A 71,015-nucleotide genomic window follows, 5' to 3' on the forward strand; every position below is an offset into this window, starting at 1 on the left:
GCATAAGAAATTTTATTACGGTTTTCAGTATGTTTTTGTTTATTATGTGAAAAAAATAATTTATATAAAAATAATTTTATTTAAATTTTCTTGAATTACACCAATAAAAAATTTTCTTAAATTGCTAAATAAAAATCATCTAGTTGAATTAACAATACATATACACTATACAAAAGCAATCATGCCAATGTGGGGGTAAATTTTTTAGTAGGTCACTAAGTTTTTGCTCATTTTCACTTTGATTATCGAACTTCAATTTGTATCAATTTGATCACTCAACTTTAATTTGATTTGAGTGAGTAATAAATCATGGGATTTCAGCCCTCAAATGAATGATGTGGCTTTTTTTCAATAACAAAGACACCTCCAATAGAGTTAACAATATGTCATGGGGAGGATTAATTTGGATTTTCAAACAACCATGTAATCAATTGGGGGTTGAAATCCTTGATTTATTGCTCGGTGAAATCAAATTAAAATTTAGTGATTAAATTGATATAAATTGAAGTTCGGTAATTAAAGTAAAAATGAGCCAAAGTTTAGCGATCTAGTAAAAAATTTACGTGCCAATGTGGTGTGAGAGCTTGCATGGGATCAGAACAAAATGTTCAATAGTGATCCTTCTAAAAACCCATGTTCTTCCTTTTTTTTTTTTCCACGTCTTTGTTTGCTTGTTGGTTTTTTATTTATTTATTGTTCTGTGCATGCATGACCCCCTCTCTGTAATATTTTTTAATAAGTAAAAAATTCTCCAGCAAAAAAGAAATAAATAAACAAGTAGAAATTGTTCTTTTGGTGGTATTAGCATGATGAAAGAAGAAATTCCAAAAAATTATAATGTGATGAATTAAGTTTTCTATTGTGAAAACTATGGTCATTGTCGCGTCTTTATTTCTGTGTTTTGATAGAATCCATGAAAAGTGAAAACCACCACCACCACCACCACCCTGTGCCTGTGGTACCTTCTTGTGCAATTGGATAGTGATTTCATTTCTATAAACAACATCTCTCATCAAAACAAAAATTAAAACTAAAACTAAAACTAAATTAAAAGCTCTCCATCTCCATGTGGATCATCGGAACACTCTCGAGATCCTCTTTTCGGATCTCCTTCGCCAGGTCCTTCTTCTCCCTCTAATTCTCCTTCTCCTCTTCTAACCCTAACCCTAGCACTCCATCCACCTCTCCTCCTTCCCCTTGGTCTCCTGGTCATCCCAATGCTGCTCGACACTTCTCCGGTGGCCAGTCTTTGCTCAGCCATCGCGCCCACATCCAGTCCTCTGCCGCACATGGTCGCTGCTTCGAACGCCGTTTTCAGTCCATTGGTACGTTCTTGGGGGTCTGGGTTGTTGTTTTTATTTTTTTATTTATTTTTTTTGAATTGGTGATTTGGTTTCAGCGACGAAGAATTCGTTTGAGGGGGATTTTGAGAAGCCCGGCGGTGGGAAGTTTGGGAGGTATTATAGCTTGCTGGCCCTCAATGATCTGAGGATCGGTGATCAGGCATTTCTTCGATTTAGTGTTTGGGATTTCTGCAGGTTTTTGATTGAGATTTGATGTGTGGGTGGTGGTGGGATTGCAGATAGACTTCCGTACTCGATCAGGATCTTGTTGGAGTCCTCAATCAGGAATTGTGATGAGAGTTTCATGTGACAGGGAAGGACGTCGAGAAGATTATTTTTTATTGTTTAGTTTTTTCTTAACAATTGCAACACAGTAAGGATGTCTAAAACACATTTCACAATTAACATTTGAACTTTGCTTTCCATTCTCTTTATTTGTTTGAAACTGATTTTGGTTTCTCATTCCCTTATCACTCAGGATTTCACTGGTGTTCCTGCTGTTGTGGATCTAGCATGCATGAGGGATGCTATGAACAAACTTGGGGGTGATTCAAATAAAATCAATCCACTAGTAAGTTTTGGTTTCGGTGGTTTACATGCTAACTAGATGAGCTATGGCTTTGCCATGTCAAATCATTTGTATTACTCATTTTGTGTGCTTGCGTGTGATTTTTTTTTTTCTTTTAATTTGATACTCTTTTAGTTTGTACTTTCTCAATATGGGTATTGTTGTTTTATGTGTTATGACTTGTATTGAATTGTAAAAGTGATGACTTACAAACTTCCAGTTAAATAGTAAGTCGAATTGGTGTATGCCATAACCACTGCACTATGAGTTCTACACCTTTGCTCAATTTACTATTTTAATTATTAAACAAATTTGAAACTACTAATGGCAAACATGGTAAACTGATTGTATGAGAAATAGGTTGAACTATTGATGTAGGAGAATCATGTTTGTTTAATCAGTCAATTGGTTATTTTAATTCAGTTTATTTTTTACTTCGTAAGAATGCAATTGTTATGTGACTGCAATAAATTGGATGGTTAAAATTAGATAGAATTATTTATAAGGTAGGATTGGAATTAGAGGACTGATGTAGCCCCAGCGTAAAAAGTCAATAAGGGTTGGTGAAAGATGGTTATTATATATCTTTTATGGAGCCTGTTAGATATCTAACTATTAAAATCATTTGACTTTGTTCTTACTTCAACTTTAGTTCGTCTTCGGGTCGTGGCCGTAATTATATGTGTTCCTCTTCTATTTGCCACATCAAATTAGTATTAGAGCAAAAAGATCCTATGATCATATTTGGTTTCATCTCCAAGCTTGGCCGGATGTGGTAAAGGTTGTGGAAGAGGAAACCAGGCCTTGCAAACAGAATTGGTTGAGATGCGGCATATGATTAAAGATCTGTTCTAAGCCTTATGGGCTCTACAGCAACAGACACTGGTGGGAACCCATATGGAGATTTTGGAAAAAACCACGATCCTTCAGGCATACCGGAAGGTGGTTTGGAGCAGTTGACTGATAATGAATATGATGAAAATCCTTTCCATAATGTTGGAGCTGTAAACAAAGCAGTTTGAGGTGGATTGGAAGAGATGATAGTTTGTGTCCTTGATTTGAATTGTGGATAGGTTTTCAAAGATAGCTCACTTCATCCCATGTTCTAAAACTCCTGATGCTACACATGTTGCTAAAGAAATTTTTTTTTTCGAAAAAGTCGTTAGATTGCATGGTGTTCAGTGTTCAAAATAATATTGTCTCTGATGGAGATGTCAAGTTTATGGGACACTTTTAGAGGGCTTTGTGGGGGAGGTTGAGGACCCGGCTAAAATATTCTAGCACATGTTCATCTACAAACAAATGGGTACACAAAAGTGGTTTGTTGCAGTTTAGGTAAGATGTTAAGGTGTCATATGGGAAAACATGCAATGTCATGGGACTTTTTTATTTCTCAAGTTGAATTTGCTTTATTCAATGAACACAATAAGGATTAGTCCCTTTGAAGCGGCATGTGGACTAAAGCCACAACATGCACTAGAACTGATCCCTTTACCACAAGCTACTCAGGTGACTACTGATGGTGAAACTTATAGTGATCATATTCAAAAAGTCCATGAAAAGTGGTTAGGGCAGCTTTAAAAACTAGCAACAAATGATGTGCAACTGCATTCAACAGACGCCAATGAGTGAAGGACTTTGAAGATGGTGATTTTGGAACTTGTACACTTGACGCAAGCAAGGTTTCCTAAAAGTACATCATAACCTAAAAGCAACGAGTATTGGTCCATACAAGGTGCTAAAAAAAAATTGGCTCCGCTGCATATTTAATAGATTTGTCATATGAGTTACTAATTACCCCAACCTTCAATGTTTCTGATTTGTACCTGTTCAGGGATTCGATGGAGAAGTGTATACAGTTGCAGATCAAGTCCATCAGTTACCATAAGTGCTGCCAGATATTACTGAAGATATGTTACATGTTAAAGAAGTGAAATCAAAGTGTGAAAACTAAAAGATTTTTTGTGAAAATGTTGGGTAAACCAATTAGTGAAAGCATATGGATGACAGAAGATGAACTAAAAGATATTGATCCAACACATGTTGAAGTGACTAAAGCTTTTTTGATGAAATTGAGCTCTCCGACTGGGAAGATTGATGCAGGAACAGTATTTGTTTTATAGTCAATTACTTATTTTAATTTAGTTTAATTTTATTTAGTAGACATGTGATTGTAATAAATTGGACGGTTAATATCGGACAGAGTTGTTTATAACATAGGCTGAGTTTAGAGGGTTTGATGTAGCCCTAGCATACAAAGTCTTAAGTGTTGGTGAAACAGGGAGATGTTATATTTCTTTTCTACAATTTGTTAGATTTTTAAATGTTCTAATCCTTTGACTTTGTTCCTGCTTCAACTTTGGTTTGTACTAATTATTGTCTTCCACTTTTATCTACTACATCAACTATGTTAAGCTTGATATGGTTGGGGAGCCTTATGGATATGGATGCCACATTAAATTTATTGACAATAGACTTTTATAGTAGATCTTTCAAAAATTATAAAAAAAATGTTTTGGCATATACAAAATAGGAGCCGGCTTAGACCTTCAATTGCTTGCTTTGGTTTGTTTCATGAACCTGGCCTGTGTCTCATGCAAGTTATGAAAGGTGATGATGATGATGATGATTGTCATTGCAAGCAGATGATTGATCAATTTGATTGTGTAGCATTTTGACTTCAACGGATTGCGATCTTTCTTTGTTCAACTAAATTACTTGGAAACTTGTTATTTGTACTTTGGAAGGTTTGTTAGACCTAAGAAAGGGGCATTTAGGCATTAAAGCTATATTACCGCATGAGTAAAGGAGAAGCTGGATTTGCTTGCCAAAGTTCATTTACCACCTTCTAATTTTGTTGTAAAAGTTTGACTTTTTGCAGTATTATGGTTACATTCGCTAGCATGTCATACTGTCCTTGTTGTCTTTGGTCACTTTTGCTGAAGGTTTTCTAATTCTCTCCCAGAATAAGATTGGACCTGCATTTTCTGGGGAACCAAAGTCTAGAGAAAAGAGATTGCTGAGCTTTTGTGATTTTTGTTTTTTTGTCCTCTCTAAGTTAAAATTCTGAAGATGTGGTTTAAGTAATGAAAGAATCGGGTTTCACTAAAATAATACTCTGTTTAGGTTTCTTCCATATCTTCTTTCCATTGCCAGATTTTGCATGCCATATCAAGCTTAATATTATCCATACAGGTTCCTGTTGATCTTGTTATTGACCATTCAGTTCAAGTTGATGTGGCAAGATCAGAAAATGCGGTTCAGGCAAATATGAACTTGAGTTCCAGCGCAACAAGGAAAGATTTGCGTTTTTGAAGTGGGGTTCAAATGCTTTCAACAACATGCTTGTTGTACCACCTGGATCTGGTATTGTCCACCAGGTAATATTCTTCTGAAAATGGGGGTTGCTTCTTTTAGCTAATATACATTTCATGGCTGGTTGTGTCAAAATGTTGATATTAGTTAAGCAAAAGAAATATACTTGATCATGCTTTGTAATTTGTTTATTATTATTATTATTATTATGGCAGGTGAACTTAGAGTACCTTGGTCGTGTTGTCTTTAATAATGGTGGAATGCTTTATCCTGATAGTGTTGTTGGTACTGACTCACACACAACTATGATAGATGGTTTAGGTGTTGCTGGTTGGGGAGTTGGTGGAATTGAAGCTGAAGCTGCCATGCTTGGTCAGGTACATGGTTTCATTCTAGTTTTATCTATTTGGAGATGTAATTGTGTCTGCCACTTGCTCATGATTGGTTGTGCTGATTTGTACCAGAGAAAGATATTATTTTAAAACCATGTAACTTGTGGAATTTTCATTTTACTTATTTTTTGTTGCAATACCTTCTTATTGACCTTTGATCTTTGTGCAGCCAATGAGCATGGTACTTTTTGGTGTTGTTGGGTTCAAGTTATCAGGAAAGATGAAGAATGGCGTAACTGCTACAGATTTAGTTTTGACAGTTACCCACATGCTCCGAAAGCATGGTGTGGTTGGAAAGTTTGTGGAGTTCTACGGTATGCAATTGATCATTTACTAGCACTAATTGAAAACATTTGGAGTTCTTAACTCTGATCTCGGTATACAGGTGAAGGCATGAGTGGACTATCACTTGCAGATCGTGCCACAATTGCCAACATGTCACCTGAGTATGGAGCCACAATGGGTTTCTTCCCTGTGGATCATGTTACTCGGCAATACTTGAAACTCACTGGCAGAAGGGATGATACTGTAAGTTAGTGATTAAGTTCTATACATAATAATTATGAATGGAGAATAATAGATTTGTCTCCAATGCAGGTGGCCATGATAGAGTCTTATTTACGGGCAAATAAGATGTTTGTTGACTACAACCTGGTAACATGACTTTTTCTAAAGTCATTGCTATGCTGTCTTTCTAGTATATTGCAATTGTGATTGTTTGTAATGATCTACTTTCTAAATGCAGCCACAGATAGAGAGGGTTTACTCATCATACTTGGAATTGAATCTTGAAGATGTGGAACCTTGTGTATCAGGACCTAAAAGGTTATTTCTTCACTTAATGTTTACAACTAAAATTAGTTTCCATTCTTGATGTTTATTGTTTTCTACTAAATCACAACTATGGCAGGCCACATGATCGAGTTCCGTTAAAAGAAATGAAAGTGGACTGGCATTCTTGTTTAGACAATGAAGCAGGATTTAAGGTGAGCGAATCCTCCCCCTTCTATTTTAGGATGAACCTTCATAGCAGCTATTGTTATAGATAAATGTTTTGCTGCTATTACTTGCATTAAAACTCCTTTTTTGACATCTTTCCATGATCGTTGTATGTTCAGTTGATATGGTTATTCCTCATGTCTTTTTATTCTTGCCAGTCCTGCTGTTATGATGAGGCTCAATTCAAGCTGGGCTTTTCTTTTGTAATTCTTTATTTTTTAAAAAATTTTAAATTTTTAATTTTTAATTTTTTTGGGTTCAAGGTGTTTGTTTTCTTCTAATATAATGGCACTATATATTGAAGCTATTAATAGAATATAGATATTTTTCTTTCTAATTTCCATAAGAGGGAAAAAAAATTTCTTTGTTGAGAGCGGATGATGTTGTTTCTTGCTTTTTACATAATGGGTTGCTTGAGGAATTGGCATACCTCCTTAATATTGATCTACCACATGTTGCATCTGTCACTGCATAAAAGTATTAGCATATTGCTTGGTACTCTTGTTTACTTCTGAAAGAGAACTGGAAGACTGGAACAATACTTATCTGCAATGCCATGGTTATAATATATTTATTTATTTATTTTTAATTGTTGTGAGGAGTTTGTGCTGTTTTCATAATGAGAGACCTATTTGATGCTTCAGGGTTTTGCTGTACCAAAAGATTCTCAGAACAAAGTGGCAGAGTTCTCTTTTCATGGAACACCAGCGCAGATAAAACATGGTGATGTTGTCATTGCAGCAATCACCAGTTGCACCAACACCTCAAATCCTAGTGTGATGCTTGGAGCTGCTTTGGTTGCCAAGAAGGCTTGTGAACTAGGCCTTGAGGTTGGATAAAAAAGAACTCATATCTGATCATCCGTAACTTGAATTTTTTTTTTTCCAGTTCTATAGTTTCCTTTTCTAACTATTTATTCTAGATTTAATAAATATCTGAAGTTTCATAAAAGTTCATAGGTGATGCATAGTTGAAATGATTTATAACCCAAGGCCATGTTTCGTTTCGGAAAACTTGGAATGACTGAACCTAAGTTATTCCAGGTTATTTGGGAATGGACAAACAAATGAACTAAATCGGGATATGCTTGAAAGTAAAATAACTCTTCCTTCATAAAATGATTGATTAGAGCAATTCAACCACTAGTTCGTATTAACCTAGTCATTAATCATTACTTAATATTAACCATTAATAAGATTATGTGGCTTGAATTAAAATTTATTTATTTTCATTAATATTAATAATGACAAACTTCAAGATAACTTGGCATAAAAATTTGTGCCTCCTACCAATTCTAAACTCTTATTCTAGCTACAACCAAACACAACCTAGCAGTATGTGGAATCTGCTCGACTACTTAGAGCAGTGGTTCTATAATAATCTAAATTACTGTCCACTATTTAATCTAAGTAAACTGCATCATCTTAGTTCATCGTGAGACACATTCACAAAACTTCAAGTAATAATTGAAGGATGCTGAGATATTTTCTGTACAGCTGATGGTTTCTTTCTGTTTTTTCTAATGTGCCAGGTGAAACCATGGATTAAGACAAGCTTGGCCCCTGGTTCGGGAGTGGTAAAAAAGTACTTGGAAAAGAGGTATAACCAGAGGGATGAAGAACAGTGGATATAATCACAATTTTCTCATTAGTTACCAAATGATGAGTTTTATCTGTTTCAGTGGCCTGCAGAAATATTTGAATCAATTGGGCTTTCATATCGTTGGTTATGGATGTACAACATGCATTGGGAATTCTGGTGACCTTGATGAATCAGTCTCATCAGCAATTTCTGAAAATGGTAAAAGTGTCTTATCAGTTGATCAAGAGCACATTAATTCTTCGGTTTCTGAATGATTTCAATTTAAGTTTGGAAGTCGTTTGCGTATATTTTCAGATATTGTTGCTGCTGCAGTTTTGTCTGGAAATAGGAACTTTGAGGGTCGTGTGCATCCCTTAACTAGAGCAAACTATCTTGCATCTCCACCTCTGGTGGTTGCTTATGCTCTTGCTGGCACGGTATGTAGACAATGGGCAATAGAATTCTTAATTATCACACCCTATATTAATGCTTCACAACTGCAAATTTGAAGATGAGCATGTGGTTATTGAAGCAAATTGTAGTTCTCAACTTACCATAGTAGGATAAACTATATGAATGTTATAATTTGCTCTATCATATGTCATTCTCTTGTTGATTTTTGGAGAAGAATGTTGCCTATATGATACAGTGGGTTTCACCCAACGAAAATTCCTTAAAATCTTTGTAATGGTCTCTTCTCTGTCCTTTTGTAACTAGTGTTGACTGAAATAAATGTTTTGCAGGTCGACATTGATTTTAATACAGAACCTATAGGGACCTCAAAAGATGGGAAGAAGGTCTACTTCAGGGATATCTGGCCATCAAATGAAGAGATTGCAGAGGTAAGTTTCAATATTGGTACAAAACATACAAATTAATGGATGATAAAGTTTGGCATTTAAGCTTAAACTTATTCAGGTTGTGCAATCGAGCGTGCTACCTGATATGTTCAGGGGTACCTATGAATCGATCACCAAAGGAAACCCTATGTGGAATGAACTGCCGGTGCCATCTGGCAGCCTTTACTCCTGGGATCCAACATCAACCTACATTCATGAGCCTCCTTACTTCAAGAATATGACTTTGTCTCCCCCGGGCCCACATCCTGTGAAGAATGCATATTGCTTGCTAAACTTCGGTGACAGTATCACAACTGATCACATCTCACCTGCTGGAAGCATTCACAAAGACAGCCCTGCTGCGAGATACTTGATGGAACGTGGTGTCGAGAGAAAAGACTTCAATTCCTATGGTAGTCGTCGTGGCAATGATGAAGTGATGGCAAGGGGAACATTTGCTAACATTCGCCTTGTCAACAAGCTTTTGAAGGGAGAAGTTGGTCCCAAAACAATACACATACCCTCAGGAGAGAAATTGTCAGTGTTTGACGCCGCCATGGTAATTACTATCAAACCACTCAATCACTTAATTCAACTCCAAGTAAACTAATTTTCTGTTGAACTTGTAAAGTTGGTTCGATGATATTAATAGTTTTAAGTGCTGAACAGAGATACAAAACTGAGGGGTGCGATACTGTCATCTTAGCGGGAGCAGAGTATGGAAGTGGGAGCTCTCGCTATTGGGCTGCTAAAGGACCAATGCTACTGGTACTATATATGTAAAGAAAATTCATCTTCAACTTCATGCTCACAATTCAACTTTAATTGATGCGCCTTTGTTGTTAAATGTTGCAGGGTGTGAAAGCAGTCATTACCAAGAGTTTCGAGAGAATCCACCGAAGTAATCTTGTGGGAATGGGCATTATTCCATTGTGTTTTAAAGCCGGGGAAGATGCTGATTCCCTTGGCTTAACCGGCCATGAACGTTACACGGTCAATCTTCCGAGCAGTGTGAGTGATATCAAACCTGGTCAAGATGTCACCGTCACAACTGATAGCGGGAAATCATTTACATGCACTCTTCGCTTCGACACCGAGGTAATCCAGAAAAAAATACGGAAATTACTATTCTTTCGATGTTCCTCTTATTCATCGCCCTCATATTGTTTGCAGGTGGAGCTAGCGTATTACAATCATGGTGGAATTTTACCGTATGTCATTAGGAATTTGACCGGTAGCAAGCAATAGTAATGTGAAGTTAATCTCATGTTATGATGATGGGGAACCACAATTTTTCGCCGGAAGTTTAAAAATTATTCGGGCATGAGTTTTTCATCAATTTTGCCCAGGAAATAAAATGTGCTGTAAAGTGAAGAGGATGCCTTTGCTTTGATGATGTTTTCATTTTAAAACGTGTGTTTGATGCTCTGTGATATTTCTTGAGGAAAGTAGGAAACAGGTCCAGTTTCTGAGCCTAGAAAGCTCTAAGACTCAGACGTTGGTTTTCTCTTGTTGCTCTTGTTTGTCAAAATGGAAACCATCTTCCAAAGGTATCAAAAACCATCTTATGAACGTTGTTTCACAGTAAGTGAGCATACACGTTGTTGAAAACCATGGATGGCAATGGGGCTAGGGATGGGGCTGGGGCGGGGTTCTACCGCCTCCACCACCACCACCTCGTCTGACCACTCTGCGTTCTATCCTTGCCGAACTTAAGTAGTGATATTTTAAATACCGCAATTGCTATTGCGGTTTTTTTTTTTTTCAAGTTTCATCATGTTTTGTACCACCATAATTTATTTTTTATTTTTTATTTTTTGTATAATTATGAATGTAAAGTAGAAACAACCGATTAAAAATTGGGGAGAATGTAAAATACAAATAACCAATTAAAATTGCAGAGAAATTGAGGAATTTTTTTATCAAACTCTTAATATATAATATATAATATTTATTAATAAGTTAAAATTATAACAAATAATTTTCTTTTAAAATTATATTTTATAGTTAAACCATTAAAACATAAAAATATAATGAAAACACAATAATTATAATTGAGAAACAGATCGGGTCAAAACACTAAAAATCAATTTTTACCGCTCCATAAAAAATTTTATGCTTTTGCTCCTGTCCGTAAATAAGCATAATTTTTTCTGTTCCTAATTTTTGAAGCAATTGGATTTTTTCTCGGCCAATTTTGTCCTAGTTCTTAAAGTTTAAAACTTTTTAAATCTATGTTTAAAATAAAAGAGTCAAAATCAATTTAAGGTATTTTAGAATTTATGCTGTTATACCATTATAACTATAGAAAAAAAATAAAATCATAAAATGACAAATATATAATATAAGTTCACAGAAGAAATAATTCACAAAATAATAATAATAAATAAATAAATAAAATTGCATTGAGGCTTTGCTAAGAATAAAAATGCTACTGTAAAGAGATGTTAGATTTGTAAGACATTAATTTATTTATTACATGATACTGACTGTTTCTACTTCCTATGTTATTATAATACTTTGTTGCTTATAACAAATGAATTGTATCCTGTCACTACTCCAGTTCAGCAAACTTAATGTCTGGATAAATTACATGCATCTAGAAAACATAAATTTAGTCAATTTCATTGGTTTTTTTTTTTCCTCCTCAACTCATTCCTAACAATCACCTTTCCATTTTTACTCTGTCAGTAACTCTCAAATTATTATTTAAAAAAAAATAAAACAAAGGAAACCCTCTAACCATGGGATAATAGTAGTGAAAATATGAATAATATGAAAAAAAATAACAGCATCATTAGTTTTTTTCCCTTCTTTTTTGTTTTAATAGTTCAGTGTTCAACAAAATAAAATAGATGAGTTCAATTTAGTAACAAAAGTATCAAACAGCAGATGAATGGCATGAGACCATGAGAATTATTAACTTGGATGAATGTAATTATCGGCGAGCCATTACTGCAAAACATGGGAAATATACATAATGAGAAAGTTAACAACAGCATGACACATTATCAAAAAATTTAATTGACACAGTACCAATAATAAGAATCAAATAGCCTCAATAAATCCAAAACTCAGGGCCAACACATATTTATTTCTGCAAAATTTTAAAATCTAGTGACCAAAGAAACACAAATCTAGTTCAATGTTTGTTCAGTAATAGCTATCTGTAACTCTGTAACATCAAAATTTTAATCATCGAACAAAATAATTGAGCTTGTATAAAAGACGACAAATCAATAAACAACTAGAAATTTAAGTGCAGAAGCAGTAACACACAACTGAGTGCAAATTGGTTGCTTATGTAATTCACAAGATCAAGGTATTTATCATCACAAAACTAGAATTGAGGTTGTGTAGAGAATGATATGCAAAGAATTTCTAGTAACTTAAGTATGGTAGAGACAGAACCGAATACAAATCTGTTTCAACATTTGTCCACTAATAGCCATATGAAACTTCACAAAATCAAAAAATATATATCACAAAAGAATCGAGGTTGAATAAGAATTGGAAATAAATAAATAAAACAAGTACCTTCGATGAATTATAAATATTTGTTTACTCGCAGCCACTTTGTTGATGACCATTTGTTCCCTTTTAACACAGGGCATCCACCTACATTATACATAAGTTTCGCATGAGCCTCCTTTTTCTTCAAATAATAATAATAATAATAATAATAATAATAATAATAAATAAATAAATAAATAAGTAAGTAATAAAAAAAGAAAAGGATTGAAAATGAGCCTCGCCATGCAAGCTTGTAGTGTCTAGAGAGCCATCAGGCTTCAAGCTCCAGAAGAGAAGTGCATCTCCCTTCTTAGGTTTCACAGAAAGGCCCATTTTTCCACACTCAGACAGATTGCTGGACCTTGAGATTGAATTCATGGTATTATTGGCGAGAGGGAACACTGTCTCACCTCCTTCTTCAACATCTGAACTGCGTCAATGGCAAGACTTAATGATAACACAAAAACAAATGTCTTTGCTTTTTTGTAAGGCAGGCAATTATATGCTTGAACCTACTGAAGGAAGAGCATCAAATAAAATTTTTTAGGACAACTTACAGATACATTAGAACAGTAGCTATTCTATCAGCGTTGTGGAAATGGTCATAATGTGGGTCATATTTCTGTCCAACTTCATAATGGAGAATCTGAAGGCCCTCCCCATGCTCTGGAGAACATGAAGTCAGCTCCAGAAAGTGAGTAAATGAGAATGAATGACAGTAATATGCTTTAAGGAAATCATACCAAGGAAATTGTGTCAATGTTGATCGAGGTAATGCAAGTCAGTTATATAAAACAAACAACTTGTAAAGTCTTCAACTCTTCATCTAATATCAATTTTTCATAGCATTCTTTATTTTATTTTATTTTCTCTTAGAAAAGTAAGAGTGAGTTTTCCTGAATTATAGTCGATGAGGGGAAAACGTTTTGACAATTTGATGAAAGAAAACAGAAGTCACATCACGAAGCTTTGTGAAATGCATAATCCAAAACTAAGAGTGACATTTAAAAGTTCAGTTTCTATATAAGCCATACAGGGAAAAAAATTCATTAGGGGTACACTCAAGATATTGACAATTGTAGACAGACTGGAAAGATATTTTACTACTTTTCATGCCACTGAGATTTTTAAAAAAGAGACAAAGATACAAACAATGAATTCTTCATGGTTATATATATATATATATATATATATATGAAGTTAATAATAAGGCAGATTCTTATGCAAAAAAATAAACAGGCATAGAGAAACTGTGGAAACACATAAAAAAGTAATATCCTGAATGACTAGTCCGTGCAAGTCATACAATGTGTATCTCTAAATCATCTAAATATAATTTCAAGCTGAAGCAGCAAATGTATACTTTAATGCTATTAATATTGAGCAATGAGCATCAAATATAAGCACTAATTAAGAAAAGGAATATGCCAATAGCTTTTGGCACTACCTAACAAATGCTCCATTGGTGATGACAATAGCTCTAAGGATAGATGATAAACATCAGGAAGCCTTGTGTCAAGGAACTTTGCACCCACCAATACATACTGAAATTTATAGCCATGGCCTTTGCTATGTAGTCACATAAATGACATTAACACCTTCAAGATATGGATCCTAATGAAAGGAGATTCAAAAGAAACCATTTCTAGACAAATGGTAAGTAATATTGACAGAAATAAAATTCACAAAATATTACACTTAAAAAGAGTAATGGTTGATCCTTCATATAGATATTCTTTCTATTGTACTCCAATTTATTATTTATCTTCAAAGTGAAAATTGTATAACCATGTTAAATTAAAACTCAAAAAGGTGAATAGTTGCTACCCAAATCAGAGGTCTATAAGTCTCTACCTATTGGTATAAATGTGAAGTCTGCAATTCTTTTCTCAATTGCTTGAATGATGCTATCATGTCCACGTTTGAGAAACATTCCTGAGCTTGTGCGTTGCCTGCATGGAATAATATTGAAATATTTCAAAAATATTAAAAAAAGAACTTCTGAAATTTATTACTAAACATGACTAGCGATCTAAGATTGCACACCGGCTGCTTTTGTTCCCACCAGTATTTTTGTCAATAACTGTGGACTGTTGCATATGTGGCAAAGCAAGTTTAATCAAGTATTCACATTCTTCATTGGACTGTCCAATAAATAGACAAAAAAAAAGTTACTTTGCTACAAATCAATCATAAAATCAGATAGCAATTTAAAAGATACCAATTTGAACTAGTAAAAACAAGCATCTATGCAAATAGAGAATTTTTGTATTTGAATATTCTGCACAAGTCAAATAGGCAATTAAAGGAGTACATCCAAGATGGAGACTTACCCCACTCATTTTCTAAAGAGAAAGTTGTCGTAAAGCTAAAAATTTGTCCTTCTATAAGTTGTTTGAGTTGACAATTAGCATTAAGTGTATATAAGCAAATATGATTTTTTTTTTTTTTGATAAATTGGCAATCACTCACTTCTATAGTGGTATAAAAGCAATTTTCCCAAAGATAACCATAACAAATGTGGACAACTAATGAGTTAAAAAACACAACTAAACCCTTTTTAGCAAGATATAATCTTTTAAACAAAAGCAAAAAAAAGCATGAATAAGATTGAAAAAGGATATCTCAACTTGAATCATGCTGAAAAAATGGAATCAATAATACAAATAAACCAAACTATGCAAGGAAATAATCAAGGAAAAAAAAACGAAGTAACTAATGGTAGAGATTCAAGTGAGCTCAAACCAGTAAATTGTGGTAGATGAAGATTCTAGGCTCCCACGAGATCACCTCCATCCATTGCCCCCCTCTCTCCCCAATCCCATCAACCCTAAAACCCCCAACCCAAAAAACACAATCATCTACACTGAAATCAAATCACAAGAAACACAACAAATGCTTGAACGAATCAAAGAAACACACTTTTCATTGTGAATCAATTCGGAAACATCATCCTGATCGAAATTGAAAGCGAAAAGCAAGAAGAAAGTCATCAAGAGAGTGAGAAGAACAGCGGAGACGAGTATGCACCAGAGCCATCGATCCGAGGACCGCCAGGAAGCCTTCGCCATGGATGATGGAGATGAGAAGAGGATCAAAGCGAGATTGGCATCGTGGAGAGAACGAAGAGGAGAAGAAGAGAAGAAGAAGAAGAAGCGTTTCCATTGCTTCCATTGATGAATTGGGGGAGTTTCGAGATTGTTTAGAGAAGCGGGTTGTTTTGAAGTGCCATTTTTTTTTTTCAAATATACCCCTTAAAAATATGATAATGGTATAAGTTGGGAGTTTTTTTTAATACAAATAAAAAATACATAATTTATTTTATCTCATAGGATGATACTTCATCCAAAGTAATATGCATATATATAATTAATTATTTTTAATAATTAAAAAACTCATGTTTATATAATACTTGAAATAGTCTTTTTACTTATGCAACTTTGTCCTTTTGAGGTCCGTTTAATTTGCACATGTTTTTTTTTTGACACAACGATAAACATCACAGTCCCTCCACTGGGGGAAGTCAAGGACAAACGCCAGAGCATCACTCCACAGCGCCTTATATATTGAATTTGCACATGTTTATATAGAAATTTTAATTTCTAATCCCATTAAGAACTTGATATTATATTTTGAATTAAAATCAAATAGAAAAAAAGGAAAAAGGGAGCATTATATATTCTCTCTTCTTTTTTCATATACTATTATTTTTCATTTATTTTATTTATTTATGCTCCTACTCCTATTTGGAATAGGATAATGCCCATTTTCTCTTTTTTTTCGTACTCCTATTCAAAGTAAGAGAAAATGGTTCATCATCACTATCCTTTTTACTTATCCCTTTTTTTTGTTTGATTTTAATTCAAAATATAATAGTAAGTTCCTAATGGGATTAGAAATTAAAATTTCTATATAAACAAGTGCCCCCTTTGTAGCTTCTACAACACAATAGTTGAGGGAGAAAGATACAAGTGCTTTCAAACTCTCACTCCATGTGTAGCTTCCCTTGTCTTTTTTTTCCTTTTATAGAATTTTCTCCTTTTTTTCATGTAACTAAAACTCTCAAGTAGCTCCATGCATAGGGTCCCCTTTTTTTCTTTTTATTTTTCTTCTTTTCTTTCCTTTTTTTTCTTTTTTTCTTAAAATCATGACCATATGCTAGCTCATCTCATGAGTAGCATGCCACCTTTTTTTTGTTTTATATTTTTCATGGGTAGCTTGCTTTGATCATATAAGTTTTCCCTAAGGGTCATCACAACCTTTTTTTTTCCAAAATTTTTTCCCTTTTTTTATAATAATAATATTTTTTATAATAATTTTTGGAACAAATTTCTTTTCATCTTATCATTATTCTTTCCTTTTTCGCTGTTTTACATGGCTCCCACCACGCAAACAGTCAGAGCCCCTTTCACGCATCATGACGACCACTGACAAAGTTCCCGACGATCACCACTCGCGACATTACCCTATCAACTCTAAGATTTAGGAAAGCATTCGTACATGAAGCGACTTTCAACGAATGGACTCAGCATCGGATGCGTTCCATGATCTTGGTAAACTCACCAAATATCAACGAATGGACTTGCGAAACTATTTGGTGTGAGTTTACCAAGATCATGAAACGCTTTCGATATGCTAGTCCATTCGTTGAAGTCGTTTCCATTGTACCGAATTGGCTATCCTAAGTTCTTAAAGTTGATAGGGTAATATCGCTGGATTGGTAATCTGTCGGGAGCTTTGTCATGGTCGTCATATGGCCCGTAAAGGGGCTCTACTAATTTGTCTTTGGTGGTAGGAGCCATGTAAAAAAAAACTGAAAAAAAGGAAAGAGAAAATAATTAATGATAAGTATTGACAAAGAAATTTGTTCCAAAATTATTATAAAAATTATTATTATTATTATAAAAAGGGAAAAAATGCAATGGGTCCCACCATTTGATGATTCTCTCATGCATTTTAAAAAAACCCCACGCACGTACAATGATGAAAGCAGCATGAATTTCTCTCTTCTCTCTCTTTTTCTCTCTATTTTATCATCATCTTCTTCGTCAAAACCCCGAATATGATCGGCGATGGGCGCCGTCGACCTCCGCATTGTTCTCGTCCACGGTGGTGGACTGGAGATCAACGCTTGGCATCTCCGTACCGACCATGAGCCTAAGTTCCACAACGGCCTCCGCGTCACCAATGCTCACACTATGGAGGTTGTGGATATGGTTTTTGCTGGGAAGATCAACAAGAGCCTCGTCACTGAGATCAACATGCTTGGTGGCACCGGTGTTGGGCTTGCCGGCAAGGATGCTCGCCTCCTTACTGATGTAAATACTCACAAAAAAACAGAGAAGAAAATCAGCAAAAACTCGAAAGGAAAACAGAGAAGAAAACCCACAAAAGCATTCATCAGAACAACAACCCCAAATTACAGCAAGCTTATCTTTTAGTTGTTTTGACTTTAGTGGAAAACACCTGTCACAAGCTTAATGAATCATGTCACCATCCTCAGCTTAACATAGTTGTGCCTCGAACTAAAGACACCATCCCTTGATGATGAAACCAGAGCCGTCCATTTTAAATTCAATTCATCTCAACTCTTCCCCTCCAGCTAGAGATGGCAACGGGTAGGGTATGGGTAGGATATGCCAAAACCCTTACCCTTACCCTTACCCATAACCCCTACCCCATACCTATACCCTTACCCGCACCCTTCAGGGTAAAAGAAATCATACCCTTACCCTTTACCTGTATAGTACGGGTATACCCGCAGGGTACCCACTTACTCGTTGTTCAAATTATCGAATTAAATTTAAATATAAATTTAAATAATAATAATAATAAAAATTAATTATACATTACATTACAATCTTTAAACATATGTTCATAAATTCAAAATTACAAGCTGATATATATTTGTTTATCTTAAATTATATAATCACATAAAAATGACGTCTATTTAGGACTCAATGGTAACTCTAGTTTTTGTTTTGTTTATGCTTAACTATCTTGGTTTTTGTTTTAAATTTTTTCATATATTTACTACTTATATTTTATATAGCTTTAAATTTCATAAATATCTGGTAAGATTTTGAATATAAAAAACATTATAAGTAATTCTTATAAGTTATATTCATTTGATTTTTTATTAGTATCTTAATTTTCAAGATGTTCTTATAATTTATAGAATAAATTATTATAACATTATTTTTTTATATTTGTTTTATAATGTTTATTTTTTAATTTAATTATGATTCTTAATATATATCTAAAATTCAATTTTGATAATATTATCAAATATAAATATAAAAATAAAAAAAATTTTAAAATAATATATTAAGAGAAAATTTAAAGTATTATTTTCAAATTAATCACCATGAAAATAGATATTGGGTAAATTGTGGGTAAATGTTTACTTTAATAAAAAAATTATATATATATATATATATATATGAGAGGGTAAGGGTACGGAAAATCCGTACTCTCTTCAACGGGTAAGGGTAAGGGTAGGATAGGGGCATACCCTTACCCGACCCCTACCCGCTCGAAAACTAACGGGTAATACCCTTACCCGTACCCTTACCCGTACCTGTACCCGGTCAAAGAGGGTAATACCCTCTTTGACCGGGTACGGGTACGGGTATACCCGTCGGGTAGGGTACAAATTGCCATCTCTACCTCCAGCTCACTTAACTACTACAAATACAATACACTAAACAAAAACACATAACTGAAAACTCAAGACATACAAATTTACACACATCTTCAACTACAAACATCAACAACTTCCACTTCAGATGCTGATCTCTTCCCTGCAGCACCACACTCCTTCATTGCTTCAATCATCTGTTAACACTTACAGCAAGGCCCTCTTCGGATCGAGTCCGCTGTCCTTGGGTTTGTTGGTGACGTAGCGCTGCTGCGTGAGGTCATTGGTGCAGGGTGTGAGGACAGCGAGTATCATTGATGGGCGGGTGCCGCACTCGTTGCTTTGAGAGACGAAGATCATTGCATGAGAAAAAAAGTTTTAATACAAATGAACTTAGAAGACATCAAGATATGTTTGGTTGGGGTCTTGTTACCATTGCTTTCATGTTCTGAATCTCTGATGCTTGTTCTTCGGCATTTGGAAAATAGAATAGTTCATACTTGCTGTGAGCTCTTGTCATGTGGAGTAGAACATGCAACATTGTGTCGTTATTTGCTCAAGTTGTGAGGCTATGTCTATGGTATTGACGCGAATGAACCTCGAATGTAGACCTGTCAAAACAGGCCGGCGGGGCGGGCCAGCCCGCGGGCTACCAAAATCCATCATTTGGCAGGGCGGGGCAGACCGTCCCAATAAAAATATAAAATATTTAAAAATTATATATTTTATATATTGATTATTTTTTCTAATAAACCAAACCAAGCCAAAAGATATTTATTAAAGCACAAAACATAATACAAAAGACGTATTTCAAAAAATATTTTACATATGAGGTTATAATAAATCATACAACTAAAATAATAAAACAAGTAAATAACAACATATTCAACCAAATTAACCAATTAACCCAACATTCAAAAGTTCCCACATGAATTGAACAACTATAGATAAGAGGAATATCAATACTATGATATTACATAAAGCACCTAAAACATTTATCTTCATTTAAGCTTTTTTTTAAAAAATTTTTTTTTAGTAAATTAAAGGGGTTGGCTAGCCCGCCCCGCCCCGCCCCGCCCCGCCCATAACCCTAACCCAAACGGGTTGGCCCGTTTCGGCCCGCTTTCAAACGGACCTACAAAAGGCCAACCCAATCCGTCAATTTTTGTTGGCGGGGTGGGCCGGTCCGACAGGTTAGGCCCGTTTTGACAGCTCTACTCTAATGAACTAGAAAATTTAAGACGCTCAATTTGGATACATGCCATCACTGTCATACTCTGGTGTCTCTAGTGCTTGTAGTTGGGTGTTTGGTGAGTAAAAAAATGTTAAATTGCTTTTCAGAAAACAAAAACAAGAGAGAAGAAAAAAATGAAGGATGAGCGAGAAAAAAAAGAGAATGAAAAAAATAGCTCTCCTAATGCTTTTGTGTTCTTGCCCATGATCAGGTGTTCATATGCATCTTTGAAATTAATGAAAAAAAATATTATTAATTTTATGTTTGCTCAGTCACTTCTCGTTCACACTTGCTTCTTAATCGGAGGTTCTCACGACATTTTCTGGGGTAATTAATATTAGGGGCTTGCCCCTAATAGAAGTTATGAACTTACGATCATCTGAAATATAAAAATAATTAAAATTTGATTTATGATCCATATTTTTGACCGGTCAATCCTAATTAAAGGCCTGGTAAAAATAAAGGAGCCCATAGGACATATATAAGTACATCACAAATGTTTGTACGGTTCTTTGCTTGATATTCAGTAGATATCACAAAAATTTTTATATTATTTTCTATATTTGATTTACATAAGTACTAAATTAAAAATTATAAAATTATTATAATACCTTTTGTATAATCTTTCGTTTGGTTGTTTTTGGAAAAAAATTTCATAAGACAAATTATTTTGAATTTTTTTTCATTTTTAATAGTTAACACTTAAATTTTTAAAATTTATAAAATTTTTAGGGCCATAATTTCTAACATACATTAATTAATAATTTTTTTACCGAAATATAATTTTTTATTTCCAAAATTTTTTGATTGGGATATGGTCACTAGTCATGTGTTGTAAATTTTAATTTTAACTAGGGGCTAAAACTATTTTTTTGTTGCTTTGTACCACAGTTAAAAAGTTGTACCGTGGTGGTTATGATGAGACAAGATTTTTTTGAACAACTTGTGTTATACTTAAACAATTTCTTATATTGTACTCCAAATTCATTTGCAAATCAAATTATTTTTCTATTTTTAAGGGTGTAAGAAGTAAAAAACAAAAACTCTTGTTTTAGTAGGCCAGGTATAATATCTGAAATAGTCTCTTTACTTATGCAACTCTGTCTTTCAAATCTCTCCATTTTAATTTGATCCAATTTAGTCATTTTATTTTATTTTTCAATTGAGTTAATCAAATATATCTAAGAGGAGTTACTTCCGATTAGGGATTAAGGTTTCAGTTGAGGAAACCAAAGGATGTGTGGAAGAAGCATTCGGATTCAGACCCGAATGGATTGGATCCGATAAAAGAATTCCCGTTTAATATTTTTAAATTATTATTTTTTGTTTTTAATAAAATTATAATAAAAAAAACTACATAAGTCAAAACAAACAGTAAAAAGAACTCCCATTACCCAAACATACTTAATCGACCCAATTAAAAAACAGTAAAAGGGCTAAATGGATCAAATAATAGGCCTTTCTATGCGGATCCGGGTTTGGCCCGATAACAGACCCACATCCGATAACAAATCAAAACCCGGCCCGTTAAGAGTCCCTGATGCTTTCGGAGTTTCAACCCCTACGAAATCGCAGCGAAGTCGTATCTCGAGAGAAGAAGAAGAGGAAGAAGAAGAAGAAGAAGAAGAAGGCTCCATTCGCACTCCTCCCCGATCTCAGATCTTTGGAGCCCGTTCCAGGTACCTTCGATCGCTTCTATCTTCCTGATTTGCATCTTTTTTTCGCTGAATTTCAGTGCTTGGCATGTATTAGAACGCAGTGAGTAGATTTTCTAGGGTTTCATGTTTGTTTCGGTTTGAATAGGCGTTTTGTTTGTATGTGGGGCTTGTTTGTGCGCTCTTGTTGATTTCATGGCTGGGGATTGTTAGGGTTAGGGGTTATGGCCTTTTTGTTTGGTCTCATGACAAGACTTGAAAAAGATGGTTTTTTTTTACTCCTGGGATCTGAAAGTGGAAGGTATAGTTAGAAGAAATATTACGATTTGTTGAACTAGTGACATTTTTATTGAAATTGCGGATGTTTGTGGCTTGAAGTATTATTGGTTTGTAATAAGTGTTTATTTTTGTTTATAACAGGATCATGGCGATTTGTTTGTGACATTATTAGTTTTGAGGACCTGTAAATTAGGGTTTAGTTTGAAATATTGGCTGTCCTTTGTTTGTTGCCCTAAATGTGCAAATGTTACTGACTAAAAACTTGAGTGGTATGGTGAAGGAATTTTGATGGTGTCTTGAAGTTGCTAAATAGTGGTTCTTGAGTTGGCAGTTTAAAGTTAAAAGTTAGGTTTGCCGTTCTTGAGGATGAGACCTGCCCACCTAGGAGAGATGCATCAGCTTAGTCGAGTGAAGCTATCAAGGCATAGTATTAACAGGGATCCAGAGAAAAGCATTTGCAAATCATGGAGTAATACCATGTCTTGAAAACAAGTTAAGTCTCCATTTCCATTCTAGTCTTGAAAAAGCAATTTGAGAGCATGCTAAAAATGGGTTGCATAACTGGGGCTAGATAGCTGTTTGGATTCTCTGCATGGTGATATTATTGCTATATCATTGATGGTTAAAATTTTTAGTAGATGCCATGTGAAATACTTGTCTTATGGTCCTTTAATTCATTGTTTATGGCTTTGGTCTTGATCATTTGTATCACGTTAGCTATGCTTTTTTTAACTCTATTGGAATTATATAAATATTTTGCCTCATTCCTCTTTATGTATAGTAATATTTGAGGCCATAAATATTAGAGGAGTAAATGTGGATTTGGTTTTTTGAGATAACAAATTAGCATTGATTATGAGATATTTGCTTATCTTTCCCTTGTTTTGTGAAAATATGATCAGAAGTAGGACTTGCAAAGTTGTATTGTTAATAGAAAGTGTGGAATAGGTGGTGAATCTGGTGATATTTTAATAATGGTGAGGCATGCAGTGAAAGATCATTGACCATCTTAATAGTCATGCAAAAATCGTAACTGTTAAACTGTGTATGAGTTGTGGCAATATGCTATACTAGGCCAACTTTGTTTTTTAATTACAGGACCTTTAATAAATTTTTAATTTTTGGATGATTGCAGGTTCTTAAGGCTTGTGTGCATAGGTGACTCTGAGATTCTTTAGATTGTTTTGATAATTATATGTTGGCCTGTTTCTTTAGATAGATTTGGAAATGAGTTTGCTAGATAAATGTGATTTGACGCTGTTTTTCTTCCTTGCAAAGTTCTAGTTCATGCAAGGCGTGATTCGTGAAAGCATATTCTGTTGTTTCATAGATGGGAATTTTGGGTTACATTATTTACTTCTGTTAGCATCATCTTGGTTAAACAAGACATCTTGCTTGCATCATTTTCATTTATTGGCCATCTCTAGGAATTTATTAACTCCGTTATGACAATTTTAACATGTTTACATGGAATAGGATAAACTGGTTAGGTGGTATGTAATTGTAACTGGGATTTCTTACTCTATTGATTTAGCTGAATTCAATCACATGCCCTGTTATATCTGAGCTTTCTGTTGTGTGACCAGTTATCGTTTGTGGATGCATTATTCTTGCTGAATCCTAAAGCTCTTTCTCCTTACTATTTTAGATACCTATATAGGATTAGAGCCAGAAAATTGCATCTTGTCTATTTACTGCCACTTTTTTCAGCTTGTAATATTCGAACTTGCTTTAACTATTTAAATTTTGGCCACTGAATTTTATTTGGTTTAGTTTGAATATGGGTTTGTTAGGGTTAGGGGTTTGCGTGTTTTTGTTTGGAAAAAAAATCTTCTTTTTTAGTATTGGGATCTGAAAATTGTGGTTTTAGCACGAAAAATACCTTAATTTGGTGAAGTAGTTGCAATATTATTGACATTGTTGGTGGTTTGTGGTTTGAATGTTTTTTTTTATGTTTTTCCTGGAATTTTGGTGTTTGACATGCATTAGATCGTAGAGAGTTGATTTTGTAACTTCTTATGCATGTTTTATTCTCTCTTGTAGAGACCAACAATGGCGAAAACCCTAGACTCGGAGGAGGAGTTCATTGATCACTACCTCGTGCTTTGCCTCCCCTCAGGCAAGGAAGGCTCCAAGTTAAGCCTAAAGCAGATTGATAAGGCCTACCGTGATCAATCTCGGAAACGCCACCCAGACAAGCGGCCCAATGACCCAGACGCCACTGCTGACTTCCAACGACTCACCACGTCCTATGAGATTCTCCGCGATGTTACCTCACGTGCTACCTTTGATGCCCGCCTTTTCTCTATCCAGGAGAAAGCCTTCCGTGCCTCACTTTTTGATGCTAAACGGCGGAAGCTAGCGTCTGACCTTGAGGAGCGGGAGCGTGCTGCTGCTGCGCCAGAGCCTAACCCCACAGAGCTTGCTGCTCGAAAGGAGAAGATGGTTGCTGCTGAGCTGCAAAAGGAGCCTGCTGCATTCCAGTCCCGCAAGGCGAAGAAAACTACATCCTCCTCAGCCCCTAGCCCTTCGGTGAGATTAGTTCTTGATTTAACTCTCTTTATTGTTAATGTTTGTGTTTCTCAGATTATGTTTGCGTAATTAATTAAGATATGTTGGCTTGAGAAAATGAATGATTTATGTCTTTTTGTGGTGAGAGTATACTACCTGTATCAAGATTTTAGGATACTTGCATTCACTTGACGCATTTGCGAAACATAATAAGCTGTTGAGTGGCTTCACAATGCTTTTGGTTGAATTAATACAACTGGTTGTAGTGGATTGCAGATTGATATTTGATGACCATATAAACTTGTTACTGTAGCTTAGAAAAATAATTCAATCCTTTTTTCTGAACTTTTTTTTTCAGATATATTGTGGAATAACTTACAGCAAAAGTTGGTTGTTTTAGATTCATCGAGTATACAGTACTTATTTGCTTTCTACTTGACCTGTTATACATAGCAGTACCCTAATTCTCTTCAAGAGGCTATAGTCCATTTTAAGGCTGGTCACAATCAGACTAATTGTTTCATGAATAATTTTGAACTTCTCTAACCCTAAATCTCCAACATGCTTATTCATAAAAATTTTGGTGTTGTACTTGGTCACACATTGAAGATTTGAGGTGAACATTACCCCCTTCTTAATGTTAAGGTTTGATACTAGTGCAATAGACTTCTTTTTCTTTAAGCTTTAGATTTTGGTTTGCAATTTAGTCGATTTTTAATACTATTCTTTTCTGGACAAATGTTGCAGCAAGAGAAAGCAAAAAAAAATGATGGGGTAAGTTTGGATGAAGAAAAGGTATTGAAGGTCTCTTGGGAGAGAGATGGGAGGGATTATGGTGCTGTGCAGCTAACAGAGCTGTTTGAGAGGTTTGGAAGGGTTGAGGATGTTTTGATCAGGTCAAAGGGATCCAAAAAGAAGGGCTCCGCTATTGTTGTAATGTTTTCCAAAGATGCTGCGGTAAGTACCATTTGTTTATGTTAGAATTTTTTTATGGATGATGACCACATGATGATCTTCTTCTCCTGATGCATTGAAGATAAGTAGAAATCAAGTAATTAATAAATCTGAAGTTTTGCTTTCAAACTTCTCAATTTTTTTTAAAAATTTTTTAATCACTTAACTGATCTTTAACTCTAATATATATGTATATATATATGGCTAATTATTTATCCAAGATCTGTATAGTTCCAATAAAAAACGCAGAAAAGTATTTTATTTTTTATATTTAATATTTTAAAATGCATATTGTTCTAAATACGTATCAGATGTACTGGTTAGCTTGGGCATTCACATTAATTGTCTAGCAATATAAGAATTAAAATTTAGATACCTTGCCCCTGGGAGATCACCTGTAGCCACCAGTTAGCTTCTTTTTTTGTTTTCTCATCATAAAATCATTTGAAATGTGTCTCTAACTCTGAAGCTTGTCTTCCATGTAACTACCAGGTAGCAGCTACACAGAGTATGATTGGTGATATTTCAAATCCTTTACTTGTTCTCCCTCTCCGAACTCCTTCTAGCACATCAACCGCATTCCCTGCAAAGCAAGCTGAACCATCCAGTCCAAAACTCAATAATATAGTTGGTGCTGGATTTCAAGATTATGAATCATCTATTTTGAAGAAACTTGAAATGGTATGATTGTTTGTCATTTTCTTATCTTCAAATTTTGAGCATTATGTGTCAGAATTTTACAGGTTTTTCCATAAATTCTATCCTATGTTCTCTGGTTAATGGAAAAGGCCATTATGATTTAGGTTTATATGAATACCATTCTTGAAGTTGAACTTCAAACCTATTTTTGTGCTCACTTCTTGACAACTTGTTGATTCTACTTCATTTTTGATATTTGTTTGTGTTTAGATGGAGAAAGTGGAGTACAAAAGAGTCACATTTTTTTTTTTTAACAATGTTTTTAAAATCTATTTCTATATTCATGCCTATATTTATTTAGCTTGGAGCGCACATGCTGCTATGTTACTTGATCTTACCACATTGTTATTTATTTCAATTGGCCGAGGGCATGTAGAATGACTAACATGCAACATCCGGTGATCTGCAGGCTAAAGAAAAGAAAAGAGCGCCGTAGAATTTAATCCTTTCTAGACTTCCAGGATGTTTCAATTTTACTCACATTATTGGGAAGGTATTTATCAAATTATTCGCATAAAGTTCTTGAACCTCTCATAGAAGTATTGCATTTGTAGTTATTTATTTCAGTCAATCATATCATTTGTAGGAATCTTACAGCATACAAGAACTTGAAGATCTCCCAAGTTGCAGAATTATTCATCTCAGATGTGGAAGCTATCTTCCGTGGCGGACAAGGACACATGGTAACATACATAAAATATTTCACTAATGATGACTTTGATTTCTTGATTGTGGGTTTTCAATTATCCTTCTCTCTATGGAAACTGCCAACATTTTTCATTGGCAAAGGAAATTTCATCCTTGAATTAAAGGAAACTGACCTTATACTTCTATGTCAAGTGAATGCAACCATGCCAAGGTTTTGGTATGTACATCTAACAAAATAGACGGTCATTGTTGATAAGTTATTAGTTCTTTGATGGATTTATTCTTAGATTCTGTTACTATTGATGGCAGTGTTCATGCTATCCACAATATAGATTCTGTACACATCTCTAGATTCTGTTGAAGTAGCCTCAATAATTCTTTGATATATATTTGAAAATTAAGACTTGTAGTAATGGTGGCCTTTGCAGTGGATGTGAAATGTGGTTAACTAAAATACCAAACTGTTCAAGTTTATCATTAATTTAGACATGTTCTTATTAAGAGTTGCCCATGGGAAACTCCCCACTGGTGCTTACCTGTATGACCTCAACCTTAGCCCAATGATCATTTTTATTTTTATTTTTTGCTGTTTAATGATAGAATCAGAGAATGCAACAAAAGTTCAAAGCTGCTTTGGAGCAATGTCAGAGTAGAAATTGGAAACCAGATAGCATCAACTGTGAATACTTAAGCTTGGTTAAAGCTGTTCATTCCTTTGAAGAATGTGTGACCTGGAGACTAGGAGCTGAAGTGGATAGATTAAAGACTCTTTTAAAACAATTCCCTTACTTGATGTTTGAAGCTATTGACAGAGAGGAGAACTCCATTAATGATCAACTTACAAATTATGCTCATCAGAATCCCAGTTTAGCCCTCTTCTTCAGAGGACTTGATCTTCCTTGTTGGTGATTAAATGTTGCACCAACTTGATGTGGGAAGGTCCTAGCACTCCCAAGTTGCTCCTTGATTCTTTGATTCATCAAACTTTGTGTTCTGTTGTTGTTCTTCAAATTGTTGGTAGTAGGTATGCTCATTTGCATGAATTAATATAAAAAAATTAGTTAGCTCAGCAACTGAAAATGGAGAAGCATGGTTGAAATTTTCATTAAGTACAACATTGTGCTTGTAGCTGGCATTTTGCTGTTTTCTGAATGAAGGTTGAAACCACATAGACAATGTCATGAGATATTCATTTTTAAAAATTTAACCAAACAATCACTTAACATTAATAAACACATAAAAACTATAAAGAAAAATACTTTGTTGCAGTTATAAAAATGATGTTTAAGACAAGTATTAAAAACTAAGATGAGCTAATTTATCTCTAAATATAGAATGACCCTATTCATGAACTTGAATGAGACATCAACTGAACAGCTCAGTTCCAAAGCATGCAGTGTTACTACAACCAGATAACAAGTAAATTGCAAGTTAAGTTACACAGAAGATGGTAAATTTGGAGCTACAAACCTACAAACCAAAGAAAAGGTTTCACATCACTAATTGATTAGCTCCAATCACCAAATGTTGTTAAACACATCTCAAAAATAGTATCAACTGAAAACAAAAGTTGTGAATATTTGTGCCAAATATCAAAATGGTCTTTCTATTTTGCGTTTTCTACCTTTTTAATCCTCTAATATAAAAATCCCGTCTTTTTAATTCTCGTATTTGTACATTTCTGTCATTTTGGTTTCTTCAATTGATGGATTTGCCTTTTTAGTCATTTCAGCTAATGAACTGAAAGAACCAAAAACAATGAAAATGTTTAAATGCAAGGACCAAAATGGTGAATTTTACAGCTAAAGGATGAGAATATGCAAATACAAAGACCAAAAGAGCAGATTTCATATTAGAGAGAGATTAAAAGGGCGGAAAAAACAAAATAAAATGACCATTTTGATATTAACACTATTTCTAAAATTATCAGCTAGATATTTGGGTCCTTATAAGGTGTTGGATAAAATTGGCATTTGTTCTTACAAACTGAACTTGCCCAAGCAATTGAGAGAAAGGCATTAGTAAATCAATGGCTCACATCCAGATCTAATCTAGACCGTTGATTGTAGCCTATAACATTATGCAAAAATCCTTCATTTAATGATACCTCCATATATTATATGAATTTTTTTTATTTAATTTTTTAGTTTCTTCTTGGGATGAACCAGTAAGTCTACAATATTACTTTTGTGAAAAAAATTTTTATAACAACTAATGTAGAATGAAGTGCCACATTAGATTATAATAATAATAATAATATATACAACCATGTAGTTGTGGACTTGGGGCAATAACGGTCACAATAGAAAATGCTTATACTTATGTTTTGGGCAACTTTCGTTTTAATAGTTCTAAAGGAGAGGGGAATGTGGGAAAAAAAAAATCTAAAAAAATGTCATAACTTCAATATATATATATATATATATAACCCATGCTTGGCTACTAAGGATTGTTCTCCCCTTAAATCCTAAGGAGCAAGGAGATGAATACTCAAACAATGACAAGGCAGGGTGTCAAAGTTTGAGTAAAGAATAGTGTATAATTTTATTGACTATGTTAAATAATCATAGCAAGTTTCAACCAAGAAACTATTAGGAAAGCAATGTGATAGTCTTTGGTTGCTTGATTCAGGGGCATCTCATTATATGACGAGATGCTATGAATATTTGACAAATGTTTGAAAGGTTGTGTCATGTTTGGTGGGGAATAGACAACATCAATTAATGAAATAAAAGTGTTTTTGGGCAAAAATTTGATTCTACACCATGTTTTATATGTGCCAAAATTAAGGTACAAATTAAGTTTTGTGTTCCCAACTGCTTGATAAGGTACATTGTTGTTAGAGTTAATCTTGTTATTGCATTTAGGACCTCATGTTATTTATATATTACGTTTAGGCATTGTTGCATTTATGCATTAAGTTTGCAGTTATGACCCTCTTTGTTTTATAAATTGCATTTGTGTTTAAAATTATGTTAGGATTATGTTTAGATAAGTTTGTTAGTTTGAATCTGTTTAGTTTCTTGGTGGCTAAGTAACTTAGTTTGAATTCAGTTATCAATATAAATATAAAAGATAGAAATGTGGGGAGGTGAGATTGACCGTGTCAAAAATATTCTCTTCTTCTTTGATTGCTCTTTCTGTTTTTTCTCTGTTTTTTCCTAACATTTGGTACCAGAGCAAGGTTCGGAGTAGACACCAAAGATCATGTCAGGTTCATCATCAAAGAGTGAAACAACCGTCGGTACGACATCATTGAAGGCTCCAACAAGAGACGGGACGGTGACCCTCCAGTATCCGTTGCTCACGAAGAGCAATTACTCGGCGTGGGCACTCAAGATGAAGGTGTACATGCGTGCGCAAGGTGTGTGGGATGCTATTGAGTCTATTGATCCGAAGGAAGAGATAGAGACGCGGAAGGATCAGATGGCCCTTGCTGCCATCTATTAGGGTATTAGCGAGGAGACGCTCCTTGTATTGGCTGAGAAGGAGACGGCCAAGGAGGCATGGGAGATGTTGAAGACAATGCACATGGGCGCCGAGCGCGTCAAGGAGGCAAAGATCCAAACTCTAAGAAGCGAGTTTGAAGGTCTACGCATGCGTGAAGCGGAGACGGTTGATGACTTTGCAACAAAGTTGACCACAATAGTCAACAAAATTCGTGCATTGGGCGACAAGGTGGAGGAGGCTTATGTCGTCAAGAAGCTTCTTCGTGCTGTCCCTTCCAAGTTTATTCAGATTGCATCGACGATTGAGCAGTTCGGCAATCTCCAAACGATGACCGTGGAGGAGGTCATCGGGTCACTTAAAGCTCATGAAGAGTGATTGCGGGGTTACGAGGATGAGAAAGAAGAACACATCCTATTGACAAAGGCCGAATGGAAGGCAAGAGAAGAAGGTGAAGGTACATCGAACTCGTTGAGAGGACGAGGAGGAAACAACTGGCGTGGCCGTGGGCATGGACGCGGACGCAGTGATGATAGAAGTAGAATTGAAGGCACTCATCAAGAGAAGAACTTTGACAAGACCAAGGTGAAATGCTATAATTGTCATTATTTCGGTCATTATGCCTATGAGTGCAGATCCAAGAAGAAGGATGAGGAAGCCTATCTTGTGGAGAAACAAGATGATGATGATGAGCCGACGCTACTCATGACAGAAGTATGTGAGCGCTTGCAAGACATGAAGCATGCGGCAGAGGAGATCATGTTGTATGAGATGAACATCAAGCCTAGTGTTAGAACTAAGGAAATAGTGTATGGGAACAACTTGGTGTATCTTGACACGGGTGCAAGTAACCACATGACCGGGAGCCGAAGCCAGTTCTCAAAGTTGGACGAGACAATAGTTGGGAGAGTCAAGTTCGGTGATGATTCCGTCGTAAACATCCAAGGAAAAGGCACTGTAATGTTTCAGTGTCAAAATGGTGAGCATCGTCTTCTCACAGATGTTTACTTCATACCTAGTTTGTGCAGCAATATTGTGAGTTTGGGCCAACTTGATGAGCATGGATGCGAGTCGGTGATAAAAGGAGGATACTTGTGTGTCTATGATAAAGGTGGAAGGCTATTTGCAAGGGTGAAGAGATCAAAGAATAGATTATATATACTCAGTGTTAAGGCAATACATCCTGTGTGTTTGCTTGGAGAACATGGAGATGTGGCATGGCTATGGTATGCTTGGTATTATCATTTGAATTTTCGAGCATTGATCGTCTTGAAGAAGAATCTAGTACATGAAGAAAGGAATAAGCACATCGACATTAAATATCATTTCATTTGTGATTGTGTTCAAAAGGATGACATCGAAGTTGAGTACGACAAAACGAAGGAGCAGCTTGAAGACGTCCTGACAAAGCCTTTCATCAAGTTGCGAGATAAGATAGTCTGAAGGACATGAGGAAGACATAACAAGATTAAGGGTTGAATGTTAGAGTTAATCTTGTTATTGCATTTAGGACCCTATGTTATTTATATATTACGTTTAGGCATTGTTGCATTTATGCATTAAGTTTTGCGCTATGACCCTCTTTGTTTTTTATGAATTGCATTTGTGTTTAAAAATTATGTTAGGATTATGTTTAGATAAGTTTGTTAGTTTGAATCTGCTTTAGTTTCTTGGTGGCTAAGTAACTTAGTTTGAATTCAGTTATCAATATAAATATAAAAGATAGAAATGTGGGGAGGTGAGATTGACCGTGTCAAAAATATTCTCTTCTTCTTTGATTGCTCTTTCTAGTTTTTTCTCTGTTTTTTCCTAACAATTGTACCATCATGATTACTAATAAACTATGTGTGATACAAAACTGCAATTTGAAGACTCTGGTTGATGCGGGTGAGCAACGGGGTGGCATCGTAGGCTCGACCATCTATAAGATAACGGGATGGCATTGTAGGCTCGGCCAACCATAAGATAGTATCATTAGTTCTTTGCTAGAAGATAGTAGCAATGATAGTCAGAAAAATAATAAAAACATTGCAATATTAATTTGTTTTAGTGAAAAGCAGACGAGAAATGTGTTGTGTGATATCTGCGGACCCGATAAGTTTCGTGTTGTGTTGTTTATTTTTTTTTGCCTATTATTATAGTTGATTATTCACAAGCTATATATGTGGGTATATCTTATTATTGAAAAGAGTAAGGTGGTGAAAATTCTCAAGAATTTTTGTCACATAGTTTGTACTCAATTTAATAAGATAGTGAAAATTGTGAAGACTGATAATGGAGCATAATACATGTGCTTGAAAAACTATTTTGATGAGAGCGAAATTATTCTCTAAACTTCTTGTGTGGACACTCCTTAACAAAAACAGATGGGTGGAGAGGAAACAGTCACATTTTAAATGTAGCACATGCCTTGAGACTCCATGCTTAACTTCTTATTGATTTTTGGAGAGAATGCATTCTTACAACAAGGTATCTGATAATCAAACCCTTGTTAATGTTCTTAATGGAAAAACTCCATATGAAGTATTATTTGGTCTACCTCTTAACTATAAGCATTTGAGAGTATTTGGGTGTTTGTGCTAAGCTTACTATAGAAGAAAAAGATAAAGATAAGTTTGGAGCTAGGAGAAAAAAGTGTATGTCGTCCGGAATGACTTGCCTTTTATTTTGTCAAAATGCATGTTTTATTTTTTCTACACGTTTTGGTTTTGGTCCACATTCTCACCCACGCAATATTATTTTTTCGAATATGAGTTTTTCAAAAACATGGTTTAAAAAACACGGTTTTTTTGACCCTCTGAGAATATATATGAATATATGCGAAACCCTAAACATATTTTCATGGGATTAACCCTAATTATGATTTTGCTTCTTTGATTTCTAGGTATTTGAAGTTTGTTTGTTCCGATCTCTCAAACACGAGTGCAAGTGTGTGAGAGACGTTTTATATATTAACCTTGGGGAGCAATCGGTAGTAAGTGATTAGCACCGAGGTTGCGTCGAAATTGCTTTCAGAGCAGTGGTTTACCACACACAGCGATCATATTCCATTCAAATCCTCCTTAAATTTTCGCAGGCTATCCTTATGGGAAAAGTGGTTGGCAATGTTTGATTTAGAAGGCAAAGAATATGTTGTTTCTAGAGATGTAGTTTTCTATGAAGAAGAGTATCCTTATGAAGTTAAGGCTTTCAAAAATATTGGTGAACCATAACTTGCTCTTGTAAATGAGTTAATTTTAAGGGAAGATGTTTGAGAAAGAAGTGGTTCGGATTCATAATCTGACACTATATAGCAATAGGTTCCTACCCTTATTATTAATAGAGTAGATACGACAAAAGTAGTTTCTAAAGAAGCTAAACACAGTTTTGCATTGTCATGTCCTGACCTGTAATCTAGCACGTAACAACCGCCGTGATAACTCAAATAGGTTATATAACCCCATAACTCGAGATATTTTGAACACAATATCTCAAGTACATATTTACAAAATAATAATAATAATAATAATAATAATAATAATAATATAAACTCTCATTTTTTTATAATTTTGTATTTGTTACAATTTTTTTATAATTTTATATTATTATTATTATTAATTTTAAATTGACACATTAAAAAAAAAAAAAATAATACGAAAAAGATTAAATTAAATTTTAAAAGGACATCATAGTACTTTCTCAAATTGATAAATGACAATTTAGTCTTTTCATATGGGTTTTAAGTTTAAAAAGTTCTTGTTTATAATCCCATCTCTCCTAAAAGATTTAAAATGAGCTTTAAAAAAATATATATATATATATATATATATATATATATATATATATTTGATTTTAATGATAAATATTGTGTTTTACCAAGGGTTTTAATGCAAAAGTTACTCAAATCCCTAAAACCCTAATCTTTCTGGTGCTCTTTCCCTCTTCCCGCCATCGCTGCTGTGCCTCTCTCTCTCTCTCTCTCTCTCTCTCTCCTGGCGTTGCCGCCGCAGCATTGTTCCTCTTGCTGGAGTCATCGCCGGCGCAGCCTTGTTCCTCTTTCTGGAGTCATCGCCGGCGCCGCTCACTGATGCAATCCTAAACTTGTAACAGTTGTTCCTCCTCTAAATTTAGAATAAAATAGCCAAGATCAAGCACCACCAAAAGGATTTTCTTAATATTCTCACAAAGAGTACAATCAAGAGAAGACCAGAGGCAAAGCCTGGAGATCTATCAAAAGAGAGTACAATCAAGAGTGGATCAGAGGTAAACCTGTAGATCTCTCAAGATGGGAACTTTGATCATTCATAAGCACACACAATCCATAGGAAAACAAGAACAACAACAATACTAAAAATTAAATACAAATACTTAAGATTAACTAACTACTACTAATACTTAGGATTGCAACAAGAAACCCCGGCCAGCACTCCCTCCCTTCCTTCCTTCTCGATCTCAGATCTCTCTGCGTCCTTTATAGGTAAGAATTTCATCTCCTTTCGCTGTTCCTGAATTTGATCTCGCTTGTTTTGGTTGAATGCCTAGGGTTTTATGCTTGTTTTGTTCGGAATAGGCGTTTTGTTTGAATCACTGGCTTGTTTGCGCGCTCTTGTTGATTTCATGGCTGGGGACATGACGAGACTTTGAAAAAGTTTATGTTTTGATTTGTTTTTAACGGAAGTTGTTTGGGTTCTCTGTATGGTGATTTCTCATATGTGCTCAAAATTTTAGCAGACGCCATGTGAAATATTGTTTATAGATTTGGCCCTGATCAGTTGTAACAACCAGCTACAATTTTTTCACTGTACTGGAAATGTATAAATATTTTGCTACAAATATTATAGAAGGAGGTACGAATTTGGTGTTTTGAGATAACAAATTAGCAGTGGTTGTGAGATATTTGCTTATCTTTTACTTGTTTTAGGAAAATATGACTGGAAGCTAAACTTGTAAAGTTATTTTGATGATAGCAAGCGCAGAATGTGTGGTGATATTCTATTAATGGTGAGGCAGGCGGTGAAAGATCATTGGCCAGCTTAATAGTCATGCAAAAACCATAATGTGTATGAGTTGTGGCGATATGCTATACTAGGCCAACTTTATTTTTTATTTTTTAATTCTAGGCTATTAATAAATTTTTAATTTTTGGTAGTTGCGTGCTCTTAAGGCTTTTGTGTGTAGGATTTGCGTGCTCTTAATTCTAGGCTATTAATAAACCCATAGATTTTTTTAGATGTATTTGATAATTATATATATATATATATATTTCTGTTTCTTTTGATGGATTTGGTAATCGATGTCTTTAGATGGATTTGGAAATGAGTTGATTAGATACATATGATTTGGCATTGTTGTTCTTGCTTGCAAAGTTCAAATTCATGGAAGTCGGGAAAACATCTTCTGTGGTTTATAGATGGGAGTTATGGATCACATTTGTGTCTGTTAGCATTATCTTGGTTAAACAAGACTTTTTAGCTGCATCATTTTTGTTTATTGGCCCTCTCTAGGAATTTATATTAACCCTATTTATGGCAATTTAACCATGTTTATGTGGAATTGAATAAACTGGTTAGTTGGTATGTGATTGCAACTGGGATAATTTGCTTTTTTTTTATTTAACTGAACTCAAGCACATGCCTGTTATATTGGAGCTTTCTGTCGTATGACCAGTTATCATTTGTGGATGCGTCATTATTGCTGAATTATAGAGTTCTTTCTTCCTCGCTATTTTAGATACCTATATTGCTTTTGATGTTGGAGCTGAGATAGAAAATTGTATCTTATCTCTTTATTGCCTCTTTTTTCAGCTTGTAATACTCAAACATGCTTTGACTATTTAAATGTTGGCAACTGAATTCTATTTGGTTTAGTTTGAATATAGAATTAAATAATAAGTTTGAACACTACAGACATGGCCCTGCAAAATTTGTGAAAAGATTGATTATCAGCTTGTCCTTAATCAATCTCAGTCTTTTAACTGGGTCAGATCTATAATATAATTCTTTTATGGTGACTTTTAGGGCATGAGCATCATCAATTTTTGTCCAGGTGTTATTAATCTGTAAAATCCCATAGTTGCTAGCTTATTTTTAAGCTACCCATAGCCAACTAAGGGGATGGATGATTGGGCAATGTAAATGAATGATCCTGGCACTTTTTGAAGAAGGGGATCATTGTCAACACGAATTCACATGTTAGATTTAAAGACCATTAGCAACATCAGTTATATGAAACTATCTTTAATTTGGTTAGTTTGTATTTATTGATTGATTCTTTTTTATATGATACATGTCTTCATACTCTTATAAAGAGACCAAGAGAATTAGAGTCATCGACATAACCTTAAAAGACCTTGTTACCCTTTAAACTAAAGTAGGATAACACCTAACAAGATACATACACATAAATAATCATAGTATTAAATAATACTACTATAACAACTCAGACAATCTTTTCTCTTTTATAAGCTCAATTTCTGTTAGTTCGTCATCTTCATTCGCATTGAGATGCAACCTTCCCATCTGGTGCATGCGCCATAACCATGGTTTGATTGGAGATGATACAGTTAAGCTAATAAATCAAGTATGTACTTTCCACAGCACTGTTTTCTTGCCATAGGGGATAATGCAGATAAATTTAGTTTGTTTGCTAAGTCACATATAAAAGCCATACATTGTAGTGGGGAGGTTGAAAGAAAGAGGAGGAATATGCTAACTGAAAATATTAGAGAGAACAAATAGAAAGTAAACATGTTGGAATACGGTTCATGGGTATTACCATTAAATACGTCTGTCCGTATTCCAAATTGGGTTTATGCACATATTTTAAAATAAAAATGGGTTTGATAAAAGATTGATTGCTTATTCCTTCCAACACTAAATGTGATTTTGTATCTTGAATATGCAACTGGGAAGGAATGTATGTCATCACTTCAATTCACCCCAAATTCTTTGTTGTAAGAAATAACTCACTTGGCCTGGTTTGGCTGACATAAAGAAGCGATCATACTTTTGCCTTAACACATAACCATTCCTCGTAATATTCGTATCATATTTTCTAATATTTTAGTCAAGGGAACTCTATTGAAATGACATTATTCTGCCTTCTATGTTTGATAACTCTTCTGTTAGGGTTTGACTTTGTTTAAAGTAGAACCTCTAGTTTTTCTTCTTGATGCTAACAAAGATAGATGTGCTATATGATTACATGGGAACCATGTGAGGGCACAGGACCTTAATTTCGTCGGTCTATTGGTCTAATGGTTGTAGAATAAAAATATCATTGCTAATTTGTTTGTGTTTTGGACTTCATAAAATGATGCGTAACATGAATTGCTATTAGTAGTAGTATAAGAATTAAGATCATGTGCTTAGGTGTTACTGGTAGTTTGGTAATACATTTTTTAGCTTTCATAACTGTGCCAAATCTGGTGTGTTTGTTTTGAATTTAATCAAGTTAACTCTAGAAATCTGGATAAGTTTTAGTTTAAATAACTTTTGTCATTTTTGGAGTTAGGCTTAGATAAGTTCTCAAATCTCTACAAAAAGAGAGATGAGTCCTTTTAAGAAATTGATCATTGAGTCATTCATAGTTTTCTTAGCTTAAGGCTATATTTTCAGGATAATCACTTCCTTAGACTCTCTTTGGGCTTGCCTGCAAAATCTAGGAGTTGTTGCTAGCTATCCTAGAACATAAAGTTTCTTCCTCACTTGCATTTTAGTTCTTTATTATATTGTGCCGAAATTGCCCTTTAAAATTGAAGAACCTATCAGACATTCGATTATGTATACTTTGGGTATTTTTATCTGGGATGAGCAAGAACAGTTGTATTCCCCACTTGCATTTAATTCTTCATAGGGAGTGCAAACACAGTTGTAATGATTATGTTTGAAAGTTATATAGTATGGTTGTCGGAATCATTCGACTTTCAGTTCCAGATCTTTTTTTGTTTGCTAATTCTGGTGGATGAATAGCTTTACCACCAATGTCATTACATGTCATGTGTTATCCAAGTCTGGTTCTTATGCGACCTATGCTTGATATGATATGAACCTTCGATCTAAGGTGCAGAGCATGCCAAATTGACTTTTTTTTTATACTGAGTTATTATATTAATCAATTTTATATGTTATTGCCACCAGTAAGCTTTCATGTCATTTGTGATCATATAATTTTAATTAAAACCTTACATAATGAACCTTGGTGGTAATAGCTTTTTTTAATTGTCTAGCAACCAACATGGATGGTTTGCTGGTGGTTATAAAGGTATAAAAGTATATGTACTTTTCACGAGAGGACAAAAGGTATAAAAGTTGATAGTCACTTTGTTAGTGATGAAATACATGTTGTAACTTTGTTACACATCATATATGTACTTATCACCATCTTGATGACATATTTATAAAGGTTCTCGACAAAAGTGAATGTAGATATCTACTCTGCAAGTTGGGCGTTGGGGATCTTCGTGCACCAAATTGAGATGGAGCATTAGACATGTATTGGGCATGTATATGGCTAATTGTATAATAGATAAGTTAATTTATATTTTTTTTAAGTATGAGGATCTAGTGTGATTAGTCTAGGATTGGCTTGGGGGCCAAGTTAGGCTTAAGTTTAGGAGAATGGTTTGAGAGTCAAATCAAGCTAAGTTTAGAAGATAGTGGCTTGGGGGCCAAGTCTATGATTTGCTATACATATGTGTGCGTGTACATTATTATTTCAGAAGGCAATGGAAAATTAATATGTTCCTCTAAAATGTTTTCGTCATGAATGCCATAAATGACAGCCAACTCAAGGAGCAGTGAAAACTGAAAACAACATCAAAACAAGAGGATCAAAGGGTGAAAGCTCTTGAGATTGGTATGAAGTCACAATTAGGTGATTAGAGATTTGGTGAAGTTCTCAGTCAGTAGGAGTAATAGAAGAGTTGGGGGCTTTTGGGAAGAAAACACAATGGGACTTCTATATATTTGTATATTTGAATATTTTATTAATATACATATACAAAAATAAATAATAGATAAAATACATAAACCAAAAAAAAAAAACCATTGAAGCCCCTAATCTTAAAGAGTAAATTAGAGTTTTCCATCTTTCTTATTAAGCGCAGCTTAGACTTTATTAATTCATCCTCTAGTGTGGCTTAGCCTATTACCATGAAGATGCATGATACTTTTTAAATATGCTGCCTTGAATGAATAATCTACGTTTGTGATTGTTTTCAGGAAACTTTTATTGTTTTGTTTGTTTTTGTGCATGGTCACACAATCACTCTTAGGTGTCGTTTGGTTGAGGATTTACCTTTGGAATCTAGACCAACTAATGTAAGATCATCTTGTTTTATTGCTTAGAGTGGGAATACTGTATTCCCCAAATATGATGAATTGGAGTATTACTCAGTAACGGGATTACTAACTTAATAGGTGGTAATCTTACATTTTGGGAGGAATTTGATTTTTTTTTATTTTTATTTTTTTATTATTATACTCTTCAAGTTGAATAAAATTTCCAAGATATCAATTTTTTTAAAATTTCAAGAATAAGAAAATCTCATATTTTTTCTTTCTTAACCCTAGCATCACTGACCCATCCTCCTCCACTCTAAGCAAAGTTTTGCTGCAGCTGCCTCCCCGCATCATCCCCTTCAACACTGATCAACCATTGTCAGGTACTCCACTTTTGGTCATTTTTATATTGTTGTGTATGATTCAAGTAGTTAGGTTGTATGATGTTTTCATGAAGCTACTTCAATATTATTGAAGACGCTGATGCTTTTGTGGTTTATAAGTTTTTTCAATATGCTTTTTTTTTTTAAAAAAAATTCACTGTTTCGCATGCATTAGATCTCAGAGTTTATTTTCTAAGTTTTTATGGGTGTTTTGTTCTCTTTTTCTCTGTCATATAGGTCAACAATGGCGAAATCCCTGGACTCGGAGGAGGAGTTCGTCGATCATTACCTTGTGCTTTGCCTCCCCTCCGGTGAGGAAGGCTCAAAGCTAAGTCTAAAACAGATTGACAAGGCCTATCGTGATCAATCCCGGAAACGCCACCCCGACAAGCGGCCCAATGACCCAGACGCCACTGCTGACTTCCAACGCCTCACCACCTCCTATGAAATCCTCCGGGATGTCTCCTCACGTGCAGTTTTTGATGCGCACCTTCGATCTATCAGGGAGAAAGCCTTCCGTGCCTCACTTTTTGATGGCAAGCGCCGGAAGCTAGCCTCTGACCTCGAGGAGCGGGAGCGTGCTGCTGCTGCACCGCAGTTTGACCCTGCCGAGCTTGCTGCTCGGAAGGAGAAGATGGTTGCTGCTGAGTTGCAACAGGAGCTCGCTGCATTCCAGTCCCGCAAGGCGAAGAAAGTAGCATCTGCCCCAACTTCTGTGGTGAGATTAGGGTTTCTTGATTTTACTCTCTTTATGGTTAGTGTTTGGGTTTTCCAGGTTGTGTTGCATAATTAATTAAGGTATCTTGGCATGAGAAAATGAATGATTTCTATCTTTTATGATAAGAGTATATTGTTGTGACCCAATTTTACGATTCTTGCTGTCACTGGGCACATTTGCCAAATGTAGTAAGTTGAGTTCACAATGCTTCTGTTTTTTTTAATGGCTGCCTCGTTTATAACTTTGCAGATATAGATGTTCTTCATCATATAGAAAATATTATGCATTGTGTTCAAATGTAGGGATTTTTTTTTAAAAAAAATGAATTTGGAGTTTTATACAGAATTAACTTGTTTCCAAACAATAATCACATACTTACGGGAGTCGGAAATTTTCATTCTGCTTTGTTATCTATCATTCTGAGATGGTGATTTATTTCATAATCATATATACTGCAACATCTCTTTCTCTAAACTTCACCGTTGGGTTTTCAATTTAAATTCGTTTTTAATATATTTTTTTTCCCTGGACAAATGTCTCAGCATGAGAAAGCAAGAGAGGATGTTGGGGCAAGTGTGGATGAAGAAAAGGTATTGAAGGTCTCTTGGGAGAGAGATGGGAGGGATTATGATTCTGTGCAGCTGACAAAGCTATTTGAGAGATTTGGAATGGTTGAAGATGTTGTGATCAGGTCAAGGGGATCCAAAAAGAAGGGCTCTGCTATTGTTGTAATGTCTTCCAAAGATGCTGCAGTAAGTACCATTTGTTTGTGTTAGAATTTTTTTTTAGATGATGGCCACATTATGATTTTCTGCTCCTACTGCATTGAAGACAATGTAGTGATCAAGTAATAAATAAGTCTGCAGACTTCGCTTTCAAAATTGTCTTCTATTTATTTTACCACTTCTATTGATCTTTAACTCTTATATATATATATATATTATTGCTTTGATATGGAGTTAGTACCATTTGTTTGTGTTAGAATTTTAGAATTTTTTTTATGGATCATTATGATGATCTTCTTCTGACGCATTGAAGAAAATGTAGAAATCTACTAATTAACAAGTCCGAAGTTTTTGTTTTCAAACTTCAATTTATTTTACCACTTTTGTTTAACTCTTATATATTTATATATATAATATGGTTTTTGATATGCTATATAGTTGCAATTAAAGATGCAAGAAAGTATATTGCTTTTTGATATTTAATATTGTAAAATGCATGTTGCTTTTAAATATGTATAAGATGTATTAGTTAGCTTGGACATAAACATAATTGTCTAACAATATATGATTGAAAATTCAGATACCCTGCCAGTGATATCACCTGTAGAGTTAACTTTTTTTTCCACTTGCTTATCATAAAATCATTTGAAATTTGTCTTTCGACTCTGAAGCTTGTCTTCCATGTAACTACCAGGTAGCTGCTACGCAAACTATGAGTGGTGATATTTCAAATCCTTTACTTGTTCTCCCTCTTCGAGCTTCTTCTAGTGCATCAAATGCTAGGCATGCTGAACCAGCTGTTCCGAAACATGATGACATAGTTGGTGCTGGTTTTCGAGATTACGAAGAATCTATATTGAAGAAACTTGAAAAGGTATGAGTATTTGTCGGATTCTTTATCTCCAAATTTTGAGCAATATTTGTCAGAATTTTACAGGTTTTAACATAAATTCTATGCGATGTTATTTGTTTAATGGAAAAGAAAAACGTCCTGATTTAGGTAATATATGAATGCAATTCTTGAAGTTCAAACCAAATTTTGTTCATTTCTTGCCAACACTTTGATTCTACTTTCTTTTTTGGTATTTGTTTGTGTTAAGATGGTAGCAATGGATTGTAAAGAAATCACATTTTTTTTCGATGTTTTTAAAACTATTTCTATACCCATGCCTATACTTATAGTTGATCATATCACGCTCTTATTTATTTCAATCGGCAGAGGTCATATACACTAACTGACATGCAAAATCTGGTGATCTGCAGGCTAAAGAAAAGGATGGAGCAACATGACATTGGGATGGAAACACATGGATTTTTCTTTGTCATTTTGCTTGAGAAAATTGTCGTTCATGTTTGAACTCGTGTTATTTTAATTGCGGGTTCAACAAAAATTAAATAGCAAAATCATTGATGTAGCAAAATGTCGTCACGAATTACAAACTGCAGTATATATGTATATATACACACATATTTCTTTACTATGTGTAAGTGCGTAAATGATATACGCTCATTGATCCAAGGATTGGCGAGGCATTTATCCGATTTAAAATGAGATTTTTTGTTTTTCTGTGGGTTTTGATTGATGTTTTTATGTGTGGGTGTTGGTGGGATTGAAGATAGACTGCCGAATTCGATCAAGAACTGTGATGAGTTTCAGGTGATGGGGAAGTACATGGAGAAGATTCTTGACTGGGAGAACACTTCTTCAGGTCTCTCTCTCTCTCTCTCTCTCTCTCAGGCAATGTGCTTTGCTATTCTTGGGTACTTTATTTGTAGTGTGAAATTTAGCTATATGAGGTATTTAATTATTGGTTATGAATTTTTCAAGCTTGAGTGTAGTGCATGTGGTACTTAGTTTAGCCCTAACAAATGGCATTGATTTCTATTTAGTATTGAATTAGATAAGGTATGCACTCTTCAAGCTTAAATGCAGTACTGATTTAGCCCAGGAAACTGTGTTCATTTCTTGAAGTATTGAATTTAAGAGAGTGAAAGCTTTAAACCTTTGGTTTCTTTCTGTTATGGTGCTCTGATTTCAGTGTTCATTGAAGCAATTTTTTTGTAATGAGTATACTTTTAACTTTCAACTTTACAATAAAGTGTATGTATCATTTAATTAGAAATGTTGAGTTTAATTTATCAATATCAAACAGTATGATTGCTGCTGTTCAGAATATATTTACCAATTTATTTTTGATTGTTTAGTATTTTTTTTTTTTTTCCTTATCAATTGTAACATTATAAGTACAGCTAATAATGACATTTCACAATAACATTTGAACTTTGATTCCCATTCTTTCCATTTGTTTGAAAACAGTTTTGTTTTCTCCTTCCCTTATTGGGATTTCACTAGAGCAATGCTATGAATAAACTTGGTGATGATTCATATAAAAATCAATCCAACTATGATTTCAATTGCAACCATTTCATTCTTATAACTTAGCTTACATTATTCACGAAAAATATCACTATCAAATAAACATTAATATGAACATAAACTATAAAAATAAAAACAAAAATAGATCCAAAAGTGGTCCAGGACACACTAAAAACATTTCATGTACCATTGCAACTGATAGATTGGATTGCTTCATTTAAGCAGCAAACTTCTGCACTGCTAAAATAAATTACAACATTAACAAAATAAGCCATAAAAATTCAGCATGTTCCATCATTTGTCGAAGCAGTCGTTAATATAACTGTCTATAAAAAGAAGGCAAGTGAAAACATGCAGAAACAACAATTTGTAACTGTCGTCGATACAAGAAAAAAGGAATGTATGCAACCAGCCCACTTTTTGATTTCAAAAGTTTTGCCACACAACAGTGAGCACTTGGAACCAACCAACTCTTTCAACTGATGACATTGGATTCATTTCACTGATACATATGGTTAAAAAAAACTATTCGCCCACCATCAATGTAGTAATTACCATTAGTCAGCGTCGAATCACACTTGCTTACTGAAGTACCTATTGAGAAGTAATGAATAACGCTGAGCATGGTGCAAATCAATGGCTGGTTTCTGATGCCTGGCCATATGTATATCCATCCTGAGATGTCGTTGCAGCTCCAGGAGCACCGGGTACACTAGTTGGTGGCCTCTGAAACCCTGATGCTGCGGCAGAATTGAAGGCATCAAAGCTTCCTGGAATGACACTCGATGACGTTGCAGTAGGAACTCCCCCAGTGACAGGAGGACTCAATGTTGGTGGCCTGGGAAGAGCACCTGGTGGCATGTTGGGGAGAGGAATAGTTGGAGGAGCTCCATAGCCTACCAAATAATATAAAAATGTGTGCATGTAATTTCATTGGTCTCAATAATCAATTAGAAAAGTAAAAAAAATTAAATTCAGTTACAGCAGTTTAGGTTTAGGACATAGTGATAACACAAATTATGATAGATGGCACCCAATTTTGAGAGAGCTCACCTTTTCAACATAGTTAATCAAAGTGAGTAGAAGATTAAAAAAAAGATGGGCTTATAACAAGAGATTTTGGCTACATCAGACATGATTCAGTCTTGAAACATGGGTTGGCGTTCGAGTTTAAGATCTTCAAACAGCAAATCCGCATTCTCATTGTGAACTACACCTTTAAAAAACACATCTAAAAACTAAATGCAAGGCTTCAAATGTAACAATATATAAGTAATGTATGATGCACTGTCCAAAATAAAATACAGAACAGTTCACATGCATTGATCAATTGAGATGTATACAAATTAAATTTAAGATGGTTTCGAATCACATGTCATGCGTTTCTCACAACATATTAGAAAATCATCTTCCAAAAAAGCACTGCAGAACAGAAAAATTCAAATCTACCTGGAATAAGTGGCCGCGGCAGAACTGGGGGCCTGACTCCTGGCAGCAATCCTTGATTTAGAGGTGGCTGGCCGCCAGGATGCAAAAGGGGTGGAGGCATAACTGGAAGGCGAGGTCTCTGGGGATTAGACTGAAGAGACATCAGATGTTGATTAAATGTCGCACCAACTTGATGTGGAAAGGCTCCAGCATTCCCAAGATGCTCCTTGATTCTTTGATCAATCAAACTTTGTGTCTGTTGTTCTTCAAATTGTTGGTAGTAGGTACGCACATTTGCCTGAATTAATATAAAAAATCAGTTAGCTCAGCAACTGAAGATGGAGAAGACTAAAGCATGGCTGAAATTTTTCATAAAAGTACAACCTTGTGCTTGTAGCGGCATTGTGCTGTTTTTCTGACAGAAGGCTGGAACCACAAAGACAATGGCATGAGATATTCATCTTTAAAAATATAACCAAACAGTCACTTACATGAATAAGCACATAAAAACAATAAAGAGAAAAACTTCGTAGCAGCTAGGGAAATGATGATTAAGACAAACATTAATGACTAAGATGAGCTAATTTGTCTCTAAATATAGGATGGTCCTATTCCTAAACTTCAACAAGACTTCAGCTGCTGCTAAACAGCTCAGTTCCAAAGTACGCAGACAAAGAAAGCAGTGTTACTACAAAAGCATAACATATAAATTTTGCAAGCAACACAAACTATAGTAAATTTGAAGCTATAAACCAAGAAAAGGCTGCACATCCAATTAAGGTCTAACTCATTGATTCACTCCAATCAACAAATGTTAAACACATCTCAAAAATAGCATCAACAAAAAACAGAAATCATGAATAATATTTGTGCCAAAAACTGGACCACTCACAAGGTTGAGGTGAACAAGTCTCACAAAGTGGCGGACAAACTAACGAATAAATTGATCCTAGTTGCAACATTAAAACAAAAAATAACAATCACAAAGAAAAAAAAAGACGGATTTTTTTTGTCAAATCAAACTAGAAAAGCAGCAGAATAAACAGTAAAAAGGAGAGGAAAAAAGAACAATACTCACTGAATCGTGAGTCAAATAGGTGTCGCAGTAATCACAGTAGTACCTGAAAAACCAAAAAGAGGAAATCAAATGGATACACAACAAATCACCACCAACATCTGAAGAAAAAGAACAGCATTTGGATTACAAACCGAGGCATTGTGGCAACAACTCGAACCCTAAACCGCTGATCAACAGAAAACCCAATCAAAACCTGAAATTTGAAGAGAAAATCACAGAAAGAGAGATTGCTACACTAAATCAAAGGAAAAAAAAACAAAGGAAATTTAAGCAATTTGCAACCAAAATTCGAACGGATTTGCCAAACTGGCGGAGTTTGCGTCGCATAATCACATGAGAAATTGAGAAGCAACACGAACCTTGAAGATTCGAGGGGGATGCTTCTAGGGTTTGATATCTTGTCGAAGAACCCTAGCAAACTTCGAAAGGAATTCAAGGATTCGAGATTTATGACGGTGATTTAGAAAAATTTACACTTTACCCCTTGAAAAGTTTGAAATTATAATGATAATGTGAAAATTACACAAAAACCCTTAATTTATTTTTATTTGTAGATATTTACATTTCACTACCCGGGAAAAAAAGAAATACCGTTCTACAGTGCTAGTGCTTCTGATTTTTTAGTAATAAATTCTAATTTTTCTTCGTGATATGAATATATTGATGTCTATTAGTCTCTCACTTGGGACTAATTTAAATTATTTATGGGTTTTTTAATTATTAAAATAAATTGTTAGATCTATTTGTTATGAATTTTCTACCACAAGACTCACAATCAAGACAATCACACCATCAAAGAGCATACCGGCTTATAGCATTGTATTCAACACCCAAAATATAGAGTTTAGTACATTCAGAGAATAGATTTCAAAACGATTCAAGTACCTAATAACTACTAGAGTCCAACTCTGAGAGTGAGAAGTAGACAACTTACTATTAGGATAGAACTACCCCAAAATCGAACATCTGATGTAATGCCGGCCTAATCCCTACCCTGACAAGATGGCCCTCTGATTCCTTCTAATTCTTCGATGCCCTTTACATAGTTCTTGCTTTTCCTTTTATAGCCACTTGCCTCAGGATCAGCTTTCGTTATAGAATACCCATTGTCATAACACTATTATACAAATTTTGCTATTCTTATAATTAATCCAATATAAATGTTTAGTTTTTCTTTATCAAATCACAATATATATATATTTACCAATTATATAATAACATTAAAATCTATTTCTCATTCTCAATCAAATATAGATTTTGACATAATTACAAGATTACAAGTTTAATTTGTTTAACAAGAGAAGAAAGGAAAAAGAGATAGTGAAACCTATTAACTGATGTTGAAAGCAAATAGTACTTTAGAAATCGATGTAATGCTTGTAAGGCAACTTTAATCATTAAATTATCCATACCACCTCATCAATCCATTAAGGGTGTGCTTGTAGCATGGTAATCCTTTTACCTTTCACTATTAGCCTTTGTTTGGTATCCAGTAAAGGAATGAACAGTAATTTATCAAGTAATAAGATTTTTCAATGTAGTTGTAATTACTGTATTTAAAAATACGATGACTGTTAAATCTACTGTTTGGTTTGATGTAGTTGAAATGCTAGATTATAAAATTTTGTGTTTGGTTGGAGGGATTTATAAATATGGATTTGATATATGGCCACCTAAGATAAGATTACCTTATATTCAATGATCAGTGGTATATATTAATTATAAAATAAACAGTTATAAATATATATTATTGTTATTAAATTTTGGTTGTATTAGTTCAATTTATATAAATATTTCTATAACCAATAAAATAATTTTTAAAAATATCAAACGAGAAATAAGTATCTTTCAGTAAATATATTTCATTTGTCTAATATTTATGTTAAATATATTATGCTTATCCCTCTAATTTAGTTTAGCCCTAAAAAATATTTTTAAGCATATATTGTGTAGTTTTATGATAAAAATAATATATTAAATTAATAAATATCTTCTTTGGAATAATCCATAACATATTTTCATTTAAAAAATAAAATAATTAAATAATTAAAAATGATAAATTAACTGATAAAAAACTATATATTTTTTAATTTAAAATTAAAATAATTGTTTGGATATTATTTGTAGAGGATTTCAATTTAAAATAACACTTTTAAATATATTTAAACTGTTAACAAAATCAGAATATTTACTACATATATATTTGATAAGTGGCTATGATGATTAAATAACCAACATCTAAACCTCACGTGACAATCATGTGAGACATATTTTATAAATTAAAATTCAGCACTTAGAACTACGCCCAAATTGGACGTAGTTCAAAATCCATCAAATCTTTACTTCTAGTTCAAACTCCTTAAAAATATTTGTTGTGAATAGTTACATGAATTATTTTATTTAAATATTTAAATATAATAATTAACTATCATCCAAGGTTGTCAGACCCGGCCCGGGCAATGACCTGGCTAAGCCCAGGGGTCATAGGTCAATGGGTTCAACCGGGTCGAACCGGGGTTGAACCGGAGTCAATAATTAAATATAAAAAAATATTATAATAATTAATAATGAGCAAATAGAATATTAAACCCATAATTATATTATAAAAACCTACTCAAATTTGATATTTAAATTGATAAATGACCTTATATACAGTAGAATTTTCTAATTTTGTCATTTATTTTTACATTTTTTAAATATTTACAAATTTAATATATTAATATATAATTATCGAACTTCTCTCGGTGTTATTTATTTATTTATTTATTTATTGGTTGATTTTGTTAAAATAAATAAGAAATTTAATTCACTAATTCTTATATCTCAATTGAGTTTTTATTTTGTTTTAAATTTTCTTATATTTTTTATTTAATTAGAATACACTAATTTTATATTTTTATAATAAAATTACACTCATTTATTGTTTTATTTTCTTAATAAATTAAATTTTTAGAAAGTATTTACATAATACATTAATATATTTTATTTTTAAATGCTAATTTTTTGTTGGTATGTTTATGATATATATATATATATATATTGTAATTCTATTTATTAATTATAAATTATTAAATATTGTAAAAAAAATTAAACATTGTGACCCGATTGATCCTGCCGGGTCAACCGGTTTCCGGTTGAACCGTCCGGGTCACCGGGTTAACACCGGATTTTTAATACCCGGGTCAATGGGGTATACCCGGGCCGGCAACATGGCCGGTTCCCAGTTTTTCCGGTTGAACCAGCCGAGCCGGTCCAGGTCTGACAACCTTGCTATCATTCATTATTTTCTACAATATCTTTTGCTTTATTAGTAAAGAATATAAAACCAAACACAGGTTTATCACTATTCTTATTCCTCCCATTTCCATTCTTCTTAATCTTATTCACTCTAATCCCCTTCCCATCATTCCCATTCCACAAACTAAACGCACCCTAAACTTTTATTTATTAAATTATTTTTCATAATAATTATATTATAAAATAAGACCCACGATCAACACATCAAACTTAGAGCATCTTTAATGCTGATCCATAATGTTCAATGAAATGAATATTTCATTAGAAAAGCTCAGTGGTCATTGAGTGGCTCAATGACCACTGAGCACTCAAAGGTGGAGCCCGCCTTTAACTTTTAACTTTAATTTTTTTTAAAAAATATCTAAATAATTAAACCTTGCATCATCAATGCAAGGATTACTTCTGTTTAATTTTTTAAATTTTTAATTTTTATGCTACATTCTCAAATTAGAGGTGGGCATGAGCCGTCCGGCAACCCGGCTCGACCCGTGCCTGGCCCGGAACCAGCCCACTGGGTCACTGACCCGGTGGGCCTGGCCAATAACCCGTAACCGGCCCATCATGGAGATGGGCCGATTACAGTTGGGTCAAGTCCAACCCGTGGCCCGGCGGGTTGGCCTGCTGGGTTAACCGGCGAGCCAATCCGCTGGGCCAGACCCGGATTAGAACCGGGTTGCAACCCGGTTCCCAACCCGCCGGGTCAACCCGACGGGGCGGGTTGGGAGCCCGTTGAAGCCCAACGGCTTCAACGGCTATGAATTTATTTTATTTTTTTTTAAATTCAAATTTTGAATTTTGAAAATTTCATAATTTCTTATAAATTTCTATATATAACCCCATCCCCATATTATTTAGTTTTTACAAATTATTACTCTTTCCCAACTCTCTTACTATCATGCTCTCTTAATCTCCTACTTTCATTCTCTCTTAATCTCACTTTTTCAAGACATATTATTTGGATTCTTGGAGTTTAGTTATTTCAATTCAACATTACTAAGGCTTAATATTACAAGTTGGAATCTTGGAGACTTGGAGTGGTGCAAATTTGGGTTTTCTCTTAATTTTTTACATTTCGGAAGTCCCCAATTAACAAGGTGATGATTTATTTATTTTTATGTTTAGTTATAGTTTTCTAGGCTTGTCTTATTTTAGTCATGCAAGTATTAGTTGTATTCTTAATATATTTATTTTAATTATTAGTTTAGACTTGTGGTTTTTTAAAAAAATGCATGAAATTATTATTTGTAGTTTTGGTTGAGTTTTTTTATAAATATTTGGACGAAATTATTATTGTAGACATGAATAAAGTATTAGTTGAAATTGTTGATATTTATTTTAATGATTATTTTAGACTTGTGGACATATAAAAAATGCATGAAATTATTATTTGTAGTTTTCATAGAATTGTTTTTTTAAATGATTGCATGAATTTATTTTTGTAGACTTGAACAAAATTATTAGTTATATTCTTGATATTTATTTTTATTATTAGTATGGACATGTGGTTTTTTAAAAAAAATACATGAAATTATTATTTCTAGTTTTTGTAGACTTGGTTTTTTTTTAATATTTGCATGAAATTATTTTTGTAGATTTGAATGAAATTATTTTTTTGTATTTATGATATTTATTTTTATTATTAGTTTAGAGTTGTGGTTTTTTTTGAAAAATGCATGAAATTATTTTTTATGGACTTGAATGAAATTATTTTTAACTCGTGGGGTTTTAAAAAGTATATGAAATTATTAGTTCTAGTTTTTGTACTTGGTTTTCTTTAATATTTGCACGAAATTATTTTTGTAGAGTTGAATGAATTTTTTTTTGCATTTATGATTTTTATTTTTATTATTAATTTAGAGTTGTGGTTTTTTTGAAAAATATATGAAATTATTTTTTATGGAATTGAATGAAATTATTTTTAACTTGTGGGTTTTTAAAAAGCACATGAAATTATTATCTCTAGTTTTTGTAGACTTGATTTTCTTTAATATTTCCATGAAATTATTTTTGTAGAGTTGAATGAAATTTTATTTTTTTGTATCTTTAATATTTGTATGAAATTATTTGTTTGTATTTATGATATTTGCATGAAATTATTATGTGTAGTTTTTGTATACTTGTTTTTTTGTCTTGTAAATATTTGCATGAAATTATTTTTGCAGACTTGAATGAAATTATTTGTAGTATTCTTAGATATTTAATTTCATTATTAGTTTTAGACTTGTATATGCATTTTTTAATATTTGCATGAAATTATTGTGTAGTTTTTGTATACTTGTTTTTTTTTGTAAATATTTGCATGAAATTATTTTTGTAGACGTGAATTTAATTATTTGTAGTATTCGTAGATATTTAGTTTCATTATTAGTTTTAGACTTGTGTATGCATTTTTTTTATATTTGCATGAAATTATTATGTGTAGTTTTTGTGGACTTATTATTATTATTATTATTTTTGTAAATATTTGCATGAAATTATTTTTGTAAACTTGAATGAAATTATTTGTAGTATTCTTAAATATTTAGTTTCATTATTAGTTTTAGACTTGTGTATGCGTTTTTTAATATTTGCATGAAATTATTATGTGTAGTTTTTGTATACTTGTGTAATATTTGTGTGAAATTATTTGTTGTAGACTTGAATGAAATTAGTTGTTGTATTCTTAGATATTACAATATGGCTTCACGTGGTGGATGCTCTAGAGAAAAAAAGTTGTTGGATCAGCTTCCATTCCCATACCACCTACTCAAGAAAGCAATCCATTTCAAGATTTTGAGAGCCCAATGGAACAATCGGTACCGGTTGATGTACCCTCACCCCCACAAACCGGATAAGCAACCAACTCCACAGAAATTGCCCTCAAATCTAACATTTTTAAAACTCATTTTACAAAATTGTATAATAATGATGGCATCGTAACACATGGTAAATGTAATTATTGTGGTTCCAGATTTAAACATTGTAAGGGTGGAGGATATGACACATTCAACAGACACTTGGAGAAAAAGCACCCGGACAAGCTTGGACATGCTCGATCACAGTCACAAATTAGATTCACTGTGGATGAAGGTACATGTTCTCAATCATCTCTATTTACATTTTCGCAAGCAAAATACAGGGATAAAATTGTGGAGACAATTTCCGTCGAGCGCTTGCCGTTTATGTTCCGATGTTTGGACCGATGTTTTTTATTAAAATTCTTTTATGGGTATTACGGCACATTGGGTTGACGACAAGTAGAATATTCAAAAGCGCGTTCTCGCTTTTAGGGTGTTCAATGAGTCTCATAGCGCCGATAATATTTACATACTTATGCGTGGAGTTATCGAAGAATTTAGTTTAATGTTTAAAATTTTTTCGATTTCTTTTGATAATGCCTCCGCTAATACGGCCTCAATTACACCTCTAGAAGATTTTTTGAGGCTTTCATGCAGTGGCAAATATTTTCATATAAGATGTGTTTGTTATGTTTTAAACTTATGTGTGCAAAGTGATTTGGAAGAGCTTAAAGAATTTGTACTCCCCGTTAGGGAGGTCGTAGCTTATATGGGAAAAAGCATGACTCTCATGAAACAATGGGCTCACTATCGTAAAGCACATAACTCGTGATCAAAAAATATGCATCCGCATGCAATTTTTACATAAACAATAACATGAGGGTCAAAAATTCTTTAAAAGATGTCAAAACAAGATGGAACTCAACTTATTTTGACTTGAGTGCAACATTTCCCTATAGGACATTATCGACTAAGTTTGTTAATGATTCCTTGTTGGTTTTTGCTTTATACTGAGTATAAGCTGAGTAATTATCGCTCAGTATATTGATTTGCTTGGTTTTTAACACATACTAATTTATTTTTCGTGAGTTTTATTTTCCTACTTCCCATTTATTTTTTTATATGGTACTATTAGCGACGGGCCGCCTGATTTTGGAAGTTTAGATTAGATCCACAATTGTTTAGTGCGTTGATCACTATGAAAATTAAATGGTTGTTTTATTATAAAAATATACCTCATATTGTCTTTTAGTTCGCATTTGTTCTTGATCCAAGGCCAAGCTAGAAGGTTTTGCAAGAATATTTGGAAGCATATTACAAATTCTTAGGATTCGATGGAGGCAAGATTCCCAGACTTTGTTCCCATGAAAGTGGCCCATTAGTGACGTAGATACTCAAGAATATGAACTGGACTCCGACAGCATTTGTGGATGTCAATGAAATTTTTGTTGATACTAGGAGTCAACTTGTTGAATAATATGATAGTTATTGTATTAGATATAGCCATATAGTTCCACAAGTTGCCTGCGGAGGCGGTGAGGACAATCTAGCAGGTGGTGGAGGAGAATCATTCCAGCAGGCAAGCAAAGAAGAAACTAAAGGGGATCACAATACTCTGAGCTCGACTTGTATTTTAAACACTATCTTCGATTTTCGAGAAGAAATCAACACATACATGACTTTCAACGTCCTCAATCGGTGACAAGGTATATGAAAAATCCGATCGCCCATTCTTTTCACTAATGGTAAAGGATATTTTTCGCATGTCCTATATCTCTGATGAATTCGACGACTTTTTAGTGCGGTGGAAACATGTTGGATTACGACACGTTTGCAGTTGACCCACAAAATATCTGAAATTCAAGTTCGCGGATGGCATGAAGCGTGCTCAAGTTTGGCAACTGAAGTAGAACAAGGAAGTCGGATGCTCACGATTTTCTTCTACGCACGAATAACACTGAGTAAAGCACACTGGCTACGACAACAACGATGATCATTGAGTCCGACCAAGACCTAGATATTCTGCGAATTAGGTAAGTGGGTGACCGATTACACTCACTGTATGAGAACTCAGTGGGCTTTGAGTTTCTCTACACCGGGAGGATCAGTAGCATAAACGTGATTCGCATGTAAGCGAATTAAGTGCAAGCCATTTTATTTTCAAATTTAGTGTAATTTAGTATATCGTGGGACATCTCTTATTATTTGAAAACTTATGGTCTTAATTTTTGGGGTGCTTAATTAATGCTAGAAAATTTTCTAAATTTTTCTCGAATTTTCGAAAATGTGTTTTGCTATTTTTGAATTTTTAAATTTTTGTTTGAGGTGGGCTAACCCTGGCCGCATGAATCAGCGTGAGGCCGGGCTGGTTCCAAGCCCAGCTTCAGTGACCCGGACAGCCGAGTCCAGGCAGACCTAACAATGTTTTTAATAAGCAGGGTCCGGTTGTCCAGACGGTTAAGCCATACGGTTCAGGTCCAACGGTTGAGCCGGTTGAGCTACGGATGTTCAACCGGTTTAATTTTCAAATAAATAAATATTTAAAAATTTATTAAAAATAAGTAAAAATAATTTCAAAAATAAAGAAAATAATATACAAAATTACATATTGCAAATTTAAATTACCGCTATAAGGTCACTAAGTTTTTAACTTTACATAAAATTAAAATTTTCAAAATACAAATATACAAAAATACAACTATACAACAAATATTGAAAAATAAAGAATTAAATAAAATATAAGTCTACAAGTATACAACAACAACAATAATGAATTAAAAATTAAAAACCAAAACCCGTTCAAATATTTGGTTTAACACTTTAACTTTAATGAGTTTAATTATTGATTAGTATAAAATTATAAGTTAATCATAATAAATTAATAATAATAAATTATAATATATTGATATTTTATGCATTTGTATCGAGCTTTTTGTCTTTTTTAAAATTTGGACGGAGTTAATTAGTTTATTAACTTGATATAGTAATTATAAAATAAATTAATTAAATAAATTAATTAAATCAATAAATTAACGTGATCCCGGTCAACAGTTCACCGGTTGAACGGTTGAACCCGACCGAGTCCCGGTTCTTTTGTAGTATATATTACTAATCGGACGGTTTCTAGGCGGTTCGAGTTGAATCCAGTTGAACCGGCGATCCGGTCCGATCGATTTTTAAATCATTGCAAAGTGAATCTTGGTTACTCATCTTATCCTTTTTACTAGAAAAAGTAATGATGTATGTATAAAGAAAATGACCGTAATACCCTCACTTCTCTTGGGGTAATATCTATCATGTGTTTAATATAATAATTATATATAAATTAGTTATTAGTTATTACCCTTCATTAATAATTATTAATTCATAAATAAATAAAATTAAAGACAAAAATTTTGCACTTTCTTAATAATGAAAACTTTTTAAAACATAGAATCCACGGCATATTGGATACCACAATTGTCGAGCTATACTATCTCGGATTTGGCCCGACTTGTGCCACGTCCACCATCCTTTGCTTTGATGTGGTCTTCCCACATTGGATAGCTACCTTCATCGACATGGCCGGTTACGATCTTGCTCCAAGTTGGGATCACGGATGGTGTGCTTACGTAAATAATTGTGGATTACGGTAGCGTGCGATGACAATGTCGCTGACTAGCGTTTCTCTGCGAGAAGGTCTTGCGGAACACTTAAGATCTTGAAATGGCGCTTAAGAAGACCAAAAAGCCCTCTGAGCAACATTCCTTAGGCAGGCATGACTATGGTTAAATTTATCCTTCATATTACGATATTGTCGGCCACTCAGTAAAAGCTGAGCAAGGTGGTATCTCTCTCCCATGTATGGTGCAAGAAGGCTCGTGGTGTTGGCATAGCCGCATCAACGAGATAATACTTCCCTACAGAGGCACATGCGAGTTTTGCAGTTTTGCTACGGTTCACTAACTACAAATGTATTATGTATGGTGATTCATCCATAACATTACCTTAGGGATTGAGAAACTTCTGCTCGTCAACAAGTGCATTACTCTCATGTGCTCTGTCGATCCCTCTAACCTGCACAAATGAGCTGGAAAGTGCATATCGAAGGACACTCATGACCATTACATTTTGACTAATCCATCCATACACATTCACGAAATCTCTTGTATTTCTTTAGAGACAATAACAGGCACATGGGTTCCATCCTATTGCTCAAGAGCGTCCTACGAGCATTTAAATTTGTAAGTGGTGCCACACAAATTCAAATATACAACACACACTCATGTTACCATAAGCGGGGTATTGCGGACGAGTGGATGAGCAGTTCATCTCCACCGGGCAGTTGGATCATCTCGTTAATAAAGCTATTAATAGACACAAAAGTACCATGTGGAAATAACAGGTGATGGTCTACGAGCTATCTTTCGAGCTGCGCATGCTACTCTGTTGGTCTTTGCATGTCCCTACGATCCATGAAAATTGCGGTTGTTCCTCAGCGAGATCTGATTCGACTCTGCGTAGTAAGGTGCGTGATGACTCAGTAATGCCGCTAAGTTCCCTAAATACGTGTGGCTCCATTGAAGATCACGTTATATGCCTTCTTGGGTGTCCGTCCAAAAATGTCTCTAACCAATGTAGAACTGCAGAATGGTCGGAGTGTGTTGTGGTTGCCTCTCATCCTTATGTGGGTTTTGTTGATAATGCTGAGAAAAATTTTGAACATTAACATGGGATATATAATTAAAAAGTTTTTAAATTTCTTACCAATTATCCCATTTGAGATAGAAAAATAAAATAAAATTAAAAATTGTTTATATTTTTTCATATAAACAAAAAAACACTATTTAACAAAAGAATTTTTTGTTAAAAGATTATTGCTTTTTGTATTAATGATTATTAATCTAGAATGTAGGTTTTTCTCATTATTACACAAATTATATTATTAATTGGTTTCAATCCCAATATAATTTAAAACCATTTATAGAATCGTCCTCTCTCTTATGTCTTTGTAATTTCATGTTATGCTTCTCATCATCATGCTCATGCTTTCTCATCATATTATAGTTTTTGCTTTGTTTTTTAATGAATGAATGTTTTTTTTCTTAAACAATACATGAAAAAATTAAAATAAATAAATAAACTTTAAAAAGTAACTGCATAGGAAAGGTTGACATGGACCAAAACTTAAACAACATTAGTTATATGGAGACTTCATAAATCTTGAATGGTTCATATAAAAATATAAAAATATAAAGCTGTCTAGTCGTAATTTTTCTATGAGACTCTAGATAGAAATTTATCGTGTAATTTCATGTTTTTGGAATTATATATAGTTTTTAAATCTCAACCATAATTTTATATATAACTAGTAAGATATGATATTTTTAAAAATATCATTTCTTCAAAAATAAAAAAAATCTTAGTTAATAATTTTTATATATATCAATCTAATCCAAGAACATCATTGTTGAAGTGTCAAATCAACAGGACCACAACTCATATGAATCTTTATATCAGAATAATTAATTTTGAAATTATAATATGAAAAAGCTCCAAAATAATCAATTAAAAAACGATAAATAAAAGTTTATTTAATCATGCATTTAATAATAACGACGACATAAATATGATCAAATAAGTAATTCTAAGACAGCTAATTAATTAATCACAGATACTGTTTTCACATTATTAAAAATATATATTCTTCAAAGTAAAGAAATTGGTGGATTGTAAATTTGGATAATTTGCTATAAATATTCAAGTTATTCAATAAATGATTTTAAATTTTAGAAATTAAAATAAATAATCATTTATATTTATATTTATATTTTTCTGATATTTCTTAAATTAAAAATATGGGAAAAATCTAATTTTAGATTTTAGTAAAATTTTTTTTTTTAACAAAGAAATGGTCTCCACCAGGCAGTGATTTCATGATTTATTGGCAACAAGTCCATGTATAGGGTGTTAGTATTATATTTACAAAGTAGGTTTTAAAACCTTATCTAATACAAAATTGTGTATACACTAACAAAATTAAAAGGTCTTTAAAAATGAAAACCCTTTTGAACTACTTTTCTTTATTAGCCACCTTGGGAATCCATTAATTAATGATAAATAGATTATGCATGTTTTTTCATTTTGCTTTGGACTGCTCATATCTTATCAATTCTATTCCAATCTATAATAGAACATCATTTGAGAACTTTCAGATTATACTTACGTTTAAGACTTGAGTATAATAAACCCATAACTAGTTCAATGAAAACCACAATCATGTTGAGGTAAGTAAATAGTTAGTTCATTAATTTATCAAATGAAAGCAAGAAGAATGGGAGATCATGTAATAGCTACTTAACTTTGTTAATCACAAGCAAGAAACTTAATTAATGTACTAACAAAGCGAAGAAGAAGACATTAGTTTTAGTGAAACAAACTTTTCATTCAGCCAAAAATCAGTCCCTAACAAAGCGGATTATCATGCCTAACTCCACCTCTTCCCTCTTCAAACTCCTCCTCCACGGCCTCTCCATCATCTATCTGCGCATTCACATTTCTAGAATTGCTTCATATTTATTCCTTATTGTTGCTTCACATTTCCAAGCAGAGATAAAGATAGAAAATGCATTCATCATGTCCTGTTGATTCACATTACTCCCTACATCTGTTTCGATACAAGCTATGCCCACAATAGCAAGCTATGCTCCAAATTTTGATGTCATTCGAAACAACTTTGAAGAGAACATCTGTACAATATATATTACACACACAAAATTGAGAACCAATAATTTCCCATCTCAAATAATTGTGCCATCCATTTAAATACTCCACAACAAACAATGCATATCAGTACCCAAGCTGCGGTTGTTACATAAGCATAATTCATTATTCAAAAGTTCGAACATACATATCAAAATAGTTTATTACTTACTGCATTTACAAGAATTCATGAAATACAACAAATGCACTAGCATTTGTTATATAGATAATGTCCATACGGAACATATATTCTCAGCTTTTGAAACATCAACCCGTCCAGAACTTGAGCATAACTTGGAAACTACTCTGAATTGGGTTTAAAAATCATTAGTAAAAGCAACTGCACATAATTTGGAAACACATGCATATATTTCAAAAGCACAGTCTTAAATATTTACAATTAATCCTAACCAAAACCAATTGCATATAAAAACCAAATGGAAACACATGCATATCTCCATGTGAAGACAATTTTTGTTGGCAAGAATACATGTCTATAGAATTGAATATGTATGATTGATATGTCTAAAACTAAAACTAAGTTTAGCACAAAAAACCTAAACAAAAAGTTGTTGGTGAGAGAATAAAAAGTGCATAAAATAAGATGAATGGAAAGGTGAGGCTTTTGCTATAACTCTTGCAAACCAAGTAATGCATGTACATAGCTTGAATAACCAAATTAAACAGAATAGGTACAAATTAATATACAGTGTTTCATTATATTGTTCTTATATAGAAAACTCATGAATTATAAGTAAAATTCTACCACTACACTGCTTGGAATTCCTTCATACGTAGACTCAACCAACAATCTATAACCCGATTATCGCATAGTCATGAAGAAAATCCTATTTTCACGCGATTTCAATGCCTCGAGCGCAACACATACCTCCACATCATCGACTCCGGCGATAGAGGACAATTTCTCCATGCAAGTCTTAAAAGGAGAAACTATCATCCTCTTCCTTGCTTTTGTTCCATGATCTTGCTTCTCACGATCACTCAAAGATATTAATCGATTTAGCGCTTCCATCGTGTGGTCGAACTTTTCTTCTTTGACACACTAGGATTTGGATGATCTAATTGTTTCCTTTTAGTCATGGATGAGGCATTGTTGTAAGAAACTTTCTTGCCCGTTGAATGCGATGGGATTGTGTCCTTGTCAACTCGGGAAAACGCAGTGACTATCCGATGAACCCGGATCCCTCGTCCAAGTTAACAACAAGATCATCGGCTCTCACCGAGCCACCCGTGTAGCTAAGCGTATTGCCCATTCTGCGGTGGATGAAGCCACAAGATCATGGATCTTCAAAAAAACAATGGGAAAGGCTTATCTCGGCAAACTTTGTATTCCTTGTTGAGTTTGCATGATAGCTTGCAATTATGGTTTAATGTAGGAAGGGCGAATACTTGACTTGGTCATGTAATAGTGACTCGGAGAATATATTCAATTAGGTACAAAGCAAAATGATTAGGATCTCTCTCTTTTGGGCTTCATTTTTGGTGATATAAAAGATTAGGATCTCTTTAAAGAAATGAAACACTTGGATTTAATAAGTGGGCTTTGTTATCAAACCCATCTTGCATCTTATGAACCACATTTGTATGGCTAACATAATCAAGAGCCACGGTTTTCATATGCATTTTAGGGATGGTTAAAGTAATGCTAGCTAATAATTATCTGAAGATTGATCACAATTCCATGATGTTGTATAACCCTAACTTTCTACGTGGCTTCTCCTATGAATTGTTGTTTTTGCTTATCTTTGAGATTTTTATCTTCGACTCGAGTCCAAATGGCTTATCAAATTCTACGAATTCTTATTTGTTTTATGCATATTTGAGATTCCATTATTGCCAAAAAAACCTATCATTGCAAGAGAAGATACAAATGATGCTTACCTTAATAATCTCCTCCCACACCATTGGACAAACCAGGGGTTGGTCTTTGAGTGTCAAAATCCCATGACCATCCACTCTTACCAACCAATGAGCGAATGCAACTTGTATAGCTTCTTCAAAGTCTTCCATCTACCTTTCAAGCTGGGGCAAAGTGGTGTCTTCTCTGGTCCTTTTTTGGTACTCATTCCATATTCTGAACCATGCTTCCGGTCGAAAGGAACCTGAACACACACCAGTGCTTGCTTTCCTCCAACAATAGGTCAACTAGTGCTTCATCACTAGAAATCGTCCGAGTTATTCCTGCGCGGCAACCTCCGCACATCTTGATAGGAACCTACATGTTCGGGATTCCCTCCGAGACCTTTGGTTGGCTCCCTTGTCCTCTGCCCTCCATTAAAATTGCCTTCGCATGACACACTAGCAAGTAACAAAAAGAAAGGATGAGAAACAAGGTACAAAATTGAATAAGTTATCTATGGAGACAATAATTTATAAAAAAAACAAAACAATTAAATCAGAGAAGAGAAATCTTTTGACAGAGGATTTCCATAAGCATACCTTCACCCAAGCTTTGCTTGTCGACGGTGTCACTCCCCATCCGAGGAATCGGTCCGTCGAAGCAAGCTAGACAGTGCTGACACGAAAGAGGGTGGAGAGGAGGAGAGGTGGGATAATATTTCTTTGTGTAGATTGGGAGATGGAGAAGAGAGGATCGGGAGAGAGTCACAATGGTCTGCAGGTGATGTAGCAAAGGGAAAGCGATGATGGTAGGAATTTAATTTGGTTTCTTTTGTTAATCATGTATTTCGACGGTCAAGATTTTAAAGCATTTGTTTGTGTGTTAATGGGTAGGTCCTGATGAGCATGTGCCTTCTGATAGTGATCCATTTTCAATTCATAAGTCAACAATGGGGGCTCAAAGCATCTCAACCATTCATGGATTTTTATCCGAACACATGGGTTCAGTTAATAATTGGGTGAGGGTTATTGTGGTCTTTTCATTTTGGAACAATTAATACTAACTATTGTTTTAAATTAGGTTTAAAATGAATTATTATTTTAAATTCACAATTAATACGAGCATGTCTTGTCAAACTTTGGGAATAGTTAAATTGGGGATATCCCTAGGGATATCTTCAACCAAACAGTGCCCCAATTGTGTATGTTTTTAGAGTTATTGTTCTTTAAAAACATTTCATCATAACATTTAGATTATCATCTAACAGGTATTACTTTTATATAAAAAATTGTGCATATTTATTATTAACTATTGTATATATATATATATATTGTCACTATTTAATATTGTTTGATACTGTGCATGAGATGATGATAATCTCCAACGGTATTGTGGAACATTCCTAAATTTTAAATCTAAAGACGTCCTTAAATGATGTGCCCTTATATAAAATACCTTAATGGTTAAAATATTGAATTTATAACCAAATTGACTATAGTTGAAATCTTATAACGGTGGAATATAAACTATTAACCAACAACCTTGGAGTCGATTAGTCTTAGGTCACTGCATAGGAGTGTTCGTTTGGGGAGGACGAGGATCGAATCCCAATGTCCACTCAGGTGAGGGGCACGTGGATCGGCGTTGAGCTCTCGCTCACGCGTGCGCGTCTCCGACTTCTCCTTAAATTGGGTGACATGCGTCATGTTGTCAAAAAAAGAAAAAAAAGAATATAAACTATTAAGGACTAACTACACTATTGGATATAGTAAGTCTTTTAATTATAAAATTTTTAAACTAATAACATATGCATATCCCACATTAGTTAAGAATTGCATTAAAACTTTTTTTTTTTAAGTCAAATCACAATCCATTAATGGAAAAATACAAAAACCATCAAAAGAAATAAAAGAGACAACTTCAAGGCGACTTGATAATAAGATGCAACAAAATGAACATGACTTAAGGTTAAGAAAACACAAGTATGACGCCATTGAATGTTTTTATAAATATATAATAAAAATAAATATCTATCAAGGACTAAAACCAAGAATTTAATCATTTAAAAAAAAATAAATAATAAAAAAGGACCAAAAGTAGATTTTAAAAGAACACTTTATTTGAATTTTGACCCACCTGTGGCAAACCCCACTCAATCCTTTCTATGCGGATCCGGGTTTGGCCCGGTAACAAACCCAAACCTGATAACAAACAAACCCGGCCCGTTAAGAGCCTTAGATGCTTTCGGAGTCGCAACCCTACGAAAACGCAGCGGAGTCGGAGTCTCGGAGAGAAGAAGAAGAAGGCCTCGTTCGCACTCCTCTTCGATCGCAGATCTCTCCGCGCCCTTTCCAGGTACCTTTGATACCTTCTCTCTTCCTGAATTTCATCTCCTTTCTCGCCGCCCAGAGATTACGCTGTCTTAACACCGGATCAGGTGAGGATTTGCTGTTTTTTCCGCTGAATTTCAGTGTTTAGCATGCATTAAAACGCGGTGAGTGCATTTGTTAAGGTTTTATGCTTGTTTTGTTCTGAATAAACGTTTTATTTGAATGCGGGGCTTGTTTGTGCGCTCTTGTTGATTTCATGGCTGGGGATTGTTAGGGGTAAGGGCTGTGGCCTTTTTGGTTTGTCTCATGACGAGTCTTGAAAAAGATGTTATTTTTTTTACTACCGGGATCTGAAAGTGGTAGGTATAGTTAGAAGAAATTTTGTGATTTGTTGAACTAGTGACATTTTTATTGAAATTGCGGATGGTTTATAATTTGTGGTTTGAAGTATTATTGGTCTGTAACAAGTGCTTGTTTATAACAGGATCATGGTGATGTGTTTGTGACTGTTAGTTTTGAGGACCTGTAAATTAAGTTTGAGTTTAGGAATGTTGGTTGCCCTTTGTTTGTTTCCTTAAATGTGCAAATTTTACTGACTAAGAACTTCAGGTGGTATGATGAAGGAAATTAAGGTGGTGTCTTGAAGTTCCTAAAGATTTAGTGGTTCTTGAACTGGCAGTTAAAACCTAGAAGTTAGGTTTGCCATTTTGAGGATGAGACCTGCCCATTTAGGAGAGTGTGTCAGTTTAGGCGAGTGAAGATATCAAGGCATGGTATGAATAGTGATCCAAATAAAATTTGCAAGAATATTTAATAGGAAAGATGCATTCTGGTATGGTGATTTGTGATTTCCTCAGGAAAAGCAATTGCAAATCATGGAGTAATACCATGTTGTCGGAAAAAGTTAAATCTCCTCTCCCATTCTGGTATTATAATTTTTGTAGGGATGAACAAAGCAACCTGAGAACATGCTAAAAATGGGTTACGTAATTGGGGCTAGATAGCTGTTTGGGTTCTCTGTATGGTGATTGGTATCTCATATGCGGTCAAAATTTTGGTAGATACCATGTGAAATACTTGTCTTATGGTCCTTCAATTCATTGTTTATGGATTTGACCCTGATCATTTGTAACAATTAGCTATGATTTTTACTGTACTGGAAATATATAGATATTTTGCCTCATTATGCAAACTAATAGTTGAGGCCACAAATATTAGGGAAGGGAGTATGCATTTGGTGTTTTAAGATAACAAATTAGTAGCGGTTATGAAATATTTGCTTATCTTTCCCTTGTTTTGTGAAAATATGATCAGAGGCTGGACTTGCAAAATTATTTTGATAACAGAAAGTGCGGAATGTGTGGCGATATTCATTTAATGGAGAGACATGCAGTGAAAGATCATTGACCAGCGTAATAGTCATGCAAAAACCATAATGTGTATGAGTTGTGGCGATGTGCTATACTGGTCCTAAGGTTTGTGTGCGTAGGTGACCCTTAGATTTTTTTTAGATGTATATGATAATTATATTTTTGTCTGTTTCTTTAGATGAATTTGGTAATTGATATTTTTAGATGGATTTGGAAATGAGTTGGTTAGATACATGTGATTTGACATTGTTGTTTTTTTCTTGCAAAGTTCTAGTTCATGGAAGTTGTAAAAACATCTTCTGTGGTTTGTAGATGGAAATTCTGGGTTACATTTGTCGGTTAGCGTTATCTTGGCTAAACAAGACATTTTTAGCTGCATCATTTTTGTTTATTGGCCGTTTCTAGGAATTTGTTATTCCCATTTATGACAATTTAATTATGTTTACGTGGAATTGAATATACTGGTTAGCTTGTATGTGATTGCAACTGGGATAATTTGCTTTTTTTATTTAACTTAACTCAAGCACATGCCTTTTATATTGGATCTTTCTGTCATATGACCTGTTATCATTTGTGGATGTGCCATTATTGCTGAATCCTAAAGTTCTTTGTTCCTCACTATTTTATATATCTATATTGCTTTTTGATGTTGGAGGCTTAGAGCTAGAAAATTGTATCTTATCTATTTACTGCCACTTTTTCCAGCTTGTAATATTTGAACTTGCTTTGACTATTTAAAAGTTGGAAACTGAATTCTATTTGGTTCAGTTTGAATATGGAGTTAAATAACAAGTTTGAACACTGCAGACATGGCCCTGCAAAATTTGTGAAGAAGATTGATCATCAGGGTGTCCTTAATTAACTCAATCTTTTTGGCGATCTTTTAGGGGCATGCGTGTCATTATTTTTTTGTCTAGGTCTTCTTAATCTGTAAAATTCCATTTTTGCTGGCTTATTTTTTTAAGTTAACCACAGCCAACTAAGGGGATGGATGATTGGGCAATGTAAATGAATGATCTTGGCACTTTTTGACGAAGGGGATCATTGTAAACATGAATTTACTTGTTAGATTGAAAGACCATTAGCAACATTAGTTATATGAAACTATTTTTAATTTGGTTAGTTTGGATTTACTGATTGATCTTTTTTGATCTGATGCAGAGGTTACCCTTTAATTGTTATTCTACTAGATTCATCTGAAGCAAGACTTTTGTACCGATTGAATTCTAGAATGATAGAAGAAGGTGTTTTCTTGATGTCAGTTGATTGAAATCAATTTACATGATGATTTAGATCTGGATGAGTTTATCTTTGCATTGTTGTAGCTGTAAGTACGCCACTTAATTTGTGCAAGCGATGCCATTCTTTCAATACGGAAGGAAGATTTGAGTATCTATATGATGTAAATGCTTTTATATGCCCTAATTGTTTGGCCTGCTTTTTCCTCAACACTATAAATTTTCCTTGATGATGGTACATTGAGAAAGTATTTGTGTCTACTTCTGGTGGAAATTTACTTAATACTATATGTTGTTGTTGTTGTTGTTGTTGTTGATGATGATGATGAATCGATGATGATGATGATGATGATGATAATGATGATGATGATGATGATAGTTTAGTCTGTTAATTTTTTACACACTCCTTCTCCTGCTATATGTAAGCTTTTATTGTATGGACTGCAGTTGGTCTTAATTTCTAAATTTGGAAACCTTGCAAGAAGGAATTTGGTGATTATAGATAGTAACAAAGGCTATCTTCTGGATGGTTTTGAGATTTGAAATGAAGTTTTATGGAAAGATAAATATTCCTACTTGCTACATATTCATAAATTGTTTTTAAATGGAGTAAGAAAATAGGTTTACTTTGTTATATAGTTTTGACCCTATTTGGTTTTTAATAGATTGATAGACATATTATTCTGAATATCCAATGGTATTTTATTTTCATCAGCCTAAATTCGGTTTTAGTGGAAGCTTCTCATATGATTAGATTGGGCGCATCTAGACCTTTCGTATTTTCTCAACTTGAAAAGAACTAGAACTGGACTTTTCTATCTGATTTTGGAAATGAATATAGTTTCTTTTCTTTGTACCCATTCCAAAGTCCATTTGAACTAGATGGACATGGTGTTTCTGGTCACTTAGAAGGAGTTCACGTAAATGTATCTTGACTCCGACTAGTTGTCTTGCAAATATACATTGGACTGAAGAGCTTTAGAGGACTTTGTGAAGAGGTGTGATTGAAGTTAACACCCTCTTGTTCTGCAACCATTTTTATTAGGTTCTGTTTGTGGTATTTTGGTTACTAGTTGTGTTTTAAGTTTTAGTCTTAAGGGTATCTATTTTATTGGTTTGGGTTATGTATATACAATAACATAGGAATAAGGCTCCTGGATCCAGGAATAATGGCAAACACCCTCTGTCCTCCTAATCTTGGAATAAGAGTTAAGCGCCATTCTGGTCAGCTTAGTCCTCTGGATTAGAAAACCTGTGGAATAAGTAATTCTACTCGACATTGTTACTTTCTTATTCCTGGGCCAAGAGCAAAGCATTTCTTTTGTAAATCCATCTTAATTTCCATCAAAATGTAAAATAATGTGCAACCCCCATTTGTCAGCTATATGTCTTTGGTGACACATGTTAGATGCAAGTCAAACAAGACAAATGAAAGAAGTAGATGGGAACTGAAGAATTTATCCATAGATCTCCAACTTCAAAAGTTGTTTTCTCAGTCACAAAATGCATGTCTTCATTCTCTTATAAAGAGAACAAGAGAATTAGAGTCATCATCATAACCTTAAAAGACCTTATTACCCTTTAAACTCAATTAGGGTAAACATCTAACAAGATGCATACACATTAATAAGCATAGTATTAAATAATACTACTTTAACAATGCAGACAATCTTTCTCTTTCATAAGCACAATTTTTGTTAGTTCATCATCTACATTGGCATGGCGATGAAACCATCCAATCTGGTGCATGCTCCATAACCATGTTTGATTATAGATGTTACAGTTAAGCTAATAAATCAAGTATATACTTTTCACAATACTGTTTTCTTGCCATAGGGGATAATGCAGATGAATTTAGTTTGTTTGCTAAGTCACTTCTAAAAGCCATACATTGTAGTGGGGTGGTTGAAAGAAAAGGAGGAATATGCTAACTGAAAATATTAGAGAGAACAAATAGAAAATAAGCATGTTGGAAGATGGTTTTTGGGTCTTACCATTAAATATGTCTGCCCATACTGCAAATTGGGTTTATGCACATATTTTAAAAATAAAATGGGTCTGACAAAAGATTGATTGCATATTCCTTCCATCATCAAATGTGATGTTGTATCTTGAAGGGGGCCAACTGGGAAGGAACGGGTGTCGTTACTGCAATTCACCCCAAATTCTTTGTTATGAGAAATAACTCACTTGGCATAAAGAAGCAATCATAATTTTTGCTGAACACACAACCGTTATGTGTAATATTCTTAATTATATCCTCTAGTATTTTAGTCAAGGGAACTCTCTTGAAATGACATTACTCTGCCCTCCTATGTTTGATACCTCTTCTGTTAGGGTTTGACTTTGTTTAAAGTAGAATCTCTAGTTTTTCTTCTTAATGCTAACAAAGATAGGTCTACTATATGATTACATGGGAACCATGTGTGGGCATAGGACCTTAATTTTGTAGTTTTATTGGTCTAGTGGTGTACATATAGAATGAAGAATATCATTGCTAATTTGTTCATGTTTTGGACTTCATAAAGTGATGCAGAACAGAAGTAGTATAAGAATTAAGAGCATGTGCTTAGGTGTTAGGGGCTGTTTGGTAATACAGTCATTCATAGTTTTCTTAGCTTAAGGCTATATTTTCACGCATAATCACTTGCTTAGTCTCTCTGTGTGTCTGCCTTCATAATTTAGCAGTTATTGCCTAGTCTATCCTAGAACATAAAGTTTCTTCCTCACTTGCATTTAGTTCTCTATCATAATGTACCAAAATTGCTCTTTTAAACTGAACAACCTATCGTACGTTCCATTACCTATGCTTGGGGTGTTTTTATCTGGGATGTGCAAGGACAGTTGTATTCCCCCACTTGTATTTAATTCTTCATATGGAGTGCAAGCATAGTTGTAATGATTATTGTTGAAAGTTATAGTGTGGTTGTGGGAATCATTCAACTTTGAGTTTCAGATTTTTTTGTTTGCTAACTTTGGTGGGTGAATTTCTTTACCACCAATGTTGTTACATGTCATGTGTCATTGAAGTCTGGTTCTTATGTGACCTATGCTTGATATGATATTCACCTTTAATCTAAGTTACAGAGCATGCAAAATTACTTTTCTTCAGACTTCTGAGATATTATATTAATCAATTTTTATATGTCATTGTCGCCAGTGAGTTTTCATGTCATTTGTGATCATATAATTTTAAAACTTTATGTAATGAACCTTGGTGGTAATAGCTTTTATTAATTGTCTAGCAACCTACATGGATGGTTTGCTAGTGGTAAACCTCTGTTTATGTTCTATTCCTAACTCCTCTTCTGTTTTCAGGTGCTTGTTTGCTGCCATAGACTTGCAGATGCTTATGTAAAACTAGGAAGTTCAGATTCAAAATAGTTGCATTATAAATGGCAGACACATCAATGATATCAAGCTTCTGGGGCCCTGTGACATCCACTACTGAGTGGTGTGAGAAAAATTATACTCATTCTTCATACATTGCAGAGTTTTACAACACTATATCCAATATTCCTTGCATTCTGTTGGCACTCATTGGCTTGATAAATGCTTTGAGGCAACGTTTTGAGAAGAGGTTTAGTGTTCTGCACATATCCAATATGATACTTGCCATAGGGAGCATGCTGTTCCATGCTACACTGCAGCATGTGTAAGACTCCTTTCTCTTTAATATGTTCTTTCGTATTTCTTGTAGATTTTATCTTATTGGATTTGATTCAGAGTCTCTACTATTATTGTTCAAATTAGTTTTTATTTGATTTTACACTTATAATTTTTATTTGCTAGTTGACAAATTTTAATGTACTTTTGCATCTCTTGACGAGTTGATCAAGATAATTGCATTATTCTTCATTAAGGCATTTATCTTTAGTTTTATGTGGACAATCATGCCCGTCAGTGTTAAACCAGTGACATTACTAATATATTTTGTTATTGGAATTTTCATGTGAATCCATGTCAAATGCATGCACATGCTTGTGTGATATTCCTGTTAGTCATAGACTGGATATCATCCTGTCACAACTGTCTCTGATCTATCTTCAGCTATGAAGAACTATACTAATCCCCTTTTACTAAAACAACTCTGATATGTATAATACATGGCAATCAATTTATCCCCCTTTTTCTTCCTCCTGATTAATTGTTTACTCCTGTGCTTATTTACAATTTTCTCTTGTTTCGCTAACTGTAGTGTTTTACTTTTTTGATATAAGCTTGATTTAACTGTATAACCTCAATTTGCCTGATGCACAAATCCTGACCAAGCTTGATGTTCATATTATTTAGAACATATATGTCTGATTTATTTTTCATTAAGGTCATATTGCATTTTATAAGTCGCAAACAATATATTTGTGTCATATTTTTCTTAATTACATTCTATCCAATTTCAGACAACAACAGAGTGATGAAACCCCAATGGTCTGGGAGATGCTGCTTTACCTCTACGTTCTCTATTCACCAGATTGGCATTACAGGAGTACAATGCCCACTTTCTTGTTCCTCTATGGTGCTGCTTTCGCCGTTGTTCATTCGTTCGTGAGGTTTGGAATAGGATTCAAGGTGCATTATGTGGTGCTGTGCTTTCTCTGCATTCCTCGAATGTACAAGTATTACATACACACGAAAGATATAGCTGCCAAACGGCTCGCCAAACTCTACGTGGCAACAATTTTTCTCGGAAGCTTATGTTGGTTGTTTCGATCGCCTCTTCTGCAAGCAACTCTCAAGTTGGTACATCAATCCACAAGGTCACGCATTGTGGCATGTGCTTATGGGTTTCAACTCATACTTTGCCAATACATTCTT

The 71,015-nt window shown here is 34.1% G+C and overlaps 6 protein-coding genes and 1 pseudogene across 12 annotated transcripts in view; 5 read left to right on the top strand and 2 right to left on the bottom strand.

Annotated features, from left to right (window-relative positions):
• Positions 1–1,724: 1,724 nt before the first annotated feature.
• LOC120278741 lies at positions 1,725–10,648 on the top strand (annotated as a pseudogene).
• Positions 10,649–11,832: 1,184 nt separating this feature from the next.
• LOC120270655 (probable prolyl 4-hydroxylase 3) lies at positions 11,833–15,748 on the bottom strand. Of its 2 annotated transcripts, none has more exons than XM_039277726.1 (8): positions 15,581–15,748; positions 15,296–15,380; positions 14,597–14,694; positions 14,405–14,502; positions 13,108–13,216; positions 12,793–12,980; positions 12,575–12,655; positions 11,833–11,992 (listed from the first exon to the last, which is right to left on the bottom strand). In XM_039277726.1, exons 1-7 carry the CDS (start codon positions 15,619–15,621, stop codon positions 12,585–12,587), a joined length of 690 nt encoding a protein of 229 aa, XP_039133660.1. In that variant the 5' UTR covers positions 15,622–15,748; the 3' UTR covers positions 11,833–11,992; positions 12,575–12,584. The 2 variants fall into 2 exon arrangements, with proteins under 2 accessions (XP_039133660.1, XP_039133651.1); XM_039277717.1 differs by having other exon boundaries at positions 15,473–15,748.
• A 1,874-nt stretch (positions 15,749–17,622) lies between these two features.
• On the top strand, positions 17,623–19,508 carry LOC120279498 (acetylglutamate kinase-like). The gene is made up of 2 exons (XM_039286434.1): positions 17,623–17,868; positions 19,404–19,508. Exons 1-2 carry the CDS (start codon positions 17,623–17,625, stop codon positions 19,506–19,508), a joined length of 351 nt encoding a protein of 116 aa, XP_039142368.1.
• A 2,458-nt stretch (positions 19,509–21,966) lies between these two features.
• On the top strand, positions 21,967–28,243 carry LOC120278833 (dnaJ homolog subfamily C member 17-like). Of its 2 annotated transcripts, XM_039285581.1 has the most exons (8): positions 21,967–22,103; positions 22,690–22,850; positions 24,402–24,890; positions 25,617–25,826; positions 26,316–26,504; positions 26,932–27,015; positions 27,109–27,205; positions 27,771–28,243. In XM_039285581.1, exons 3-6 carry the CDS (start codon positions 24,411–24,413, stop codon positions 26,956–26,958), a joined length of 906 nt encoding a protein of 301 aa, XP_039141515.1. In that variant the 5' UTR covers positions 21,967–22,103; positions 22,690–22,850; positions 24,402–24,410; the 3' UTR covers positions 26,959–27,015; positions 27,109–27,205; positions 27,771–28,243. The 2 variants fall into 2 exon arrangements, with proteins under 2 accessions (XP_039141515.1, XP_039141508.1); XM_039285574.1 differs by lacking the exon at positions 22,690–22,850.
• A 6,282-nt stretch (positions 28,244–34,525) lies between these two features.
• Positions 34,526–43,222, top strand: LOC120280114 (dnaJ homolog subfamily C member 17-like). 4 transcript variants are annotated; one of them, XM_039286854.1, is made up of 7 exons: positions 34,526–34,859; positions 34,996–35,073; positions 40,169–40,260; positions 40,498–40,978; positions 41,521–41,730; positions 42,398–42,577; positions 42,967–43,222. In XM_039286854.1, the coding sequence occupies exons 4-7, from the start codon at positions 40,505–40,507 to the stop codon at positions 42,991–42,993; spliced, it is 891 nt and encodes a 296-aa protein (XP_039142788.1). In that variant the 5' UTR covers positions 34,526–34,859; positions 34,996–35,073; positions 40,169–40,260; positions 40,498–40,504; the 3' UTR covers positions 42,994–43,222. The 4 variants fall into 4 exon arrangements, with proteins under 4 accessions (XP_039142788.1, XP_039142804.1, XP_039142813.1 ...); XM_039286870.1 differs by having other exon boundaries at positions 40,204–40,260; XM_039286879.1 differs by having other exon boundaries at positions 40,215–40,260.
• Positions 43,223–44,432: 1,210 nt separating this feature from the next.
• Positions 44,433–47,044, bottom strand: LOC120269503 (U1 small nuclear ribonucleoprotein C-2-like). Of its 2 annotated transcripts, none has more exons than XM_039276841.1 (6): positions 46,946–47,044; positions 46,718–46,779; positions 46,587–46,629; positions 45,893–45,934; positions 45,530–45,806; positions 44,433–44,976 (listed from the first exon to the last, which is right to left on the bottom strand). In XM_039276841.1, exons 2-6 carry the CDS (start codon positions 46,723–46,725, stop codon positions 44,714–44,716), a joined length of 633 nt encoding a protein of 210 aa, XP_039132775.1. In that variant the 5' UTR covers positions 46,726–46,779; positions 46,946–47,044; the 3' UTR covers positions 44,433–44,713. The 2 variants fall into 2 exon arrangements, with proteins under 2 accessions (XP_039132775.1, XP_039132782.1); XM_039276848.1 differs by having other exon boundaries at positions 46,718–46,752; positions 46,946–47,020.
• A 16,466-nt stretch (positions 47,045–63,510) lies between these two features.
• The window catches only part of LOC120276499 (alkaline ceramidase-like), a 7,965-nt gene continuing 460 nt past the window's right edge, over positions 63,511–71,015 (top strand). The window contains 4 exon segments of the mRNA XM_039283258.1: positions 63,511–63,699; positions 69,519–69,855; positions 70,601–70,904; positions 70,906–71,015. The exon segment at positions 70,906–71,015 is cut by the window's right edge and continues 460 nt beyond it. Of these exon segments, the coding sequence (XP_039139192.1) occupies positions 69,596–69,855; positions 70,601–70,904; positions 70,906–71,015 (674 nt within the window). The 5' untranslated portion in view covers positions 63,511–63,699; positions 69,519–69,595.

This window comes from Dioscorea cayenensis, chromosome 2 (assembly GCF_009730915.1).
Source record: "Dioscorea cayenensis subsp. rotundata cultivar TDr96_F1 chromosome 2, TDr96_F1_v2_PseudoChromosome.rev07_lg8_w22 25.fasta, whole genome shotgun sequence".
Taxonomy (NCBI): domain Eukaryota; kingdom Viridiplantae; phylum Streptophyta; class Magnoliopsida; order Dioscoreales; family Dioscoreaceae; genus Dioscorea; species Dioscorea cayenensis.

What these genes read in the sequence shown, in the direction of transcription:
- LOC120280114 (XM_039286854.1), top strand. Translation starts at nt 40,505, where the DNA reads ATGGCGAAATCCCTGGACTCGGAGGAGGAGTTCGTCGATCATTACCTT. An exon ending in CATCTGCCCCAACTTCTGTG is followed by an intron (nt 40,979 to 41,520) that starts GTGAGATTAGGG and finishes CAAATGTCTCAG; the next exon opens with CATGAGAAAGCAAGAGAGGA. An exon ending in TATTGAAGAAACTTGAAAAG is followed by an intron (nt 42,578 to 42,966) that starts GTATGAGTATTT and finishes GGTGATCTGCAG; the next exon opens with GCTAAAGAAAAGGATGGAGC.
- LOC120270655 (XM_039277717.1), bottom strand. Translation starts at nt 15,621, where the DNA reads ATGGCGAAGGCTTCCTGGCGGTCCTCGGATCGATGGCTCTGGTGCATA. An exon ending in GAATTGATTCACAATGAAAA is followed by an intron (nt 15,381 to 15,472) that starts GTGTGTTTCTTT and finishes TGGGGGTTTTAG; the next exon opens with GGTTGATGGGATTGGGGAGA. An exon ending in GCTACTGTTCTAATGTATCT is followed by an intron (nt 12,981 to 13,107) that starts GTAAGTTGTCCT and finishes CCATTGACGCAG; the next exon opens with TTCAGATGTTGAAGAAGGAG.
- LOC120279498 (XM_039286434.1), top strand. Translation starts at nt 17,623, where the DNA reads ATGGGCGCCGTCGACCTCCGCATTGTTCTCGTCCACGGTGGTGGACTG. An exon ending in ATGCTCGCCTCCTTACTGAT is followed by an intron (nt 17,869 to 19,403) that starts GTAAATACTCAC and finishes TAACACTTACAG; the next exon opens with CAAGGCCCTCTTCGGATCGA.
- LOC120269503 (XM_039276841.1), bottom strand. An exon ending in CCTATTTGACTCACGATTCA is followed by an intron (nt 45,935 to 46,586) that starts GTGAGTATTGTT and finishes TTGTGGTTCCAG; the next exon opens with CCTTCTGTCAGAAAAACAGC. An exon ending in AATGCCGCTACAAGCACAAG is followed by an intron (nt 45,807 to 45,892) that starts GTTGTACTTTTA and finishes ATATTAATTCAG; the next exon opens with GCAAATGTGCGTACCTACTA.
- LOC120278833 (XM_039285581.1), top strand. Translation starts at nt 24,411, where the DNA reads ATGGCGAAAACCCTAGACTCGGAGGAGGAGTTCATTGATCACTACCTC. An exon ending in TGTTTTCCAAAGATGCTGCG is followed by an intron (nt 25,827 to 26,315) that starts GTAAGTACCATT and finishes TGTAACTACCAG; the next exon opens with GTAGCAGCTACACAGAGTAT. An exon ending in TTTTGAAGAAACTTGAAATG is followed by an intron (nt 26,505 to 26,931) that starts GTATGATTGTTT and finishes GGTGATCTGCAG; the next exon opens with GCTAAAGAAAAGAAAAGAGC.